This window comes from Alosa pseudoharengus, unplaced genomic scaffold, assembly GCF_046254945.1.
Source record: "Alosa pseudoharengus isolate Yale_2024_CS ecotype anadromous, Long Island Sound unplaced genomic scaffold, YU_APseudo_1.1 YU_APseudo_1.1_scf_4, whole genome shotgun sequence".
Classification (NCBI taxonomy): Eukaryota; Metazoa; Chordata; class Actinopteri; order Clupeiformes; family Clupeidae; genus Alosa; species Alosa pseudoharengus.
The window spans coordinates 30,585,673-30,657,761 of NW_027468774.1; the positions used below are offsets into that span (position 1 = coordinate 30,585,673).

The 72,089-nt window shown below is 42.2% G+C and overlaps 1 protein-coding gene and 1 non-coding gene across 2 annotated transcripts; both read right to left on the bottom strand.

Annotated features, from left to right (window-relative positions):
- Positions 1-3,127: 3,127 nt before the first annotated feature.
- Positions 3,128-26,096, bottom strand: nags (N-acetylglutamate synthase). Its single transcript, XM_076266980.1, has 8 exons — positions 25,731-26,096; positions 23,559-23,821; positions 22,283-22,493; positions 20,588-20,768; positions 19,392-19,431; positions 19,013-19,144; positions 17,842-18,024; positions 3,128-3,302 (listed from the first exon to the last, which is right to left on the bottom strand). The coding sequence occupies exons 1-8, from the start codon at positions 26,094-26,096 to the stop codon at positions 3,128-3,130; spliced, it is 1,551 nt and encodes a 516-aa protein (XP_076123095.1).
- trnar-ucg (transfer RNA arginine (anticodon UCG)) lies at positions 3,621-3,693 on the bottom strand. The gene has a single exon. It is a non-coding gene; the product is annotated as a tRNA-Arg (tRNA).
- Positions 26,097-72,089: the final 45,993 nt, after the last annotated feature.

The following is a 72,089-nucleotide window of genomic DNA, read 5'->3' on the forward strand; positions in this document are numbered from 1 at the left end:
CAGTACAGCGGAGGGGCTACAGATCAAAGCAAAAAACGATGGTTCCATGCTATCCATGTGGGGTTACATGCCCACCAAGTTTCGTGTACCCCGGTCTTTCAGTGTCTCGGAAATCCTTGTTGGTGTACGGTCACTAAATGTACACATAAATTATTTTATTGTAAGGCCCCCCATGAACGAAAGTTCACAACACTTGGCATGCATTCGGAGGGTGTCATAATGATCCTACACTTTCAATTTCGTGCAGTTTTGACCATGTTAGCCAGAGATATTGTGATGAAAACACCTAATTTTTTGATTTTTAATTTTTAACTAGGTGGCGCTATACATGAAATAAGTGGTAATGGGATGGGTTGACATGCCCCCTTAAGACCAACATACAAAAAAAAAGTGGACCTCCTAGGCCCTACGGTTCTCGAGATATTCACAGAAAACTGTTTCCGGCCACCTACAGGGAAGTTGGTGTATAGTAACATAAATTAATTTATTGTGTGGCCCCCCATGAACGGAATTCCACGAAACTTGGCGTGCATTCAGAGGGTGTCATAATGATCCTACACTTCCAATTTTGACTATGTTAGGTCACAGATACCTGCGATTACAACACCTTATTTTTACTTTTTTGTGTTTAACTAGGTGGCGCTATACATGAAATGAGTGGTTATGGAATGGGTTGACATGGCCCCTTGAGATCAACATACAAAAAAAAATGGTCCTCCTAAACCTTACGGTTCTCGAGATATTCACAGAAAACTGTGTCTGCCCTACCCTCCTTTCGGGGGGTGCAGTCCAGCGGGGGGGCTACAGATCAAAACGAAAAACGATGGTTCCATGCTATCCATATGGGGTTACATGCCCACCAAGTTTCGTCTACCCCGGTCTTTCAGTGTCCCGGGAATCCTTGAGGGAAATTTGGACATGCGAAAAAAAAAAAAAAAAATATATGACTAAACCTATATGACCGCCGCTTCGCTGCGCGAACTGGGTTGGATTTACAGGCATAGTTATCAGCTGGCTAAAATCATATTTACAAGAAAGGAGCTTCTTTGTTGCCATTGGAAACTGTACCTCAACACCAACGTCCTTGACCTGTGGTGTTCCCCAGGGGTCTATCTTAGGGCCACTATTATTCAACCTCTATATGCTCCCACTTGGACAAATCATCCAAAATAACTTGATTTCATATCATAGCTATGCAGATGACACACAAATTTACTTAGCTCTGTCACCAAACGACTATGGTCCTCTTGAATCTATGTGTCAGTGTATAAAACAAATCAACACCTGGATGTCTCAACATTTTCTTCAACTGAACAAAGAAAAAACTGAAGTAATTATATTTGGTAAAAAGGAGGAAAGACTTAGGGTTGCCAGTCTCCTTGACACAAAAGGGTTGAAGGCAAAGGATACAGTTAAAAATCTTGGTGTATTAATTGACAGTGATCTAAATTTCAACAGCCACATGAAAGCGACAACTAAATCAGCTTTTTACCACCTCAAAAATATTGCCAGACTCAGAGGGTTGATGTCAAAATATGACTTAGAAAAACTCATTCATGCATTTATCTCCAGCAGGGTTAATTACTGCAATGGACTGTTCACAGGCCTTCCTAAAAAGACTATTAAACAGCTTCAGATGATACAAAATGCAGCAGCTAGGATTCTAACAAAAACTAAAAGAACTGACCACATTACTCCAATTCTTAAGTCCTTGCACTGGCTTCCAGTAAGTCACAGAATTGACTTTAAAGCTCTATTGCTTGTTTATAAATCAGTAAATGGAGCAGGACCTAAATACCTGTCAGACATGCTTCAGCAGTATACACCTTCGCGTCCTCTCAGGTCCCAGGTGAAAAACCTGCTAGTAAAACCTACTGTTAGAACTAAACATGGTGAAGCGCTATGCGGCTCAGCTGTGGAATCAACTTTCGGATGACATCAAAAAGGCCCCAACTGTAGCCAGTTTTAAATCTAGACTTAAGACCAAACTGTTCTCAGATGCTTTCTGATAACTGTGCCGCGTTACAAATTCTGAATCTGCCTTGATAAATATTCTACTTTATATTTTATTACTTCTTTTTACTACTTTTGCCTTTGTTTTTTTGCTTACTAATTATCCTTTATTTTTAAATTATTTTACCTTGTGTTTTATGTTTTCTTTTTATTATGATCTTTACCTTTTAACTATTCTTTGACTATATTGCCTTTCTATGCTTTTTATTTGTTATTATTGTTTGGTTTTGTTTATGTAAAGCACATTGAATGACCTCTGTGTAAGAAATGCGCTATATAAATAAACTTGACTTGACTTGACTTGACCACTGATCTAGGGATTTGCCACATTTTTCCATGATTAAATCAAGGTTAAGTTAGGCAACATTAAAGTTACTTGTGAGAGAACATAATGATGTTAATGGATTTTTTTTTTTAAATCACTTTGGGAACAAATTCTCCTTTAATGATAATGTTAGTACCTAGGTAACAGTACAAATAAAAGTAACCTGCAATACAAAAGATTAGGAATTCAGCATGAGCTCTACCTGTCAAATCATGGCTATTTTAGAATATCAAATTCAACTTTACAGAGTATGCTCATATAAGAACAATGATTCCTGCATAGGAATTCCCTTTATATTTTACTGATGCATATTTGTTTTATTTTGCCCTTTAATTTGGCAAGATCCATGGTGAATGAAATCATATCTGGATCATCCAGTTTTTTTTTATCCAGTTTAGTCCCTTTTTGAAAGGTCTTTTCTGAGAAAAACATTTTAGCTTGGGCAAAACTGCAGTCTGCAGAGAAATACAAAACACCCCACACATCTCACACAGGTCTTGATACATGCATGGATGTTATTGCATCTGGCATTAGCACTTAAGTGTAGTGTTTTGGATGAAACACTGCAACAATATCTCATCTCCATCCTCTTAAGGGCCCAAATCTGGCCTGACAGGCACCAAATTACTCTCTAAGACCAGTAACTAAATGGGAATGGTTCAAATAACGGCAGGCTTTATTTAAGTGTAGGTGTCTGAAAATTATTTATGTCAACATAGTCGTTAAATGATTTGTTATTACACAGCTTGAGCTGGAAGTTTTGCGGAGAGGTGAAGAAGGTTGCCCTCTTCAGGACCCTGGCGGGGGCTCCAAAGCCATGCCTGGCTGCTCTGGGATGTAGAAGGAGTCTGGCAGTCGCTTGGCGTACTCGACCAACTCGTACGAATCTCTGATGTCCGACAGGCCGAACCAGAACACAATCCAGCTTCCATTGACAAAGCTGCCGTCGCAGTGCTTGAAGTACCTGAGGGGGTTGGGGAAAGACATGTGCAAGATAAGAAGAAGAATGGAGGGAGATGGAGATGTATAAGTATATATACTCTTTTTGATCCCGTGAGGGAAATTTGGTCTCTGCATTTATCCCAATCCGTGAATTAGTGAAACACACACAGCACACAGTGTACACAGTGAGGTGAAGCACACACTAATCCCGGCGCAGTGAGCTGCCTGCATCAACAGCGGCGCTCGGGGAGCAGTGAGGGGTTAGGTGCCTTGCTCAAGGGCACTTCAGCCGTGCCTACTGGTCAGGGTTCGAACCGGCACGGCTGCCCCTATAAACAATCGACCGCCGCAGGACTCGAACCTGCAATCTTCTGATCCGAAGTCAGACGCCTTATCCATTAGGCCACGCGGCCCAAAAGAAAAGAGAAAGAAGAAAGAAAGTGCCTCTGCACAGTTACACAAAGCAAAGATCTGCCCCTTGTAGTAAACAAGGGTGAAACAAAATCGCTTAACTTTAACAGAGTAATTGTTGTAGCTGTGCAGCCAGATGATACAATCAAGGGTGACGTCCAGGCTTCCGTGAAAAATAGGATTTTATTAGGTTGAGGCAACAAGAGAGTAGTAGGATGACAATTTTCTTAAAGGCTACTCTGAATAGCGGAACAATTAGTTTACTGTCTATGGAGCAAAACCGAGCGGCTCTGAAAGCCATTGCACACGGAAAGAGATTTATTATCCCATTATTGCATCATTACCTAAAGATGCAAAAAGCATCCATATGCAAAAAGATTAGACCTAAACTGCTCTAAACAATGTTACATGGTTTCTAAGCTAAAACATTTTTTGTCACATATTGCAAACATCCGCTAGCTGCCTGTGCCCTGAATACACTGTAAAAACGTCATGTGAAGGGTTTTCCCAGATCGCATCAGATATTCAAACCAAAACAACTACCCCCTAGAAGCATTTTTTAACTAGACACGTCACGTCCGTTTGTGTTCCTTTCCTCACCCCATGCTACCTTTTATGCCTGCCCAGCTTGCATCATCATGCCCCCCCCCCCCTCTCCACTCTAAATGCAAATATTAGCAAATACTCACAAAAAATACATTTCTGGTCTGCTTTCTGACTATGCCTTTGTGTGGCTATATTACCATGGCTCCATGTGATATTGTAAACAATATTCAAACCAAAACAACTGCATCCATATTCTACTGTTCTTCATACTATTCATCCTGCACACACATATTCTTACTACTCTTATGTTACTGTTTTTGCACTACAATGGTACTGTTACCACACTGCACATAGCTGTACATACTGTATGGTTCATACGGAATATCCATATTTATTCTGTTTTCTTGTAATGTATTCTGTTCTACACTGCATATATCTATATTATTCATGTCCTATTATAATGTTACTGCTACTACATTGCACATATCTGTACATGTTCATACATTGTTCATATTACATAGCCATATTTATTCTGCTCTTATAAGGTAACTGCTAATACACTGCACATATTTATATTTATATTTATATTACTCTAAACCACCTTCTGTAACCAACTGTATACTACTCTCTACACTGCACAATATTTCTTGTCCTGTCTATACTTTGTATGTCACATTGCACTTTTCTGCTTTTTTGCACTTCTGGTTAGACGTAAACTGCATTTTGTTGTCTTTGTATTTGTACTCTCTGCACAATGACAATAAAGTTGAATCTAATCTAATATAATCCTATAGAACAGTGGTCCCCAAACTTTTTCTTCAGAGGCCCAACTCACTATGCTTGGTTCTAAGAGAGGGCCAGAGACTCGGAGTATGTCAGTATCCATAAATAGCTTAGTGCTGTGAACAACAGCAGTCTACCTTAGTTGAATATTAATCCATTACATTTAATCATAGGCTATTGCAATCTCATACCATTGTTAGCTGTGTTTATTTTATATTTCCATCATGTCATATCAATAAAAAATGCAATAGCTCAAATGAAATAATACTAATAAAAAGACTTTATCATTCACAAAAGTACATTGGTAACACTTTACGGTAAGGGTACATGAGTTATTATGAATCATGATACATTACTTCATTCCTTTATATCTTATGAATCATCAGGAATTGACATGAGTTCAAAGTCTCTCATTTATGACCTCATGAACAACTAAATCAATTAAAGCATTAGGAACGGTGGATACATCATTATGATTTATGATTTCTTAAGCATAATCATCATGATTACATGAATTTAAGGTTAATTACTCATGACTTCATCATGTTTGTGGCCCCTCAACTAAACTGTGAACACGGGGCAGCCGTGGCCTACTGGTTAGGGCAGTGTTTCCCAACCTTTTTTCCTTGAAGGCCCCCCTTGCCTGTGTCTAAGACAAGCCAGGAACCCCCTACCCCGAACTCCTACCCGCATACACACACAAAAAGAATAAAATGATTAATTACAAACTTATAATTCAGAGGTCAGAGGTAATAAATAGCTACATGAATTTAAATGTGGAACAAAAATATGTTTTAAGTTGGATACAGAATTTTTATTATCCAATTGGGTGTGTTATTGGGATTTTATACATTTAATGTGCGCAGATATAATTTTGGTAACCTTACAATAGGGCTGTCAATCTTCTTCCATAACCCAATTTGAATTTCATTCAGTATTATTTTTAATAATCAAATTATATTTGAATATTTAATGCTGAAATTTTGCCAGTTATATCACTATGCAATGTGAGTAACGCAATCAAAAGAGTATTGACTCATTGCTTGCTTTTTAACTGTTCACATAGTGGATGTGCTGCATGTGCATAACACACAGTGACAACAGTACAGTGGTTGTTCATGGGAACTTCCCTTCTTTGCAAATTGCCAGTTTGTCAGAGAATTAATGGATGAACTTGACATGACAAAAGTCATAACCTTATAAACTACAGTTAAGCCAAGGGGACCATCAGTTTCGTAAACAAACATCATCCCCAGGCCCTCACTAGGTGTGAATCTACCGATGCTACTAGGGGGCACTCTGTTGAAGGTCAAAGAACCTTTTTAGAGAAAGTTACTGAGCCAGTGCTGACTGTATAGGTTGGACAGAATGGTGCTAATATGTCACAGGTTATAAAACAAAAGCACAACTGGTACGCATGAATTGACCATAATTGTGAATGGCCACCAAGGTATACTACAGGTCATTTAATAATCCTTTGCTTTATGTATGTACACAATACAGTATGTTTATGCAATAGTTGTTCTACCATTGCTATAACATTGCTATTGTTATGTTTTGCCGAGGAGAGATCCGTCCCACAAGTTGTTCAAACATATATCATATCAAACATATCTTGAATTTCCCCTTGGGGATCAATAAACTATCTATCTATCTATCTATCTAATTCTCAGTGGACAATAAATGACAAAAGTTAACTTTTAAACCACACACCCACGCCCATACCACTACTACTTTATTGAATGCCTCTATGTTTGATGACACCAAATTAGCAAGTATTTCCCGATTGGGGAAAAGTTTGCTTTCTTTTTTTCTATCGGCCTGCGATTCCATGAACCATTATGCCTATCAGAGAAGTGACAAAAGCACCAGACATAGCCAAGAGGAGGGAGGCAAAAACCTAATTCTTGCCTGCTTTAGCTGTGCGGTTCTTCGTCCTCGGACTGTTTACCTACCCAGCTTGTCAGGGTGTATCTTTATCAGATGTGCACTCAGGCTGCTCGCTGCTTCATACTTTGCAGATTACGACATTGTAACGACATAATCTAGATTGCCTAATTGTTTCCGTTTTCTGATGGAAATCCAAAAACGTTCCACACATCACTGAAATGATCAGGAGTGGTGATCTCTGTGGGTGCATCGCTTCTGCCATATTTAGATTGTGCATTAGACGTGACAAAAGCATTTAGTTTTTTTACATATTCGCCAACACATAAAAAAACTCCCCAAAACACCACATTCGAATAGTAATTTCCAAATTCGAATAATACGATTTATATTCGACTTTAGAAATTCATTCCAACAGCCCTATTTTACATTGTGCGGACCCCCTGCAATCTCTGGCGACCCCTAGTGGGGTCCGCGGACCCCAGGTTGGGAACCACTGGGTTAGGGGTTTGGGCATGTAACCGTGTGCCGGTTCGAACCCCGACCCAGTAGAAAAAATGTGGGCGGGGGCAGGGTTTGAGCACTGCTCTCCTATGCCCACATCCACGGCTGAAGTGCCCTTGAGCAAGGCACCTAACCCCTCACTGCTCCCTGAGCGCCGCTGTAGCAAGGCAGCTCACTGCTCCGGGTTAGTGTGTGCTTCACCTCACTGTGTGCTCTGTGTGTTCACTAATTCACGGATGGGATAAATACAGAGACCAAATTCCTTGTATACGCAAGTATACTTGGCCTAGAAACCTGATTTTACACAAAATGGCATGTGTTTAGAGAACTGCACAAGTCAGAATCTGAGCAGTGATGACCACGTTTGGCAGAAAAAGACATCATGATCATTACGATTTATTAAGAATGATGTGCCCTCCATACTTAATGCTTTAGTTGATGTGTTGTTCATGTATGAGGTCACGGATGACAGACTATGAACTCATATAAAGTCCTGATGATTCATAAGAAAAGGATGTAAAGTACATTCATGATAATTCATGTCATGTACCCTTACCGTAAAGTGTAACCAGTATATTTTATTCAAGATTTGTGAAATCTGTGTGCATACACAGCTCAAGTTGTGAACAAGCAATATACTACAATTAATTAATCAAACTTTTAGCGGATGTTTCAGTTTTATAAAGTGCTGGAAAAACATCTGAAATGACCACCATTCTAACTTTTATTCTCCTGGTGAGAACTGTGTGAACTCTGCTGTATTTGTATGAACATTTGAACGAGTGAGTAAAAAATAGAAATGAGCTACAATAACCTCCCTGAATAACTATCGCCCAATTGCCTTGACACCCATAGTCATGAAGTGCTTTGAGCGAGCTGTCCAAAACACATAAAAAGCTAAATCCCCTCTTTTTTGGACCAACACCAGTTTGCCTATCGAGCAAACAGATCAACCGAGGATAATGTTTCACTGGCCCTCCACACTGCAATGTCACATCTTGAGCAGCAGAACAGCTATGTGCGCATGCTGTTTGTGGACTACAGCTCCGCCTTCAACACCATCCTCCCCAATAGACCTCTGAAGTTCGCCTACAAAAAAGAACCAAAACGGCCATCTTTGCCCATATAAGGAGATCCGGTTGTTAATTGAAGCTAACTACCTATGGCAAGTTGCATTGCAGGTTAGCTCTGGGGTAGCAAGTGTCCCGCCTTCACGTACCGGAGATCACAGTATCCACTCGAAGGCAGAGGACAAAAGTGTGTTCAGGAAAACGTCTGCATTTCAGACTTTTTCTTCCCCGCTAGAGTTTAACAGGTGCGATAATTCAAAATCCCCATGTTATTTTCCCATAGGAAAAATCGCCAGATACCGGATGTCAAAGATGGCTGCTTTTTTGTAGGCGAACTTCAGAGGTCTATAGCTTGGCTGTCAAGCTCAATAATCTTGGAATCAATTATCATCTGTGCAACTGGGTCCTAGACTTCCGGACCAACAGACCACAAACAGTGTGCATGGGTAAGCACCTCTCCTCCTCCATAACACTAATAGTCCATGGGCCAGACCAGATACCGGTACCATCTGGGTGGGCAAATTCTAGTTGTGATTTTTTTTATACCTACACATCCCTAGTTTATGTTTTTATATGATAGACCTCTGAGATTGGTAGCTTTTTAGTGGTTATCACCTAATGAAGTAAACCACCCGCTAATATATATAGCATTTTAGACGCCTGGTGCATATCCTGGTTGAAGCCATGGTTAAGACACTTGTCAGTGTTGTATAATATTGTGTTTGGTATCACCCTGAAGAGTACATCCTAAGCTTTCATTTAAGCACATTGGTGAAGCCCTCTGACAAACACAGAGGTCACTGGAGCTCTTTGAACCGTCAAGAACACAACATTTTCCACAATTTCCGCCTAAACTATACACTTTCTTTATGCCCTGTGGCATCAGAGAATATTACAGATACAGAAGACAGAAACTGAAATACTCTCTGGACTCCAAGGATTCTGGAAATCTATGCTTTACCCATACTACTTCATTGTTGGATGTGATTTCAGGACTAAGAAGGATGACTTTGGCCAAAATTCCGCTCATGGAACTTCATTGGTTTGTTAGGTAGATGTGTAATTGTGTTTCTATTGTCATGCCAAGTGTAAATACATGAGTGTAAATGTAACATTTTGGCTACACACAAATAGAACTATTGTTATTAAAATGTTCATTTAGGTCTATATTTTATTGTTTTTAAATTATCTGATTTAATTTGATGGATAATTACTCTTCACATCATAAATATGGTGTGCAACCATACAGAAACAACATTTTTCACATGGCAATATTATACATATTTTTAGGGCCCTATTTTCCAACCTGGCGCATGGCGGGAAACAGGTTATTATCCCTGCGCAAAGTTTATTTGTATTTTGCGCGTCTCTTTTTTTGAGCAACATGCCCAGGGGTGTGGCAATTAACGACCTAAGGAAGGGTTCTGGTGCGTATAAAAATCGCTATCGTACACTACCTAAAACGCATTACGCCCCTGACCAAGAAAAAACCTGGTCAGAAGTCCATGGTGAGTTGTTTATATGTTATTTTAAGGGCACATTATCAACAGTGATATGGGCGGGTGCACAGCGCACCATGCTTCTCTCATCCACAAACACGCATCGGCGCACATCCATGCAAAACATTACAAATTACTAGATAACCATGGGAAACATAATTAGAATAAAGATATTACGAAATACATCTCACAATGAGTAGTTATTTACCATCATTTGCAAATTGGTAATGACGGAGAGGCAAATATGAGCTGAACAGATAAAGACGTCATGAAATGTAGGAAACTCCTCTGCAGGATAAACGTCATTCGAACATTATTGGGGTAAGTGTTGCTTTTTTTGTCAGTCAATCGTGAAAATAATTAACTGTGTATAACTGTTTTGTTGTTGACTGACACCACGGTGACGTTAGTTTTACTTTTTGCCAATCAGTTCAAATAATAGGCGAGCACAAATGCGTGTACTATACCAGAGACTTTCTAATGTGGAGACACAGCACTCAAAAAATACTCCATAGAAATGCATGGGGCTAGTTTGTCACGCCAATATGGCCGTTGTCTACACATATCCCACCCCTTCCTCGGCAAAACGTCGACATGTGAATACGTTGAGCCAATCATGTGGTGTGATGTGAATACATTGAGCCAATCATATGGTGTGTTGTGAAGACATCGTGCCAATTATGTGTTGTGATCTCGCTGCTGGAGCAAGATTGGTGTCGTGAATCCTTGCGCACGCGCAGTTCGACCCAAAGACTGTGCCCGATGAGTGCCCATAAAACGTTGGTATATGGCCGCCGAGTGGAGGGACTTGCCTAAAAGGACTTTGGCTATACTCTGCTAGGTTTTAGTAAAGCATGGTTTAGTGGAATAACTGTTCCATACGGTCTGGCATGCAAGCAGATTCCTTCAAATGCGCCACTGACTATAAAAATACTGATGTGCTGTTTAAAGTTGCACCGCTATCTGTTAAAGGGAATGACAGATGTGTGCCAAAACACACCCATGACTGATTAAGAAACCTAGGAACGTCTTGTTGCGCCATCCGCCCGACGTTTAATAACGAAAACACTCCCAATGTGGACTGGACATCCCACTAAATTTAAATAAGCTTTTCGCAAGTGACCATGTGTTTTAGACTGTCATGATAGGGCCATTAAAAGGGGATAAATGGACTCAAGGTTCCAACAAATTGTTATCATTTGACAAATTCCAGATTGACAAGGGAATGGTAGAGCAATGTGTATGCTCAGCTTGCCTTTAAAGGGACACCAGGCCATGTTTTCGTGTTAATTAATCATCTTCGTAAGTCGGTATATGTTTAAATGACTCATTACAGGGCAAATGAAGACTCTCTCGCCCGTCCCTACTGCCTGTAGGAAGAATATCCCACTTGCAAGTTCACCCGCCGACCTGCAGTCTCACAAAGTCTCAGACATCGCGAGAAGCAGGATCAGTTTACATCCTGCATCCACAGCACAGAGGCAGGCTAACGAAACGCTAGCGATTGTTGGAAACGTGTGTATAATGGCAGAGCCGGCGAATAAGCAGCAAAAACCCTTGACGGAACATGCAAAGAAAAGGAAAAGAGCTTCAGACCGAGCGAGGGCTCATGCACGTATCGACACGTACAGATGCTAGGGGGAGTTTTGTAGAGAAAAAACATCAGGCTTGCCTGGTATCCCTTTAAGAGCACAGCTCCTTACGTACATGCATATGCGTGCCTGTGTGTGTGTGTTTATGTGTGTGCATTCGTGTGGGTGGGTGTTTGTGCATATGTGTGTGCTTGCCTGTGTGTGTGTGTGTGTCTGTGTTTTATGTAGTTTGTGGAGGACTGGTTCAGACATGTCACATCCATAACATGAAACCGTCAAATCCATAACACTTTTTCCTACATAATGCCTTACGAAAATGACGCATAGTTTCGGGCTCATCATCATCATCAGGGACTGGCTAATCTACTGCTCAGAGGCCAGAATTTTTACTGCATAGCCACACAGATCAAGCTTGGGTTTTGTTATCAATATTTGCATAATATTCACAAAGTCTATGAATCGCAATGTTTGTTTGATACAAAAAGGCTAATATTATAATTTAATAAGTTGCTTGCGAATAGGTTGACAACGCTAACGTCCAATATTACCCAATAATTACATTGCTAATCATTGCTATCTCTCTTACCAGTTGCCAGTGTATGTCTTAAAGCAACACCAAAGCACTTTTCCTCTGTCGCATGCAAACTATTTGTTTTTCAAGCACCGGCTTTGGAAATAACGATGTCCACAGACAAGGTAGAATATGTTGCATGATGAAAGTATATGTACTGTGCATCGGATGCAAGTCAAATTTGTGGTTTCTTATGTCTCATTCCATCGAACTACAGGTCCGCTACCCGATCTGGCAAACTTGCATAGTGCGGTTATAGCCGATAGAAGGTCGCAAAGCAACTGCAGAAGTGCCGTTCACCCTGTTAGTTGATGAACCATTGAAACGATTTTGGAAACATTATTTTAGGGTACAAAAAACTCTTTGGTGTTGCTTTAAAAAAATCTGTAAGCTTGGCACATTTGGCAACATCCTCCTCCAATGCCTTCCTTTCTTTTTTTTACCTGGCCTTTTCAGTCCCTCCTGGCCTCTTTATACCATCCATCTTCCCTGACGCTTATTGCTACAGTAAGGCCGGCCCGGCTATCGGTAGGCCAGGCCTATCTGAGAAAACCTTTTGGAAAAGACGGGCTATATGGACCCAACCAACTCTTTTTGGGAGGGGAGAACTCCCTCACATGGTAGGCTACAACCCATGCAGAGGCTGCGGTGTCAGGCATAGATTGCAGAACGTGAGTAGCCTACTTTAAGAGAAGATAGACTAACGTGACAAATGTCAATATGTTTTTCCTTGACCGGCCCAAAAGTGAAGCGGCCCACCAGGAATTTTCCTGATTACCCACCCCGGGCCTGCTTGGAATACTAGGCTTGCAATCCCCATCAATGAATCAGTGTGCCCTGTTCCCTGATGTCCCAGTGCCTAACACTGAATGTGCCAAAGTCGGGGCTGTGACATCATGTCTGTAAAACCTGACAAACGTTGTTGGGGTTTGTCCAACACACTGCCAAGCATACTTTCTCTATGGGGAAAGTTTAATCGGAATAAACGCTGGGTTGGGTTTAATACAACACTTGGGTCACCCGGGAAAAATTGCATACAGACTGGATTCACGGATAAGGCGTGAATATCGCTTATGCGTTTAGCCGTAGATAAGGTCACCAACAATACTGTCTTAATTGAGAGCACTTTATGACCCAACTGCTGTAATGACTCGAAGGTAGGGTGAGACAGAACATCCAAAACCATAGGTAGATCCCATGAAGGGGCCAGTGGTTTAGAAACCCCTATGACATTGCAGGGCAGACCTGCAGCTGTTAGATTCAGCCTTTCACGAGCCAAATCCAGGGGGCCAGGCGGTCTGGATATGGGTGAAATATCTCCCCGTTCGCTTGGGACAGCAGCTCCCTGCGGAGAGACAGTGGCCACGTTGGGGAGTGGAGTAACAGGGTTTCCCTGGCCAGCGCAGGGCTATGTGGATGAGTAAGAGGCCCCGTTACCGTACCCTGATAGGTGTTGGAGTGATCAGTTCCAATGGTGGGAAGGCATAGAGCAGAACGCGTGCCCACTGGTGTGCCAACGCATTTATACCTAACGGGAGAAAAACATTGGATATTGCACATTCTCCCCAGAGGCGAATAAGTCCACTTTCGCCCGACCGGTTCGCAGCCAGATTTGAGCCACCACATCGCTGTGGAGTTTCCAGTCTCTAAAGCATGGATTGCCCCTGGATAATAAATCCGCACCCAAATTCAATAGACCAGGGACGTGTGTGGCTTTCAGCGACAGGAGCCGCGTGCTGCTCCATAAAATCAGTTTGTGTGCCAACGTGTGCATATGAAGAGACCTCGGTCCCCCTTGCTTGTTGAAATAAGCCACCATCGTGGTGTTGTCTGTTCTGACCAGGACATGATGGTGTTGTCTGTTCTGACCAGGACATGATGCCCTCTCACAGGCAGAAAACGTCTGAGTGTGAGCCACACTGCCATAAGTTCTAAACAGTATATGTGCAAAGATTGCATGTGTGCATCCCACAGCCCATTTATCGACCTGTCCTTGGGAGTAGTTCCCCAGCCGCTTAACAAGGCATCCGTTGTCACCACTATCCTGTGTAGGACAGCGTCCATCGGGGTTCCCTCTGTGAGGAAGAGTGGGCGTTTCTAGGTCCACAGCGCAGCAGGCTGCTGAGATTGCAACGCGGCCATGACGCGAGGGGTGCAATCCCAGAGATGCTCACATGTATAAGTGGCATGACTACCAAGGCTGACGCCATGAGACCCTGGAGTCTGAGGCAGACCCTGAATTTCACAGTGGCTCCCCAGGCGCACTCTGAATGAGACAGAGTTTAGAGACAGCCCTATAAAGGTGGTGATTTGACATGGGAGCAGAACGCTTTTCTCCCAATTTATTCTGAAACCCAGTAACATTAGGTGCTTCGTTAGGAGAGCCGTATGTTGCTGTGCTTCCTGACACGAGTCCGCGGCCACCAGCCAGTCGTCGATAAAAGTAGTCAGACGTAAACCCTTTTCCAGGAGTGGGGCGATAGCCTCTTCGGTGACAAAGACGTGAGGGCTGAGCGCAAGGCCAAATGGGAGGGCTCGTAGCCCACACCTCGAAAGGCAAACCTGAGGAACTGTGGTTGTCATTGATCCAAAGGTCCAAATCACATATGCTGCTTTCATTAAAGTACATGGAACACCTCACTTGATCATCGCATGTCCATGCTTCAAGTGTTCATTGAAACGTTTAGGTAAATTATATATGAACATTGACAAAGGATAGATAAAAATGTTGACATATTTTAGAAATTAGGGGGTAGGGTTACATTTTGTAGAATATAATAGAGTGTTTATCAAGCAAATCATAAGCTTTTGATATCAAATTAACCAGCAATAGCACAGAAAAGTTGTGATATTATCACTATGTTGTCAGAATTGTAATAAAAACAAACTTTAGTGATCTGCAGATAGCGAAAACGCATATCAAACTTGGTTAAAAAAAATCACTTGTTGGCTATTCGCTCAAGAAGTAGTTGATATATTGCCAAATAAACATGCTAGTGATGCAGGAGGTCTTATACCAGTCAGTTTGATACCAAACATAACCCTGTTGGAGCATAATTTAGTGTATAGGCCTACAGAATGACAACATAGATTTTAAAGTGTCGCGAAAATGTCAGTTCGAACGAAAGCACTAAATATGTCCAAAATATTTGACCGCACCATTTCCCAGAGTGCCACCATGCTTTTTATGAACAATCAGGGTCCCCTTGAGGCATCTAGCATAGTGGCTTGCTTTCATACCAAAATTCTCACAGGACTTTATTTTGTGCAAGATGCTGCTGGAGTATACTCCCTAACATGGTTATAAACGTATGACCTTACTTACCATTTAAACTTATACACTTAGCTAGATTACATATGGGTGCCTGATGTAGCTGTAGCCAAAATGTTACATTTACACTCATGTATTTACACTTGGCATGACAATAGAAACACAATTACACATCTACCTAACAAACCAATGAAGTTCCATGAGCGGAATTTTGGCCAAAGTCATCCTTCTTAGTTTAGTCCTGAAATCACATCCAACAATGAAGTAGTATGGGTAAAGCATACATTTCCAGAATCCTTGGAGTCCAGAGAGTATTTCAGTTTCTGTCTTTTGTATCTGTAATATTCTCTGATGCCACAGGGCATAAAGAAAGTGTATAGTTTAGGCGGAAATTGTGGAAAATGTTGTGTTCTTGACGGTTCAAAGAGCTCCAGTGACCTCTGTGTTTGTCAGAGGGCTTCACCAATGTGCTTAAATGAAAGCTTAGGATGTACTCTTCAAGGTGATACCAAACACAATATTATACAACACTGACAAGTGTCTTAACCATGGCTTCAACCAGGATATGCACCAGGCGTCTAAAATGCTATTTATATTAGAGGGTGGTTTACTTCATTAGGTGATAACCACTAAAAAGCTACCAATCTCAGAGGGGGGGGGGGGGTGATATTAAGATCGTCTTGGTAGTGTATAGGTCTAATTGAGTGCCTGTCACTTTAAGATGTTTGAGGGAGCCCTTGCAATTGTAACACAGTTAAAATAAAGGTTCACATACTTCTCCTTGGGACAAGCACTTTTGAATTTTGGAAAACACTTTTCCATTTACATCGGGATTTTGGAAACATTCAATGTCAGAGTCAATAAAAATGAGCCCTTCAACGAAATTGACAAGCAGCTGTAAGTAGGCTAAGCATGCTTAATTCGACATCCAAACAGTATTCTAACGTTAGCTTTGAGATACTGCTTGATTTCATAACTTAACTTAGTTTAGTCTCTTCAATGTAGCCTACTATGTTGTGATAAGACCATAGCAGAGTTCACTTCAATGCAGCAGTTTTGAACAAATTTGCGCATCATGGTCACGATGCTAAGCAGATTTAATAGCAATTTAGCCAGACGTCTTCTATGCAATGCTTCTATGTGGCAACAACAATCCTTCAACAATCGTGAATATTTTGTTAAATGCACATGCAGAGGAGTGGCAGCGGGCTACGAGAGAGAGCGGGGCGGGGCAAGGAAAGGCTGCGTGCGTAAAAAGCGCAGCTCAATGGCAATGCAAGGATTTGACCTTATATTTAATTTAAATTAAATTAAATTAAATTAAACACAGAATATTAATCAGTGGCGGCCGATTTTTATTTCGTGGCGCCCCGCCACAGATTAGTTAATGTATGGGAAACACTGCACTGGGGCCCCCCAGGGTTGTGTTCTGAGCCCACTCCTGTTCTCCCTCTTCACACACGACTGTAAACCCATGGATGACTCATCATCATAATCAAGTTTGCAGATGACACCGTGATTGGCGGTATAAGCAACAATGATGAGAAGGCCTACAGGAGGGAGGTGGAAAACCTAGTGGAATGGAGTCAAAATAGTCTGGTTCTCAACTCTAGGAAAACGAAAGAACTTATCCTGGACTTCAGGAGGCTTAGGGGCCGTGCACACGACGCCGGTTTTTGTGAAACCGGTGAGGTTTTGTTAACGGTTACGCCTTGCATGTACACGACGCCGGCAGTTTAGGAGACTGAAACCGATAGCTTTTGAAACCGGCTTCCGAAGTGGGAACTTTTGAAACCGCCGGCTAACTTTCGCCGTGTAGACGCCTGTAGGTGCGAAGCCGGCAACTTTATGACGACATAGCCCCACCTCTCAACTCAGCCACGGCACTCAACCTGACATGTTGCTTGTCAAAACAAACCAAACCATTTATTTATCATATTAAAATGTGTTTCTCCGTTTTTTCAGCTCATCTGTGGGCATCTCAGGTTTGTTCCAAACAATGTCTCGTTGTATCTGTGTGCAATGACAATAAAGTCTATAGAATCTATCTATAGAATCTATCTAGAGAATCGTTTTAGGCCATTCTGAATGCATCACTGTGAAAACATTAGGATATCATTAGAAAGTATTTTGCTTGATGTTTAGGAATGGACAACTAACCATTTCTGATCTGAATGGCAAATCAAGAATTGATTGACTAATCTCTTGGGTCCTGCACACAGTGCAGTGTGACATCCACATCCAGTATATTAGCATCATAGAGTTATAGCATAGTTGATTAATAGCAGTCGCAGATCGACCCACTTTCACCTAAACATTGTTTTTTCCTGTCTTCATGGATTGTTTTTTTTTTTTTGCAGCCGCTTAGTTCACTTATGCCTCGAGCCAGCTCTGTGCCCCAGCCTACAGTATACACTGCCCACTCACCAGGGGTTAATGTGGTTGGTGGCCCGGGACCTCCAAAAAAGCTTGCCCAGGTCCTGGCGAATGCACTCCCACAGGATTTGGCTGGTGCCCTGGCCCTGCTTGCTGCTGCTCACCACAAACTTGTCCAGGTAGGGTGTGCCACTGCTCACACTCTCCGTGGTGATGATCGCTGCTGCGCTGTACCTGGCAGGGCAGCAATGTGTGGGTTAAATGGCCACTCAAAGAGGTGAGAAGGTTGTGAAGGCACTTCCCGTACAGGTGAGCTGGTACTTTACTGACTTTGTGTAATCATCAAGAAGAAAACTGGGTGCTGGGTTCCGTCCACTTTACTTGAGTTAAAAGAAATGACTTTAATGCAGTTCAATTTCTCGCAGTATAGTAAAGGGTGGCCAGATGAGATGTGATGAGAGACATTCGCCTTATTCACCCGGCGGCCATTATGAGGCTAAAGGGTACACTTGCCATTACACCTCAGTCCAGCAGATGGTGGTGGTAATGCACTCCGTTTGCAAACTGCTAAAAACTCACTGAAGAAGAAGAACAGGTTGCCAGTGAACCTTTCTTCTTTTTCGGTGAGCTTTTTTTTGGCAGTTTGCAAACAGAGTGCATTACCACCACCATCTTCTGGACTGAGGTGTAATGGCAAGTGTACCCTTTAGCGTCGTAATGGCCACTAGGTGAATAAGGCGAATTGACCCCTTCACGGTCCACGTCACAGGCAAATGCACGTGCATATCGGGGTCAGAAAGCTTTCCATCTCTTTCCATCATCTTTTCACGTGTATATACACACTGGGCTTGTCAACCAGATAGCTGTATATGGAGGGCCAATGAATCTCTGGCCACCTGCTAACGTCATCTACCCATTATGTTATAAGCTCAGGATCAGGCAGACAATTGCCATAAGCTAAGACTCATTTATTAAGGAGTTGTTTGTGGTCCTGGGGTGACAATGACAGTGGATACCTTGAAAGCTCAATGTGCTGGTCTATTAGCTGCGGTATTTTTCTGACTCCATGCTGTGCACGCACCCAACCTAGCCTCTGGATGTTTACAAACATTGAAGGGGTCTATAGGATGCAGCAATGTCAATGTATTTATAGAGCTGTGTCAACTGTGTCACACAGCGAAAGGCGACGTTATACTCAGAGCTTGCAAAGGCTCAGGCTTACCCCTCCGACAGGTAGATGGAATGCAAGCGTCCCTTCAGCGATAGTATGTAATCCTCTTTTAGTGTCTTTCCAAATGACTTGTTGATGAGGACGAGGAGGCGGTTCATGTCAATGTCATCCAGGCTGCTGTACCTGAGCCACAGAGATACCAAACATTTGTATCATATCTGACATATAAGTATAAGTACAGTATTTCTTATAATAAATAAATAAATACATACTTTTTTGGTGCAGCATGATCATCATCAAACTGCATGTACTGTGCAGTTTAATTTGAGGACAGGATATACAGTACATGCACACACAGCCATCAAAAACACAGACAGACACATACACCAGTTTGGAGTAGCCCAAGACCTTGTCAGACTGTCTTACTCACTTGTGAATAGGATCTCCATTTTTAAACAGTGTTCCAGACCCTGAAATGAATCAAAGGCACATTAGAGACAGGAGAAGTGACAAAATGATATCAACCAACTGATTTGGTCAGATCCAAATTTCTGGAATTCAACCACATCTCTGAAAAAAACATTTCATAGAGAATATCACAGCCATACACTGTAGACTACAGTTATCAGTCACAACATAAACTCACTGAGAGCTCATTGAGAGTCTGAATATGCCATTGATAACCCCTTTGGGAAAAAAGAGAATCAGTTAGTTTAATGGTAGGCTACAATGTTTCAACCACTCAGACCACAAAGACCTGAGTGGGGAAAATGTTGTAGCTTACCATTAAACCGGGAGCAGAAAAGACAGCGTGCGGATATCTTTTCTTTTTTTCTACGTATTTGCTAGTATCCAGCATCTGTGGAATTTTTACAGATGTGCATACATTGTGCAGATGCCTTTAAGGGTTTGTATTTCGGTTGCAATATGCTCAACCAATGGGAACTTCATTTAACTACACTGATGCACACCAGTAGGTCTCCCATGTTTTCTAGTCCTCATTCAAGCCTTGTATACAGTACGTATACATGCAGTATGTAATCTGATAGCATCAGGTCCCTGGGAGTCAACCAGTTCAACTTTTGGAACCCCATGCTATTTTTCGAGCCTGCTACATAGAGCGGATTTTTGTACTGTGAAATGCACACCAACTGAGATTCCCAGAGTGGGTTATGTGCCCATGCAACAGTGTACTCTCACATAGCATCTGCCATTTCCCTCACCTCTAATGGGAAGTGTGCCAGTAAAACATGTGGCCTGTGTTTAAGTCACGTTGGTGGTGCCTGGTGTGTTGGTTGATATGGTGTGTTAGTGTGTGTGTGTGTGTGTGTGTGTTGTATCTAAACTTGGTTTACCAAACAAAGCTTTTCTGATAGTCAAACAATATGGTGTTCATATGAAATACTTTTCTGTCTATAAGAACCTTAATTAAAGGGTTTAATGCAGCCACATAGCAGTGGAAAATGTATAAAATCAATGTATGAATCACAGTTAAAAGTCAGGAATTTAAAGTATGCGACTGAGGAGTGTTTGTCTCATTTTTTGGCTGAAGAGTTTGATCAGTTAGTACTGGCTGAGGTGTCGTGTGTGTGTGTGTGTGTGTGTGTGTGTGTGTGTGTGTCTCACCCTTGTGACTGAAAAGCTCAGTCAGGAGTGTCTTTGCGGAAGTGACCACAGCTGAAGACTCGCCGGGCAGCTGGTTCAGGAGCTGTGCGATAACACACACCTGTCGACGCTCCACTGCAGTCAACCAGGCTGCCCCCGACAACGCCGGCAAGTCACCCGGTAACGATACTGAATCCAGAACCTATAGGTGGCAGAGGGGGGGGGAGTGATTGCTTACATGAGTTATCATTTAAAGGAATTATCCGGAGTAAAATGCACTTTAGATCAATTTACGGATGATTGGGAGTACATACGTTGAGTTGACATCAAAATCATGTCATTCGGATGTGTTTTGAGAAAGATTTTACCGTTTTTAGTCAAAACTCGTTAGCGTGGAAGTGAGAAGGGCTTATTATTTCCGTAGGAGTCGATTGCCGAAATTCACAATTTCGTCGCCGTTTAAAAAAACAACAAAAAAAAAAAAAAAGTCCAGTCCATACAACTTCATTTCAATTTCAAAAGAAATACTGAACTTTTTTTTTTTTTTTTCAAACGGCGACGAAATTGTGAATTTCCAGAGCGTGTTACTCCCATACTTGGCAATCGACTCCTACGGACTTTCCCCTAAAGATGGCAGCAAAGATGGCAACATTTCCGGAAAGGTACTGACTTGATGAAATTCATTCTGGACTCTCTATCCGACCACATAAAGACCTCGGGATACTTCGGTTTGGCTTTAGGGACCCTCTACTCACTACCACGTAAGTGTAATGTTGTTTGGAACTGTAGAAGAGGTATAAAAATAGCGTTTTGTAGCGGCAAAATAATATGCCCTTCTCACTTCCACGCTAACGAATTTTGACTTAAAAACGGTAAAATCGAACTTTCTCAAAACACATCCGAATGACATGATTTTGATGTCAACTCAACGTGTGTACTCCCAATCATCCGTAAATTGATCTAAAGTGCATTTTACTCCGGATAATTCCTTTAAGCCATGCACATGTATAAATACTCATACAAACACACAACACCATACAAACATACAGAGCAAAAGAGAAATAAACAAAGAGTAGAGAAAAAGACCTGAGTCAGAGTTATTATATTATAACGTCATCACTTGAAGTTGAAAGTCTAAATAAATGGCTAGATAAGGTGAGAGAGGAGAAAGTGAGTAAAACAAGAGACAGAGTGTGAGATAGAGGGAAGGAGATGGAGGTGGCAGAAGGAAAGAGAGCATTACGTGTAGACTGGTGGCCTGAATGTGACTGGTATTAATTCCGTCTAGCCGCTTATAACTGGTACCCCTGTAATATCGCACAGCTCAGGCTTGGCAGAGAAGAGCTACTCCAGATGTGTACGATAAATTTAGATCATAGCAGGGAGTAGGTCAGTATCTAATGTGAGGTGAAATGTGCAGGCAGTGCCACTGATATATACCCCCTCTCTTTCTCATTCTCTCATTTCCTCACACACTGCACATATTTGTAGACACATTTTCAGATTGTGCATGTGTGAATATTGTGAATGTGCATGCAATATTATATATATTATATATATATACACACACATATATACACATACATCTGTGTTCCCACTCACCCTCCAAAACAGACACACACAAACATATACTCCTGGCGTAACATACACACATGGTAGCTGTGACCTATATTCCATATACTCAGACTTCATAGGCTTCTCAGGCTCCTGGTTTACCTTGTGGTTTTGGCAGAAGAGGCCTCCTCTGCTGTTGAGGAACATGACCTTAAGGGGTTGCAGGGCTCGCGCCACAGCCGCGGTCACATCCACCGAGTTCAGAGCCACTGAGCGGCCCGACGGCTCCCGGCCCACCGGACACACCAACGGGATGGTGCCACAGTCCAGGCTCCACTGGAGCAGGCCAATATCCACAGTGATGGAGGAGGCACTGACACTGAGCGACAACAAACAGTTATATTTTAAAGACAGCCTGAAGCAATATGACACAAATTTCGTATTACCGTCAGTGTGTCCCACAGAATTGGATTCAATTTGTGGCGGTAGCTGACTTGAACAAGGGGGGGGGGGGCATCGTCTTGGTAGTGTATAGGTCTAATTGAGTGCCTGTCACTTTAAACGTTCGTGAGGGAACCCTTGCAAATTGCAATTGTAACACAGTTTAAAGGCTGCTGATGTGTGGATGCAATTAATAACGTTTCTACATAGTTAAAATAAAGGTTCGTACTTCTCCTTGGGACAAGCACTTTTAAATTTTGGAAAACACTTTTCCACTTACATCGGGATTTTGCAAACATTCTGTGTCAGAGTCAATAAAATGAGCCCTTCAACGAAATTGACAAGCAGCTGTAAGTAGGCTAAGCATGCTAAATTCGACATCCAAACAGTATTCTAACGTTAGCTTTGAGATACTGCTTGATTGCATAACTTAACTTAGTTTAGTCTCTTCAATGTAGCCTACTATGTTGTGATAAGATCTTAGCAGAGTTATCTTCAATGCAGCAGTTTTGAACAAATTTGCGCAGCATGGTCACGATGCTAAGCGGATTTAATAGCAATTTAGCCAGACGTCTTCTATGCAATGCTTCTATGTGGCAACAACAATCCTTCAACAATCGTGAATTTTGTTAAATGCACATACAGAGGAGGGGCAGCGGGCTACGAGAGAGAGCGGACGGGGCAAGGAAATGCTGCGTGCATAAAAAGAGCAGCTCAATGGGAATGCAAGGACTTGATCTTATATTTAATTTAAATTAAATTAAACATAGAATATTTATGTGTGGCGGCCGATTTTTATTTTGTGGCGCCCCGCCACAGATTAGTCAATGTATGGGAAACACTGACCGTTCTACTCATTTTTGCTTAAATTTTTCCTGTGTGTCCACACAATTGTGGATCTGACTATGAATGACATGACCATGAAAGGATTGTTGGCATAAATGGTGTGTGTGTGTTGTATGATGAATTACACAGGTGCGTGACATCCATGCTGTACCTGCTGTTCTGAGGCAGCTCCTGCACCTGTAGCAGGGCCTCGGCACTGAAGAAGGGCATAACGCTAGCAGAGTTTTGCTGCAGCACCTCGGTCAGAGCTTGACAACGGTGCACCAGCTCCACCCGGGGCTCGTCTCCATCCACCGGGCCACCGGACAGGAACCCCATCACCACCACCGGCTTCATGTCCATCCGCTGCAGGAAGGAGAGCCCAAAGGCGAGGCTCTGCAGCATCTCACGGTTCTCGAAAACAGACTCATCCACCTGCCCAAAGCATAGGGGGGTGGTCAAGGCATGTGCTCTTGTTATCTTTGGCTGCAAATAAAGTGATTGGCCTAAAACATTACCAATAACTTGTGTTAGTGCCTTATCATGTAGCTTAAAGTTTAAACTCTCATATTTTTGGTGTGTGAAACTAGCCTGACGAGCCAGACCCACATTAAAATGTAGGGTCTGGGCACCGTTCGCAGTGCTCAGTCCGAGGGGCGGGATAATCAGTTGTCTTTCAATTTCCCTCTGCCACAATAGGACAGCGGCAGCGCTATGAGTCCCATGCGTTTCCCACCAGCGGAGCTAGTTGGCTAGTTCAAACGTTTGCCAACTTAAAGGAACCATATGTAAGAAATGTATTTCAATTAATCATAAAATGGCCCTGATATGTCACTAGACATTAAGAAATCATGTTCATTTCAAATACTTATATCACTGATAGCAGTAGTCCTGCCAGAATATTGTCATTTAAAAAGTGAAGTTGCAGCCCTCAACTGATGTTGATGTTGTGTTTTTTTCATGTCATGTTGTGTTTTGGCCTGATGCGCCAACCTCCACCTATCTACTAATCACAAAGTCAGTAGTGTTTCAGCATTCCGGGTTGGCAACCTCGAGTCGAGGGGGAGGGTATACAACGCTCTACAGTAATTTTAAAGTGATTGCAGTACCAGTTTTGGCCACAATCTTACATATGGTTCCTTTAATAAAAGCTTAACTCATGTCACACTGTTCGCCAACAGCAACATCCATCTTATTTGTTTTCAAGTAGCAGGGAATTCTGGCCAAACTGTTGCAACTCTGCCATCAATCATTATGTTAAGCCCACCTAACGACTCTATACACGATTTCATTGGCCTGATTGAGTTTCGATTTCTGGATTTCTGGCTGCCGCTAGGGGCGCGTCTAGATTTCTAGGCTAGTGTGAAACACTTCACTGTGTTACAATCAGGACACATCTGGGACATACACTATCTAGTTGACATTTGGATGAATACAATATTTTACCTCACATTGCAGTCAATCATTTAAGAAATTAACCACGCAGGTGTGGAATGGTGGCATAATTTTCGTGAGATTTTACTTGCATCAAGACTTGGCCACACTCAGAAAGAAACTCGAAGTTTTATCACCATGCGAAGATACCGCTTCACGTTTAGTTTTGACCTTTTGCAAATGCCACACCGATCACCTCCATCCCAGACGCTTAAACTCAAATCTAAAACGCTGGAATAGCATTTTACAAACATGAAACGACCGGTAGCCTATGTGTTCCTTATGAACAAGATCAACTAGCCTACACCAAAATAAAGCGGCATCCCTCGTGTTCCTTGGCAGCTGTCATTTTCCTTCTCCCAACACTGCTCATACGTTGTTAAAAATGACTAGCCAGCACTTTTCACTGTGTTGTAGCATGATCACTGAGCTAATCTACATATTCGAGCACCCGAGCAATACTACAACTTTAATCTACATATTCGAGCACCCGAACAATACTACAACTTTTCTGACTGCCACTAACAGGTGGTCATGAATGGTTTCCCATCCCATTCATTCTTAAGGCCCATTCACACCAAGAACGATAACGATAATGATAGCTATAAATAAATATCGTTCTCGTTAATATGAATGACGACGTTCACACATAAACTATAACGATAACGACATGAAGAACGATATCGTTGGGGATCACTTTCAGAGCGATTTTCAGAACGATAAAAAGCTAATAGCCAATCAGAACCCATTGAATTTTAACCGTCACATTCATTAACACAAGGAGTGACTTTCAACTTTCGTTGTTCAGTGTGAACGCTTTTATCGTTATGGTTATAGTTATCGTTATCATTATCGTTCTTGGTGTGAATATGCCTTTACTTTACTTGGAGACAGGCCAAAACTTACTCACCTCCAAAACAGCAAATGCAGGCGCTTGTGAAAGATTTGCTCTTTGAAACTGTCTCAGCCAGTACCGAGCTTCTCTGGGATCTCCACCTATTTCATTAAGAAATGCTTTGACGTCCCGGTAGATTAATGTACGATTTGACACACCGTGACGGTCAGACAGTGAGAGAAAACTGGGCATTTCTTGTTGAACCCAAGCCGGGGTTTTGTTGCCTCGTCCGGCAGCGTTGGCAGCCATCATTCTCCGCTGAATTTTCAGGAATCTCTGCTGGCGATTATTTTGCTGGCTCAGTGGCGAGGGTTTAGACAAAAGCTGGCCGGCCATGACCATGGCTCTGCAGCTGGACGTCCCACCATTGACTTTTGCCATGTTTAATATCAATAGTAACTTTAACTTCCAGGGGGCACCAGTAACCAACAGCTATTTTGACAGGAAAAAGCCAAAGGAGTGTATGAACCCAGTCACCTAGCACTAACCCTAAAGCCGTGTGGTGGTCATCATTCTATGCACGACCCCAGTCTCCCGCGTTGCTGGGCGTGACTTCGTAACGAGAGAGAGACAGAGAGAGAGCAAGAGAGAGGGTGGGTTTCTTTGCAGGTAGCTTTAAAAAAAATATATATATATATTAAGAGCAGATGGTAACGGGTTATATTTGTGTGATTAGTCTACATTTTCATAAAGTAAAAATGATTTTGAGGCTAGGCTGCCTCCTTCCACGTGACAACAAACCAACAAAACTGCATGTCTGCCACATTTATTTAGTCGATAATTGCTTTGCTACTTATTCCTGTTTTTTAACTATTTTGGTAACTTAGGCTCGCTTTTCATGTGAAACATTGCCCTGTAAGACGAAAGAGTAGCCTATAGGCTGCCACTAGAGGGAGCCAGCATATTTTGAAAGTGTAGGGGGCAGAAGGTCAGATGTCTGAAAGTCGACTCCAGTTGAACCATTTCTGGGCTGTCAGTGAACACTTTCACTCAAATGTGGTGTTTCACTTTATAAAGAATGGTTATAATAATTCCTCAATGTCTGGGCCCTAATATGCTTTTCTGTTTTCTTTTTCCTGATATGTAGCTTTATGTGTAGCCTAAATGTCTGCAAAGTCACAAAGGGATCAGCTAAAGCTCTTAATTCCCTACAAAAATAACTGCTATTTTTCAAGTGTCAGAAACTGCGGTCTGGGAAAGATTCTTGAAAGATTGTGGTCTTTTGAGTAAAGCTTGAATGGAGGTCGATGTGGATGTGACCGCTAGTTAAAAGACTCCAGTCTTTCAAGAACCTTTCCCAAATCTTGTCAAAGTTGTTTGGTGTTGTTTTGTCCTTTAATGCCACCCCACACTCTAGCACAGGATACTCACCATATTTTCTTGCTCACGGTAGAGAGCCTCGACTGCCTGCTGATGTGTACTTCTCCTTGCCAGGGGTAGGCTATCAGAAAGCCCACAAAATTACGGTTCGGAACTGGTGACCAGGCTTGATACCGTTTTCCAGGCTGTCCGTTCTTATCGTGAAGAACAGAGACTTAAACATGAGTATTACTACAATCAGCAGGTGAGGTTCACACCGTATCAGGATGGAGATTTAGTGTGACGATCCTACCATTCAGAGACAGAAACTGTCTCCAAACTGGACTGGGCCTTACAGAGTGGTCTCCTCCAATGATACATGACTCATTTATAAGCTGTTGGATTTAAGACGTCCTCAGGCTAAGCCAAAGTTCATTCATTATGATCGTCTGAAACCATATAGAAGCACTTGGGAGACACCATCAACAGGGACAAACAGCAACCCTCTCCCCAGCTTTGTCTGGTTCACTCCCTTTGCACGTGGGGTCATCTGACCCCTGTCAGGTCTTGCCTGCTGCTTGCCCTTCTGTTCCCGAGTTGGTACGAAGGCCGTCGGGACGGATCACGCAAGGTCAGCCACAGCAGCCTCAAGAGGCTGCAACGGAGTCAGCAGGGGCAGAGGACACATTTTCCAATGTTCCACTCGCTACTCGTTCGGGGCGGGTTGTTCGCACACCACAGCGGCTATTGCTGTGAACAGCCCCTATATTTACCCGCCCATGGCTCACAAACATGTTGGACAAGGTTGATGCCTTTATGTGTGTATGTATGTACAGTAGTAAGTTGTTGTGTTAAAAAAAAAAAGAATACATGTTGTTGATGCCCTTTGTGTTTGTATGTATGTATTAAGCCATGTTGTGACTGTATTGCCAGATGTGTTTTTGGTGTTTTGTGAAAAGCGTTATATTTTAAAGGTTTCAATTTTTTTTGTATTCAGGCTATTTTGATGTTGATCTATAATATTGAGAGGAGATTTATTGTTTGTGAAATGAGGACATTGAAAGAGAGGGATGAATGTAAGAGGAGATTTATTGTTTAATTCATATCGGTGGTTATTGTTTGTTCCATGTTAAAAAGTTAGGTGGAATTATATGACCTGTCACTAGGGGGCAGAAGGTTATAGATAGGTGATGTGGTTATTGGAGTAGAGGAGAGTGTGTTTTGGTTTGGGCGGAGGTTGTGACAGAGGTGATGATTAAAACTTGTTCAACGTGTTCAAGAAGCGGTCCGGTTTCTCATGCTTATTTCTACTCACGACCCCATCTAAATATATATAGATATATTCTGGATCAACTTGTAATAGCCAGTAGGCTTATTGCATTAGTCTACATAAAGACGTAGCTCAATCCAAGGAGAAAATAAAGAGAGGAAACATTAATACATTGTACAGATCAATGTTGTAGTATTCTGGAGTCTGATTGCTGAAGGGAAGAAGCCATTTTGGAAATATGTGGTTTCAGTTCATGAACATACAGTAGCGCCTTCCAGAGGGAAGAAACTGGAAGGGCCTGAAGAGAGGTCCCAGCCAATTAGGCTATGTCAGTGGCTTTGGTGACAACCCTTTCTAATTTCCTTATGGTGCAACTGTTTGAACTTCCATACCAGACAGTGATGGATGAGGTGATGATGCTCTCTATGACGACTTTATAGAAATGCACCAACATATGTTTGCTCAACGCTCGCATGAAACAATCTCCTGTTGCCCATCAAGCCTGTCAAGGTTATGGGCTGATCATATAACCAGGGCATTGGGCCTCCTCCTCAAATCCACAGCTATTTCTTTAGTTTTTAAGCAAGGCATTAAAGGTGCAGTCAGCAATCGTACACGATTTCAAGCCCCTAACATTTTTTCTCACATTCTCCTCACGACCACTAGCAGCCCATTCTGTGAGTACACTGTAAAATAAACCTGCTCTCTCCCAGGCTGCGAAAACTGGAAACAAAGTGGGGGCAGCCTGTTCCCCAAACAAAAACAAAACCATGCATGGAGTTTTAAAATATAATGTATGTTGTTTTGGACAAAGGCATCTGCTAATACATTTAAAATAATATAAACATAAACACAAACAAACACGGCTTCCCACAATTGCTGACTGCACCTTTAAGATGGAGCTTGTTGTTGCTGCACCAATCTACAGCCCAGGGGGGTATTCCAAGTACGTGGTTTAGTGACAAACTTGGGTTAGTTAACTCAGAGTAGGTGGTAAACCTCCTAATAGAAGAACTGTATGGCTTCACTCTCCTATCAAAACAATACCATAGGGCTCTTGTTGTAGGAGGTTTACCACTTACTCTGAGTTAACTTACCCAGGTTTGTCACTAAACCACGTACTTGGAATAGCCCCCAGTTCACCTCTTTGCAGAGCTTACAAAGAGGGTAAGCTACAGAAGTATTACAAAAATATTGTAGAGAAGAATGTAAATCTCTTGTAGACTGCCCAAATAAAATCATGAAGAGTGAAAACGGGCATATTAGGTCCTCTTTAACTTCTAAATAAGTTCCTTCCAATGTCATAACAAAATGATATGACTGAGAATACAACATCAATAACACAACAACAACAATACTACACCCCCACCCCCAGGCCTGCCCCTGCTGCTGGTGGTGAAAGGCTGACATGAACATTGCTGGTCTAATGCCTAGTTTTTTATTGTTTACGTTTTATATACAAATACATCCAAGAGACAAAGATGAGAAATGTCTAGGTGCACAAATAAGATACTAAAATATAAGGATTGGATAACGCCTTGGCTTTGAGTGCCGTACTGAGAGAGAGAGAGAGAGAGAGAGAGAGAGAGAAACAGAACTAGATATGAAAAAAGATGTCTAAATCCTTAAAGCTCCCCATCATTTCTCTGATCTTACATAAAAGCTGCGGGTCTGCCTCGTGGGGGCATTAGGTAACAGAGATTTCAGCAAAGCCAGTAGTGATTTCAGCAAAGCCAGTAGTGATGGATCTCAATATTTATGTGTAAGGCCATTACCAGTTCTCGCAATAAAATGCTTGGAGACATTTTCCTAGGCAGAACAGTGTTGTTTTGAGTGGTTAGACTATTGTTTCTCACTACCACATATAGCTACTCCCACTGGCTGACTCCAGTCAGATGATTGTGCAACAGATTACAGCCTCTGTTTTAAAGGATAATTTCACATCATATGGAAATAATAAAGACTGACCTCCAAATAGCTGTGATGTGTACACTAAAGGATACACAAAAAGAGTATGAACAAGGGGCCAAAAATATTTTAAAGGACAGTTCAGATCCTGACCATGGACTGTTCAAACTGCTGAGGTCAGGCAGACACCTCTGCTCTCACAGGGCTAAAACAAAAAGACTGAGGAGGAGTTTCTTTCCTCAAGCCACCCGCACCCTGAATACATAACACTCTAAATACATTACATGGACTTGCCACACTGCACTTACACACACTGCACTTTTTACCCCCTTCTCTCTCATTCTATTTATTCAATTCTTCTAAATCTTTCTTCTTTATACTTATAGCTAGTGATACCTCTGCATAAGAAAGTTGTCATCAGATGCCATCACTGTTTTACAAAGTATCTCTGAGACATATAAAATCCTTGTATCCTTGTATCTTATGAGAATGTGGGGCATTCAACTTTGCACTATTTTCATTACTAGAATCAGTCTATTGAACTTGATGTTCATAAGCAATTTAATTAACAAGTTAAGTAGTTTCTTTTCAGATGCATCCTAGCAAACAGAGCCAATGACATTTCACATTGACCATGACTGACACACAAAAGAAGTAGAGTGTCAGTGGTCAACTGCGACCAGGACAAATGACAGGCATTATCTCTCTCTCTCTTTCTCTCTCTCTCTGTTCTGTTCTACTCTGTTGCTCTTGCTGTTTGACAGAGGATTTGGCCACCAACTCTCTCTCTCTCACATAGTCTCACATAATCATCACTATAATCTGGGGATGTTGCCGCACAATCCGGATCCATATGGTGTTTAAGCCACACTGACCTTCATCTGTGCTCTCTCTCACTCATGTAAAGAGAGCAATATACCGCTGCTGCAGGGCCATAAAAACACAACTGATCTGTAGCTATGAGAATACTGTATACATGCACTGTGTGCTTTAATGCAAATGTGTCAACATGGGTTTAGAGTCCATAAATAACACTTTTAATAGAAGCACTGATTACATTACTGATCAGAGAGCTTTTTGCTTTTGTAAGGCACTTAAGGTTGCAGTCAGCGAATGCGCAGGAAGTCACATTTGTTTATGATCATTTTTGGGGGCCAAGCAGCGAAGCTGCGAAGGCACCCATTGTGTTTCTATGATTTCTTATTATTGGGGGCCAAGCAGCGAAGCTGCGAGGCAACCATTGTGTTTCTATGATTTCTTATTGGGGGCCAAGCAGCGAAGCTGCGAGGCAACCATTGTGTTTCTATGATTTCTTATTGGGGGCCAAGCAGCGAAGCTGCGAAGGCACCCATTGTGTTTCTTAGTTTTCTTATTATTATAAATCCTCTGCCATTGAAGTCTATGGCAGCCCATAGAACCGTCTGGTGAAAAGTTGTGAAATTTGGCACACTAATTAGGCAGTACTCCATGATTAATTTCACCAAGTTTCAAGTCCGCACTCCGAGCGCTCTAGCGCCACCAACAGGCCAAAGTTGGACATGCTTTCACGCACGTAACTTCTGACCCGTTGCCTCGATTTTGAAAAATGACCTATCCTTGGAATCCTTGGACCAAGCCGGGTTCAACTCACCCTATGACGTCATTTTCCGCCATGATGGATTTTCCGCCATATTGGATTTTAGTGAAAGTGAAACTAATCTTTCACAGGTCACAAATTTTGTCCGATCGTCACCAAACTTGACACACATGATCTTCAGGCCATGCCCCATTAATGCATTGCTTTTTGTCTTCGGAACTAAAACCGTTCGCGCGTAACAGCCAATCGAAAATTGCGGCGAAGCCGCCAAACAGGAAGTGAGCTCATATCTCAGCAACCCATAAATCTATCATAACCAAACTTAGTACAAGGACTCAGGACCCAATCAGGGGGACGCTCAAGAAATCTGGTGACCTTTGACCTCTAGGGGGCGCTGTAATTAAAAAACATGCCTTTTGGCCTGTAGCTGCAGTTGTGCTTAGAATTAAAACGCACTAGTGGTATCTGGTAATGCTGTTGGAGGCCCTTAGGCCGACCCAAGCCAACTTGTGATGTCATCGTAATTGATTCGGCCGCCATATTGGATTTAATCAAAAACACGTACAAGTTTTCGCAGGTCACAAATTTCAACGGATCCTCACCAAAACTGGCAGAGACCATCTTGAGACCATGCCTTATCAGTGCATTGCTTTCTGGAGCAATTGACAGAAGCATTCGGCTGTAACAGCCAATCGAAATTTGCGGCGAAGCCGCCAAACAGGAAGTGAGCTCATATCTCAGCAACGCTTTCATGTATCAAAACCAAATTTAGGACATGTACCTCAGACCCCATCGGGAGGACGCTCAAGAAATTTGGTGACATTTGACCTCTAGGGGGCACCGTAATTGACAATAATGCATTTTGGCCAGTAGTTGATGATGCGCATTATTTTGCAATGGAAGTCAATGGCAGCCCATAGAACCGTCTGGTAAAAAGTTATACAATTTTGCACACTAATTGGGGACAGTCCAATGATTCATGTCACCAAGTTTCATGTCGGCACCTCCCGCGCTCTAGCGCCACCATCAGGCCAAAGTTGGAGTTGCGTTCATGCACGTAACTTCTGACCCGTTGACCCAATTGTCAAAAATGAGGTATCGTTGGAATCCTTGGACCAAGCCGAGTTCAACGCACCCTATGACGTCATTTTCCGCCATGATGGATTTTCCGCCATATTGGATTTTAGTGAAAGTGAAACTAAAACTTCACAGGTCACAAATTTTGTCCGATCGTCACCAAACTTGACATACATGATCTTCAGACCAAGCCTAACAAAAGTTGTGGTGTTTTGTCTTCGGAACTATAACCGTTCACCCGTAATATCCAATCGAAATTTGCGGCGAAGCCGCCAAACAGGAAGTGAGCTCATATCTCAGCAACCCATTCATCCATCATAACCAAACTTAGTCCATGGACTCAGGACCCCATCAGGGGGAAGCTCAAGAATTTTGGTGACCTTTGACCTCTAGGGGGCGCTTTAATTAAGAAACATGCCTTTTGGCCTGTAGATGCTGTTGTGCTTAGAATTAAAACGCACTAGTGGTGTCTGATAATACTGTTGGAGTTCCTTAGGCCGACACAAGCCAACTTGTGATGTCATCGTAATTTATTCGGCCGCCATATTGGATTTAATCAAAAACATCAAAAAGTTTTCGCAGGTCACACATTTCAGCGGATCCTCACCAAAATTGGCGGAGACCATCTTCAGACCATGCCTTACCAGTGCCTTGCTTTTTGTAACAATTGACAAAAGCATTCACCCGTAACAGCCAATCGAAATTGGTGGCGAAGCCGCCAAACAGGAAGTGAGCTCATATCTCAGCAACCCTTTCATGTATCATAACCAAACTTACTACATATATTCATGACCCCAATAGGAGGACGCTCAAAAAAATTGGTGACCTTTGACCTGTAGGGGGTGCTGCAATTAGCAATATTGCATTTTGATGTGTAGTTGTGCTTTATCAATCTTTTATTTTTTGATGTGAAACTGATGACAACATGTTCCATCCAGTTAATTCTAATGCGTGCGTGCAAGAGCAGGGCAGGGCAGGACGGGGTGGGACGGGCTGGGGTGATTAGGTGGGGGGGGCTGGCTGGCGGAGGCAGTGGCAAAACTCTGGGCAAAAGCCCTGTTTCAGCCCTACAAAGTCAGTTATGTTTTGATGTGAAAGTTGTTGAAAGTGTTAATCGCGGATGCCTGCTGAGTTCTATCTTGTCGCCGTAGCTACTCCGGCCTATTCTGCTTGGCCCCCTCATTGCTGCTTGCAGCTATATTTGGGGGCCAAGCAGCGAAGCTGCGAAGGCACCCATTGTGTTTCTATTTGTTCTTATTATTATTATTATTATTATTATTATTCCGCCATTGAAGTCAATGGCAGCCCATAGAACCGTCTGGTGAAAAGTTGTGAAATTTGGCACACTGATTAGGGACAGTCCCATGATTAATGTCACCAAGTTTCATGATGGCACCTAGAGCACTCTAGCGCCACCAACAGGCCAAAGTTGGACGTGCGTTCACGCACGTAACTTTTGACCCGTATTGCAGATTGTCAAAAATGAGGTATCGTTGGAATCCTTGGACCAAGCCGAGTTCAACGCACCCTATGACGTCAATTTCCGCCATGATGGATTTTCCGCCATATTGGATTTCATCAAAAACACTTGAAAGTCCTCTCAGGTCACATATTTTGTCCGATCGACACCAAACTTCACAGATATCATTTACAGACCATGCCTCATTAATGCATTGCTTTTTGTCTTCGGAACTAAAACCGTTCGCGCGTAACAGCCAATCGAAGTTTGCGGCGAAGCCGCCAAACAGGAAGTGAGCTCATATCTCAGCAACCCATTCACCTATCATAACCAAACTTAGTACATGGACTCAGGACCCAATCAGGGGGAAGCCCAAGAAATCTGGTGACCTTTGACCTGTAGGGGGCGCTGTAATTAAGAAACATGCCTTTTGGCCTGTAGCTGCAGTTGTGCTTAGAATTAAAACGCACTAGTGGTGTCTGGTAATACTGTTGGAGCTCCTTAGGCCGACCCAAGTCAACTTGTGATGTCATCGTAATTAATTCGGCCGCTATATTGGATTTAATCAAAAACACGTACAAATTTTTGCATGTCACAAATTTCAGCGGATCCTCACCAAAATTGGCAGAGACCATCTTCAGACCATGCCTTATTAGTGCCTTGCTTTTTGGAACAATTGACAGTAGCATTCGGCTATAAAAGCCAATCGAAACTTGCGGCAAAGCCGCCAAACAGGAAGTGAGCTCATATCTCAGCAACCCTTGCATGTATCAAAGCCAAACTTGGTGGATGGACTCGGGACCCAATCAGGGGGACGCTCAAGAAATCTGGTGACCTTTGACCTCTAGGGGGCGCTGTAATTAAGAAACCTGCCTTTTGCCCTGTAGCTGCTGTTGTGTTTGGAATTCAAATGTACTAGTGGTGTCTGGTAATACTGTTGGAGGTCCTTAGGCCGACCCAGGCCAACTTGTGATGTCATCGTAATTGATTCGGCCGCCATGTTAGATTTAATCAAAAACATCCAAAAGTTTTCACAGGTCGCAAATTTCATCTGATCTTCACCAACATTGGCACAGACCATCTTCAGACCATAACCTATTAATACATTGCTCTCTGGAACAATTGACAAAAGCATTCGCCCGTAACAGCCAATCGAAATTGGTGGCGAAGCCGCCAAACAGGAAGTGAGCTCATATCTCAGCAACCCTGCCATGTATCATAACCAAACTTACTACATATATTCATGACCCCATTAGGAGGACGCTGAAAAAATTTGGTGACCTTTGACCTGTAGGGGGTGCTGCAATTAGCAATATTGCATTTTGATGTGTAGTTGCTGATGTGTTTTATCAATCTTTTATTTTTTGATGTGAAACTGATGACAACATGTTCCATCCAGTCAATTCTAATGCGTGCGTGCAAGAGCAGGGCAGGGCAGGATGGGGTGGGACGGGCTGGGGTGATTAGGTGGGGGGGGCTGGCTGGCGGAGGCGGTGGCAATACTCAGCCCTGTTTCAGCCCTGTTGATCCCGGGTGTCTGCCTAGTTCTATCTTGTCACCGTGGCTACTCCAGGCTATCCTGCTTGGCCCCCTCATTGCTGCTTGCAGCTATATTTGGGGGCCAAGCAGCGAAGCTGCGAAGCCCCATTGTGTTTCTATGATTTCTTATTGGGGGCCAAGCAGCGAAGCTGCGAAGCCCCATTGTGTTTCTATGATTTCTTACTATTATTATTATTATTTAACATCTTTCTTCCGCCATTGGAGTCTATGGCAGCCCATAGAACCGTCTCGTAAAAAGTTGTGAAATTTGGCACACCGATTGGGGACAGTCCAAAAATTAATTTCACCAAGTTTTATGCCGGCACCTCGAGCACTCTAGCGCCACCAACAGGCCAAAGTTGGACGTGCATTCACGTACGTAACTTTTGACCCGTAAGGCCAATTGTCAAAAATGAGGTATCGTTGGAATCCTTGGACCAAGCCGAGTTCAACGCACCCTATGACGTCATTTTCCGCCATGATGGATTTTCCGCCATAATGGATTTTAGTGAAAGTGAAACTAAAACTTCACAGGTCACAAATTTTGTCTGATCGACACCAAACTTGACATACATGATCGATCTTCAGACCAAGCCTCACAAAAGTTGTGGTGTTTTGTCTCCGGAACTAAAACCGTTCATCCATAATATCCAATCGAAATTTGCGGCGAAGCCGCCAAACAGGAAGTGAGCTCATATCTCAGCAACCCATTCATCTATCATAACCAAACTAAATACCTGGACTTAGGACCCAATCAAAGGGACGCTCAAGAAATCTGGTGACCTTTGACCTGTAGGGGGCGCTGTAATTAAGAAACATGCCTTTTGGCCTGTAGCTGCTGTTGTGCTTAGAATTAAAACACACTAGTGGTGTCTGGTAATACTGTTGGAAGTCCTTAGGCCGACTGAAGCCAACTTGTGATGTCATCGTAATTGATTCGGCCGCCATATCGGATTTAATCACAAACATGAATAAGTATTCGCATTTCACAAATTTCAGCTGATCCTCACAAAAATTGGCAGAGACCATCTTCAGACCATGCCTTATCACTGTATTTTTTTGTGGAACAATTGACAGAAGCGTTCGCCTGTAACAGCCAATCGAATTTTGCGGCGAAGCCGCCAAACAGGAAGTGAGCTCATATCTCAGCAATGCTTTCATGTATCAAAACCAAACTTAGTACATGGTCCCCAGGACCCACCAGGAGGACGCTCAAGAAATTTGGTGACCTTTGACCTCTAGGGGGCTCTGGAATTTGCAAAAATGTATTTTGGCCTGTAGTTGCTGCATTATTCTGCAATGGAGGTCAATGGTAGCCCATAGAACCGTCTGGTTCATCCTGATGATGCACAAATAATTTGGTGACCTTTGACCTCTATGGGGGCATTGAAATCACAGCAATCAATCAATCTTTTATTTTTGATGTCAAACTGATGACAGCGAGTTCCATCCAGTTAATTCTAAAGTGTGCGTGCAAGAGTGGGGCAGGGTGGGACGGGCAGGGGTGGTTGCGGCGGTGGGCTGGCTGGGGGAGGGGGTGGCGACACTCAGCCCTGGTTCAGCTCCACAAAATCAGTTATGTTTTGATGTGAAACTTGACCTTGTAACTCAGCCAATCTTGGGTTGTATGGCATGGAACTTGCTGTGACTGCTTAAGGCTATATGCCTGATGCAACGGCATTGACTTACATGGCAAATCTGGCCTGCTGAACTGCCTGCTTGGCCCCCACATTGCTGCTTGCAGCTATATTTATTATTATTATTATTTAACATCTTTCCTCTGCCATTGGAGTCTATGGCAGCCTATAGAACCGTCTGGTAAAAAGTTGTGAAATTTGGCACACTGATTGGGGACAGTGCCATGATTAATTTCACCAAGTTTCATGTTGGCACCTTGACCGCTCTAGCGCCACCAACAGGCCAAAGTTGGACGTGCGTTCACGCACGTAACTTTTGACCCGTATGTCCGATTGTCACAAATGAGGTATCGTTGGAATCCTTGGACCAAGCCGAGTTCAACGCACCCTATGACGTCATTTTCCGCCATGATGGATTTTCCGCTATATTGGATTTCAGTGAAAGTGAAACTAAAACTTCACAGGTCACAAATTTTGACCGATCGTCACCAAACTTGACTCACATGATCTTCAGACCAAGCCTCACAAAAGTTGTGGTGTTTTGTCTTCGGAACTATAACCGTTCACCCGTAATATCCAATCGAAATTTGCGGCGAAGCCGCCAAACAGGAAGTGAGCTCATATCTCAGCAACCCATTCATCTATCATAACCAAACTAAGTACATAGATTCAGGACCCAATCAGGGGGACGCTCAAGAAATCTGGTGACCTTTGACCTCTAGGGGGCGCTGTAATTAAGAAACATGCCTTTTGGCCTGTAGCTGCAGTTGTGGTTAGAATTAAAACACACTAGTGGTGTCTGGTAATACTGTTGAAGGTCCTTAGGCCGACCCAAGCCAACTTGTGATGTCATCGTAATTGATTCGGCCGCCATATTGGATTTAATCAAAAACATGAATAATTATTCGCAAGTCACAAATTTCAGCTGATCCACACCAAAATTGGCAGAGACCATCTTCAGACCATGCCTTATCAGTGTATTTTTTTCTGGAACAATTGACAGAAGCGTTCGCCTGTAACAGCCAATCGAAATTTGCGGCGAAGCCGCCAAACAGGAAGTGAGCTCATATCTCAGCAACGCTTTCATGTATCAAAACCAAACTTAGTACATGGTCCTCTGGACCCACCAGGAGGACGCTCAAGAAATTTGGTGACCTTTGACCTCTAGGGGGCTCTGTAATTGGCAAAAATGTATTTTGGCCTGTAGTTGCTGCATTATTCTTAGTCAATGGCAGCCCATAGAACCATCTGGTTCATCCTGATGATGCACAAATAATTTGGTGACCTTTGACCTCTATCGGGGCATTGAAATCACAGCAAGCATGATCATATCTCAATCGAACTTTTATTTTTGATGTGAAACTGTTGACATCGAGTTCCATCCAGTTAATTCTAATGCGTGCGTGCAAGGGTGGGGCGGGGTGGGACGGGCAGGGGCGGGCAGGGGCGATTGCAGCGGTGGGTTGGCTGGTTGAGGGGGCGGCGACACTCAGGCCTGGTTCAGCCACACAAAATCAGTTATGTTTTGATGTGAAACTTGACCTTATAACTCAGCCAATCTTGGGTTGTTTGACATGGAACTTGTTGTGACTGCTTAATGCTATATGCCTGATGCCACGGCATTGAGTTGCATGGCAAATCTGGACTTCTGGACTGCTGAACTGCCTGCTTGGCCCCCTCATTGCTGCTTGCAGCTATATTTATTATTACAGTGCATGAAAATGCACTGTACTGTTCTTCCTAGGCTTCTTCTTATTCTTCTTCTTCTTCTAACGCATTTAATGCAGCTTCAACCGTTTAACGTAGAAACTTCATTCAAACTTTGTTACGTAGGTCTTACTTGGGATAAGAGTGCTATGTATTTTTCATCTTTGTAACTTTTATACTTTTTAAACTATTAATTAAAAACTATCAAAATTTCCCCATTGACTTAACATTGCCCTTTATGACATCACAGCAATTAGAATCCTGTGGCAGGTGTTCGGGCCACCTGGATCAACTGCCACTTTCAGGCTTTAAGCATACAAACTGGCCCTATTAAGACTACACATCCTGTTCAACTGCTTCCTCTGCCAAAAACTGTTTCAAAATAAAAGTCCTCACTACAATATTTCACTGTTAAACAATTTAAGCCTTTAAACTACTGAACTTTTTAACTGTTCAGCCATTGTAACTGTTACTTGTCATCAACTATGACTCTTACCCACTGTAGCTAGTTAGCATGGTTAGCATAGTTAGCATGCTAGCTTGTTAGCATGCTAGTTAGCATTTTTAGCAAAACTGCTAAAATTGATTAGCTAAGTTAGCTAAGTAACATGGTTAGCATAATTAGCATGCTAGCATGTTAGCATGCTAGTTAACATTTTTAGCAAAACTGTTAAAAATGATTAGCTAAGTTAGCTAAGTAACATGATTAGCATAGTTAGCATGCTAGCATGTTAGCATGCTAGTTAGCATTTTTAGCAAAACTGTTAAAAATGATTAGCTAAGTTAGCTAAGTAACATGGTTAGCATAGTTAGCATGCTAACATGCTAGTTAGCATAGTTAGCATAACTACTAAATATTATTAGCTAGGTTAGCTAAGTCACATGGTTAACATAATTAGCATTTTAATATTGTTAGCATGCTAGTTAGCATAGTAACTTGGTTAACATTATTATCTTTGATAACATAGTTAGCATAACTGCTAGCAAACATTAGAGCCATTCCAACTGTCAGTTATCGTCAACTATCTACCTAAATAATTTAACCATTTAAACTATCCACCTATTTAACTGTTCAGTCATTCCAACTATATTAAACCTCATCTTCTTAGCAACCAGTATAGTTTGTTTTTACTCTGTATGATATTTTACATTATATTTTTTGCATTTTCATGCACTGTATTTCCTTCAGGAAATGCTTTTCTAGTTATTATTTAACATCTTTCTTCCGCCATTGGAGTCTATGGCAGCCCATAGAACCGTCTGGTGAAAAGTTGTGAAATTTGGCACACTGATTGAGGACAGTCTCATGGTCAATTTCACCAAGTTTCATGTTGGCACCTTGACCGCTCTAGCGCCACCAACAGGCCAAAGTTGGACGTGCGTTCACGCACGTAACTTCTGACCCGTATGACCGATTGTCAAAAATGAGGTATCGTTGGATTCCTTGGGCCAAGACGAGTTCAACGCACCCTATGACGTCATTTTCCGCCATGATGGATTTTCCGCCATTTTGGATTTTATCAAAAACACTAAAACGGCTTCTCTGGTCACAAATTTTGTCCAATCGACACCAAACTTCACACACATCATCTACAGAACACGCTACTTTAGCGCATTACTTTTTGTCTTCGGAAATAAAACCGTTCGCCCGTAACAGCCAATCAAATTTTGTGGCGAAGCCGCCAAACAGGAAGTGAACTCATATCTCAGCAACCCTTTCATGTATCATAACCAAACGTAGTATATAGACTACTGACCCCATCAAGAGGACGCTCAAAAATTTTGGTAACCTTTGACCTCTAGGGGGCGCTGCAATTAAGACACATGCCTTTTGGCCTTTAGCTGCTGTTGTGCTTAGAATTAAAATGCACTAGTGGTATCTGACAATACTGTGGAAGGTCCTTAGGTCAACAGAGGACAACTTGTGACATCAACATAATTGATTTGGCCGCCATATTGGATTTAATCAAAAACATGAATAAGTATTCGCAAGTCACAAATTTCAGCTGATCCTCGCCAAAATTGGCAGAGATCATCTTCAGACCATGCCTTATCAGTGTATTTTTTTCTGGAACAATTGACTGAAGCGTTCGCCTGTAACAGCCAATCGAAATTTGCGGCGAAGCCGCCAAACAGGAAGTGAGCTCATATCTCAGCAACGCTTTCATGTATCAAAAACAAAACTTAGTACATGGTCCTCAGGACCCACCAGGAGGACGCTCAAGAAATTTGGTGACCTTTGACCTCTAGGGGGCTCTGTAATTTTATTTTTGATGTGAAACTGATGACACCGAGTTCCATCAAGTTCATTCTAATGCGTGCGTGCAAGGGTGGGGCGGGGTGGGACGGGCAGTGGCGGTGGGTTGGCTGGGTGAGGGGGCGGCGACTCTCAGCCCTGGTTCAGCCCCACAAAATCAGTTATGTTTTGATGTGAAACTTGACCTTGTAACTCAGCCATTCTTGGGTTGTTTGACATGGAACTTGCTTTGACTGCTTAATGCTATATGCCTGATGCCACGGCATTGAGTTGCATGGCAAATCTGGCCTGCTGAACAGTCTGCTTGGCCCCCACATTGCTGCTTGCAGCTATATTTGGGGGCCAAGCAGCGAAGCTGCGAAGGCACCCATTGTGTTTCTATCTTTTCCTACTATTATTATTATTATTACACATCTTTCCTCTGCCATTGAAGTCTATGGCAGCCCATAGAACCGTCTGGTGAAAAGTTGTGAAATTTGGCACTGTAATTAGGCAGAGTCCCATGATTAATTTCACCAAGTTTCAAGTCCGCACCACGAGCGCTCTAGCGCCACCAACAGGCCAAAGTTGGACATGCGTTCACGCATGTATCTTCTGACCCGTTGGCCCGATTTTAAAAATTGAGGTACCATTGGAATCCTTGGACCAGGCCGAGTTCAACGCACCCTATGGCGTCGTTTTCCGCCATGATGGATTTTCCGCCATATTGGATTTTAGTGAAAGTGAAACTAATTTTTCACAGGTCACAAATTTTGTCCGATCGACACCAAACTTGACATACATGATCTTCAGACCAAGCCTCACAAAAGTTGTGGTATTTTGTCTCCGGAACTATAACCGTTCATCCATAATATACAATTGAAATTTGCGGCGAAGCCGCCAAACAGGAAGTGAGCTCATATCTCAGCAACCCTTGCATGTATCAATGCCAAACTTGGTGGATAGACTCAGGACCCAATCAGAGGGAAGCTCAAAAAATTTGGTGACCTTTGACCTCTAGGGGGCGCTGTAATTAAGAAACATGCCTTTTGGCCTGTAGTTGCTGTTGTGTTTAGAATTAAATTGCACTAATGATGTCTGGTAATACTGTTGGAGTTCCTTAGTTCGACCCAAGCCAACTTGTGATGTCATCGTAATTGATTCGGCCGCCATATTGGATTTAATCAAAAACACGTACAAGTTTTCGCAGGTCACAAATTTCAGCGGATCCTGACCAAAATTGGCAGAGACCATCTTCAGACCATGCCTGATGAGTGCATTGATTTCTGGAACAATTGAAAGAAGTATTGGCCTGTACCAGCCAATTGAAATTTGCGGCGAAGCCGCCAAACAGGAAGTGATTTCATATCTCAGCAACGCTTTCATGTATCAAAACCAAACTTAGTACATGTACCTCCGACCCCATCGGGAGGACGCTCAAGAAATTTGGTGACATTTGACCTCTAGGGGGCTCCGTAATTGACAAAAATGCATTTTGGCCAGTAGTTGCTGATGCGCATTATTTTGCAATGGAAGTCAATGGCCGCCCATAGAACCGTCTGGTAAAAAGTTATACAATTTTGCACACTAATTGGGGACAGTCCAATAATTCATTTCACCAAGTTTCATGACGGCACCTCAAGCGCTCTAGCGCCACCAACAGGCCAAAGTTGGATTTGTGTTCACGGACGTAACTTTTGACCTGTTGACCCGAATGGCAAAATGAGGTATCATTGGAATACTTGGGCCAAGCCGAGTTCAACACACCCTATGACGTCAATTTTTGACCTCTCTGTTTAAATCACAGCAAGTGTGATCATATGTCAGTCAATCTTTTATTTTTGATGTGAAACTGATGACAGCAAGTTCCATCCAGTTCATTCTAATGTGTGCGTGCAAGGGTGGGACGGGGTGGGATGGGCAGGGGCGGTTGCGGCGGTGGACTGGCTGGGGGAGGGGGCGCCGACACTCAGCCCTGGTTCAGCCCCACAAAATCAGCTATGTTTTGATGTGAAACTTGACCTTGTATCTCAGCCAATCTTGGGTTGTATGGCATGGAACTTGCTGTGACTGCTTAAGCCTACATGTCTGATGCAACGGCATTGACTTACATGGCAAATCTGGCCTGCTGAACTGCCTGCTTGGCCCCCTCATTGCTGCTTGCAGCTATATTTGGGGGCCAAGCAGCGAAGCTGCGAGGCAACCATTGTGTTTCTATGATTTCTTATTATTATTATTATTTAACATCTTTCTTCCGCCATTGGAGTCTATGGCAGCCCATAGAACCGTCTGGTGAAAAGTTGTGAAATTTGGCACACTGATTGAGGACAGTCTCATGGTCAATTTCACCAAGTTTCATGTTGGCACCTTGACCGCTCTAGCGCCACCAACAGGCCAAAGTTGGACGTGCGTTCACGCACGTAACTTCTGACCCGTATGACCGATTGTCAAAAATGAGGTATCGTTGGATTCCTTGGGCCAAGACGAGTTCAACGCACCCTATGACGTCATTTTCCGCCATGATGGATTTTCCGCCATTTTGGATTTTATCAAAAACACTAAAACGGCTTCTCTGGTCACAAATTTTGTCCAATCGACACCAAACTTCACACACATCATCTACAGAACACGCTACTTTAGCGCATTACTTTTTGTCTTCGGAAATAAAACCGTTCGCCCGTAACAGCCAATCAAATTTTGTGGCGAAGCCGCCAAACAGGAAGTGAACTCATATCTCAGCAACCCTTTCATGTATCATAACCAAACGTAGTATATAGACTACTGACCCCATCAAGAGGACGCTCAAAAATTTTGGTAACCTTTGACCTCTAGGGGGCGCTGCAATTAAGACACATGCCTTTTGGCCTGTAGCTGCTGTTGTGTTTAGAATTAAAACGCACTAGTGGTGTCTCACAATACTGTGGAAGGTCCTTTGGTCAACAGAGGACAACTTGTGACATCAACATAATTGATTTGGCCGCCATATTGGATTTAATCAAAAACACGAATAAGTATTCGCAAGTCACAAATTTCAGCTGATCCTCACCAAAATTGGCAGAGACCATCTTCAGACCATGCCTTATCAGTGTATTTTTTTCTGGAACAATTGATAGAAGCGTTCGCCTGTAACAGCCAATCGAAATTTGTGGCAAAGCCGCCAAACAGGAAGTGAGCTCATATCTCAGCAACGCTTTCATATATCAAAACCAAACTTAGTACATGGTCCTCAGGACCCACCAGGAGGACGCTCAAGAAATTTGATGACCTTTGACCTCTAGGGGGCTCTGTAATTCGCAAAAATGTATTTTGGCCAAAATCAGTTATGTTTTGATGTGAAACTTGACCTTTTAACTCAGCCAATCTTGGGTTGTTTGACATGGAACTTGCTGTGACTGCTTAATGCTATATGCCTGATGCCACTGCATTGAGTTGCATGGCAAATCTGGCCTGCTGAACTGCCTGCTTGGCCCCCACATTGCTGCTTGCAGCTATATTTGGGGGCCAAGCAGCGAAGCTGCGAAGGCACCCATTGTGTTTCTAGCTTTTCCTATTATTATTATTATTACACATCTTTCCTCTGCCATTGAAGTCTATGGCAGCCCATAGAACCGTCTGGTAAAAAGTTGTGAAATTTGGCACACTAATTAGGCTGAGTCCCAGGATTAATTTCACCAAGTTTCGAGTCCGCACCCCGAGCGCTCTAGCGCCACCAACAGGCCAAAGTTGGACATGCGTTCATGCACGTAACTTCTGACCCGTTGGCCTGATTTTGAAAAATGAGGTACCATTGGAATCCTTGGACCAGTCCGAGTTCAACGCACCCTATGACGTCATTTTCCGCCATGATGGATTTTCCGCCATTTTGGATTTTAGTGAAAGTGAAACTAATTTTTCACAGGTCACAAATTTTGTCCGATCGTCACCAAACTTGACATACATGATCTTCAGACCAAGCCTCACAAAAGTTGTGGTGTTTTGTCTTCGGAACTTAAACCGTTCACCCGTAATATCCAATCAAAATTTGCGGCGAAGCCGCCAAACAGGAAGTGAGCTCATATCTCAGCAACCCATTGATCTATCATAACCAAACTTAGTATATGGACTCATGACCCCATCAGGGGGAAGCTCAAGAAATTTGGTGACCTTTGACCTCTAGGGGGCGCTGTAATTAAGAAACATGCCTTTTGGCCTGTAGCTGCTGTTGTGCATAGAATTAGAACGCACTAGTGGTGTCTGATAATACTGTTGGAGGTCCTTAGGTCGACCCAAACCAACTTGTGATGTCATCGTAATTGATTCGGCCGCCATATTGGATTTAATCAAAAACACGTACAAGTTTTCGCAGGTCACAAATTTCAGCGGATCCTCACCAAAATTGGCAGATACCATCTTCAGACAATGCTTTATCAGTGCATTGCTTTTTGGAACAATTGACAGTAGCATTCGGCTGTAACAGCCAATTGAAATTTGTGGCGAAGCCGCCAAACAGGAAGTGACCTCATATCTCAGCAACCCTTGCATGTATCAAAGCCAACCTTGGTGCATGGACTCAGGACCCAATCAGGAGGACGCTTAAGAAATCTGGTGACCTTTGACCTCTAGGGGGCGCTGTAATTAAGAAACATGCCTTTTGGACTGTCTCTGTTGTTGTGCTTAGAATTAAAATGCACTAGTGGTGTCTAGTAATACTGTTGGAGGTCCTTAGGCTGACCCAAGCCAGCTTGTGATGTCATCATAATTGATTCGGCCGCCATATTGGATTTAATCAAAAACACATACAAGTTTTCGAAGGTCACAAATTTCAGCGGATCCACACCCAAATTGGCAGAGACCATCTTCAGACCATAACCTATCAATATATTGCTTTCTGGAACAATTGACAAAAGCATTCGCCCGTAACAGCCAATCGAAATTGGTGGCGAAGCCGCCAAACAGGAAGTGAGCTCATATCTCAGCAACCCTGCCATGTATCATAACCAAACTTACTACATGGATTCATGACCCCATTAGGAGGCCACTCAAAAACTTTGGTGACCTTTGACCAGTAGGGGGTGCTGCAATTAGCAATATTGCATTTTGATCTGTAGTTGCTGATGTGTTTTATCGATCTTTTATTTTTTGATGTGAAACTGATGACAACATGTTCCATCCAGTTCATTCTAATGCGTGCGTGCGTGCAAGAGCGGGGCGGGGCAGGACGGGGTGGGACGGGCAGGGCTGATTAGGTGGGGGGCTGGCTGGTGGAGGCAGCAGCAATACTCAGCCCTGTTTCAGCCCTACAAAGTCAGTTATGTTTTGATGTTACACTAGTTGAAAGTGTCGATCGCGGATGTTTGCTGAGTTCTATCTTGCCGCCCTGGCTACTCCGGCCTATTCTGCTTGGCCCCCTCATTGCTGCTTGCAGCTATATTTATTATTATTATTTAACATCTTTCTTCCGCCATTGGAGTCTATGGCAGCCCATAGAACCGTCTGGTGAAAAGTTGTGAAATTTGGCACACTGATTGAGGACAGTCTCATGGTCAATTTCACCAAGTTTCATGTTGGCACCTTGACCGCTCTAGCGCCACCAACAGGCCAAAGTTGGACGTGCGTTCACGCACGTAACTTCTGACCCGTATGACCGATTGTCAAAAATGAGGTATCGTTGGATTCCTTGGGCCAAGACGAGTTCAACGCACCCTATGACGTCATTTTCCGCCATGATGGATTTTCCGCCATTTTGGATTTTATCAAAAACACTAAAACGGCTTCTCTGGTCACAAATTTTGTCCAATCGACACCAAACTTCACACACATCATCTACAGAACACGCTACTTTAGCGCATTACTTTTTGTCTTCGGAAATAAAACCGTTCGCCCGTAACAGCCAATCAAATTTTGTGGCGAAGCCGCCAAACAGGAAGTGAACTCATATCTCAGCAACCCTTTCATGTATCATAACCAAACGTAGTATATAGACTACTGACCCCATCAAGAGGACGCTCAAAAATTTTGGTAACCTTTGACCTCTAGGGGGCGCTGCAATTAAGACACATGCCTTTTGGCCTTTAGCTGCTGTTGTGCTTAGAATTAAAATGCACTAGTGGTATCTGACAATACTGTGGAAGGTCCTTAGGTCAACAGAGGACAACTTGTGACATCAACATAATTGATTTGGCCGCCATATTGGATTTAATCAAAAACATGAATAAGTATTCGCAAGTCACAAATTTCAGCTGATCCTCGCCAAAATTGGCAGAGATCATCTTCAGACCATGCCTTATCAGTGTATTTTTTTCTGGAACAATTGACTGAAGCGTTCGCCTGTAACAGCCAATCGAAATTTGCGGCGAAGCCGCCAAACAGGAAGTGAGCTCATATCTCAGCAACGCTTTCATGTATCAAAAACAAAACTTAGTACATGGTCCTCAGGACCCACCAGGAGGACGCTCAAGAAATTTGGTGACCTTTGACCTCTAGGGGGCTCTGTAATTTTATTTTTGATGTGAAACTGATGACACCGAGTTCCATCAAGTTCATTCTAATGCGTGCGTGCAAGGGTGGGGCGGGGTGGGACGGGCAGTGGCGGTGGGTTGGCTGGGTGAGGGGGCGGCGACTCTCAGCCCTGGTTCAGCCCCACAAAATCAGTTATGTTTTGATGTGAAACTTGACCTTGTAACTCAGCCATTCTTGGGTTGTTTGACATGGAACTTGCTTTGACTGCTTAATGCTATATGCCTGATGCCACGGCATTGAGTTGCATGGCAAATCTGGCCTGCTGAACAGTCTGCTTGGCCCCCACATTGCTGCTTGCAGCTATATTTGGGGGCCAAGCAGCGAAGCTGCGAGGCAACCATTGTGTTTCTATGATTTCTTATTGGGGGCCAAGCAGCGAAGCTGCGAGGCAACCATTGTGTTTCTATGATTTCTTATTATTATTATTATTTAACATCTTTCTTCCGCCATTGGAGTCTATGGCAGCCCATAGAACCGTCTGGTGAAAAGTTGTGAAATTTGGCACACTGATTGAGGACAGTCTCTTGGTCAATTTCACCAAGTTTCATGTTGGCACCTTGACCGCTCTAGCGCCACCAACAGGCCAAAGTTGGACGTGCGTTCACGCACGTAACTTCTGACCCGTATGACCGATTGTCAAAAATGAGGTATCGTTGGATTCCTTGGGCCAAGACGAGTTCAACGCACCCTATGACGTCATTTTCCGCCATGATGGATTTTCCGCCATTTTGGATTTTATCAAAAACACTAAAACGGCTTCTCTGGTCACAAATTTTGTCCAATCGACACCAAACTTCACACACATCATCTACAGAACACGCTACTTTAGCGCATTACTTTTTGTCTTCGGAAATAAAACCGTTCGCCCGTAACAGCCAATCAAATTTTGTGGCGAAGCCGCCAAACAGGAAGTGAACTCATATCTCAGCAACCCTTTCATGTATCATAACCAAACGTAGTATATAGACTACTGACCCCATCAAGAGGACGCTCAAAAATTTTGGTAACCTTTGACCTCTAGGGGGCGCTGCAATTAAGACACATGCCTTTTGGCCTTTAGCTGCTGTTGTGCTTAGAATTAAAATGCACTAGTGGTATCTGACAATACTGTGGAAGGTCCTTAGGTCAACAGAGGACAACTTGTGACATCAACATAATTGATTTGGCCGCCATATTGGATTTAATCAAAAACATGAATAAGTATTCGCAAGTCACAAATTTCAGCTGATCCTCGCCAAAATTGGCAGAGACCAACTTCAGACCATGCCTTATCAGTGTATTTTTTTCTGGAACAATTGACTGAAGCGTTCGCCTGTAACAGCCAATCGAAATTTGCGGCGAAGCCGCCAAACAGGAAGTGAGCTCATATCTCAGCAACGCTTTCATGTATCAAAAACAAAACTTAGTACATGGTCCTCAGGACCCACCAGGAGGACGCTCAAGAAATTTGGTGACCTTTGACCTCTAGGGGGCTCTGTAATTTTATTTTTGATGTGAAACTGATGACACCGAGTTCCATCAAGTTCATTCTAATGCGTGCGTGCAAGGGTGGGGCGGGGTGGGACGGGCAGTGGCGGTGGGTTGGCTGGGTGAGGGGGCGGCGACTCTCAGCCCTGGTTCAGCCCCACAAAATCAGTTATGTTTTGATGTGAAACTTGACCTTGTAACTCAGCCATTCTTGGGTTGTTTGACATGGAACTTGCTGTGACTGCTTAATGCTATATGCCTGATGCCACGGCATTGAGTTGCATGGGAAATCTGGCCTGCTGAACTGCCTGCTTGGCCCCCACATTGCTGCTTGCAGCTATATTTATTATTACAGTGCATGAAAATGCACTGTACTGTTCTTCCTAGGCTTCTTCTTATTCTTCTTCTTCTTCTAACGCATTTAATGCAGCTTCAACCGTTTAACGTAGAAACTTCATTCAAACTTTGTTACGTAGGTCTTACTTGGGATAAGAGTGCTATGTATTTTTCATCTTTGTAACTTTTATACTTTTTAAACTATTAATTAAAAACTATCAAAATTTCCCCATTGACTTAACATTGCCCTTTATGACATCACAGCAATTAGAATCCTGTGGCAGGTGTTCGGGCCACCTGGATCAACTGCCACTTTCAGGCTTTAAGCATACAAACTGGCCCTATTAAGACTACACATCCTGTTCAACTGCTTCCTCTGCCAAAAACTGTTTCAAAATAAAAGTCCTCACTACAATATTTCACTGTTAAACAATTTAAGCCTTTAAACTACTGAACTTTTTAACTGTTCAGCCATTGTAACTGTTACTTGTCATCAACTATGACTCTTACCCACTGTAGCTAGTTAGCATGGTTAGCATAGTTAGCATGCTAGCTTGTTAGCATGCTAGTTAGCATTTTTAGCAAAACTGCTAAAATTGATTAGCTAAGTTAGCTAAGTAACATGGTTAGCATAATTAGCATGCTAGCATGTTAGCATGCTAGTTAACATTTTTAGCAAAACTGTTAAAAATGATTAGCTAAGTTAGCTAAGTAACATGATTAGCATAGTTAGCATGCTAGCATGTTAGCATGCTAGTTAGCATTTTTAGCAAAACTGTTAAAAATGATTAGCTAAGTTAGCTAAGTAACATGGTTAGCATAGTTAGCATGCTAACATGCTAGTTAGCATAGTTAGCATAACTACTAAATATTATTAGCTAGGTTAGCTAAGTCACATGGTTAACATAATTAGCATTTTAATATTGTTAGCATGCTAGTTAGCATAGTAACTTGGTTAACATTATTATCTTTGATAACATAGTTAGCATAACTGCTAGCAAACATTAGAGCCATTCCAACTGTCAGTTATCGTCAACTATCTACCTAAATAATTTAACCATTTAAACTATCCACCTATTTAACTGTTCAGTCATTCCAACTATATTAAACCTCATCTTCTTAGCAACCAGTATAGTTTGTTTTTACTCTGTATGATATTTTACATTATATTTTTTGCATTTTCATGCACTGTATTTCCTTCAGGAAATGCTTTTCTAGTTATTATTTAACATCTTTCTTCCGCCATTGGAGTCTATGGCAGCCCATAGAACCGTCTGGTGAAAAGTTGTGAAATTTGGCACACTGATTGAGGACAGTCTCATGGTCAATTTCACCAAGTTTCATGTTGGCACCTTGACCGCTCTAGCGCCACCAACAGGCCAAAGTTGGACGTGCGTTCACGCACGTAACTTCTGACCCGTATGACCGATTGTCAAAAATGAGGTATCGTTGGATTCCTTGGGCCAAGACGAGTTCAACGCACCCTATGACGTCATTTTCCGCCATGATGGATTTTCCGCCATTTTGGATTTTATCAAAAACACTAAAACGGCTTCTCTGGTCACAAATTTTGTCCAATCGACACCAAACTTCACACACATCATCTACAGAACACGCTACTTTAGCGCATTACTTTTTGTCTTCGGAAATAAAACCGTTCGCCCGTAACAGCCAATCAAATTTTGTGGCGAAGCCGCCAAACAGGAAGTGAACTCATATCTCAGCAACCCTTTCATGTATCATAACCAAACGTAGTATATAGACTACTGACCCCATCAAGAGGACGCTCAAAAATTTTGGTAACCTTTGACCTCTAGGGGGCGCTGCAATTAAGACACATGCCTTTTGGCCTTTAGCTGCTGTTGTGCTTAGAATTAAAATGCACTAGTGGTATCTGACAATACTGTGGAAGGTCCTTAGGTCAACAGAGGACAACTTGTGACATCAACATAATTGATTTGGCCGCCATATTGGATTTAATCAAAAACATGAATAAGTATTCGCAAGTCACAAATTTCAGCTGATCCTCGCCAAAATTGGCAGAGATCATCTTCAGACCATGCCTTATCAGTGTATTTTTTTCTGGAACAATTGACTGAAGCGTTCGCCTGTAACAGCCAATCGAAATTTGCGGCGAAGCCGCCAAACAGGAAGTGAGCTCATATCTCAGCAACGCTTTCATGTATCAAAAACAAAACTTAGTACATGGTCCTCAGGACCCACCAGGAGGACGCTCAAGAAATTTGGTGACCTTTGACCTCTAGGGGGCTCTGTAATTTTATTTTTGATGTGAAACTGATGACACCGAGTTCCATCAAGTTCATTCTAATGCGTGCGTGCAAGGGTGGGGCGGGGTGGGACGGGCAGTGGCGGTGGGTTGGCTGGGTGAGGGGGCGGCGACTCTCAGCCCTGGTTCAGCCCCACAAAATCAGTTATGTTTTGATGTGAAACTTGACCTTGTAACTCAGCCATTCTTGGGTTGTTTGACATGGAACTTGCTTTGACTGCTTAATGCTATATGCCTGATGCCACGGCATTGAGTTGCATGGCAAATCTGGCCTGCTGAACAGTCTGCTTGGCCCCCACATTGCTGCTTGCAGCTATATTTGGGGGCCAAGCAGCGAAGCTGCGAAGGCACCCATTGTGTTTCTATCTTTTCCTACTATTATTGGGGGCCAAGCAGCGAAGCTGCGCGGCAACCCATAGTGATTCTACCTTTTCTTATTATTGGGGGCCAAGCAGCGAAGCTGCGCGGCAACCCTTAGTGATTCTACCTTTTCTTATTATTATTATTATTATTACACATCTTTCCGCTGTCATTGAAGTCTATGGCAGCCCATAGAACCGTACAGTAAAAAGTTGTGAAATTTGGCACATTGATTCGGGACAGTATAAAAATTAATTTGAGCAAGTTTTATGCCTGAACCACAGAGAGTCTAGCGCCACCAATGGGTCAAAGTTGACATTGCATCCATGCAATTAACTTTTGAACCGTATGCCCGATTTTGAATATCGCAATATCTTTGGAAGTCTTGGATGAGGCCGAACTCAACGCACCCCATGACGTCAATTTCCGCCATGTTGGATCTTCCGCCATATTGTATTTCATCAAAAACACTTAAAAGGCATCAAAGTTCGCAAAGTTTGTCCGATTTTCACGAAACTTGACGCAGATGATCGTCAGACCATGACTCATAAACGCATTGCTTTTTGGAGACATATTCAAAACCGGTTGCCTGTGACGACCAATCAAGTTTGGCGGCGAAGCCGCCAAACAGGAAGTGAAGTGATATCTCAGCAAGGCTTTCGCGTATCAACACCAAACTCAGTACAGGGTCTCAGTACCCAATTAGGAGGAGGCTCAATAAATTTGATGACTTTTGACCTATAGGTGGCGCTATAATTAGCAAAATTATGTTTTAGCCTGTAACGGGTCATGTGTTTAGAATTAAAGCATATTAGTGATATCTGTTAATACCTTGAGAGGTCCTTAGGCCGAAACATGCCAACATGTGACGTCAACATAATTTATTCGACCGCCATATTGGATGTCATCAAAAACACTTAAAAGGCATCAAAGGTCAGAAAGTTTCTCCGATTTTCACGAAACTTGACGCAGATGATCGTCAGACCATGACTCATAAACGCATTGCTTTTTGGAGACATATTCAAAACCGGTTGCCTGAGACGACCAATCAAGTTTGGCGGCGAAGCCGCCAAACAGGAAGCGAAGTAATATCTCAGTAAAGCTTTAACGTATCAAAACCAAACTCAGTACATGGGGTCAGGACCCAATAAGGAGAAGGCTCAATAAATTTGATGACTTTTGACCTATAGGTGGCGCTATAATAAGCAAAATTACATTTTGGCCTGTAACGGGTGATGTGTTTGGAATTAAAACTTACTATTGGTGTCTGTTAATGTTAATGTTAATATACTAGTGATGTCTCTGGGAGGTCCTAAGGCTGACAGATGTGATTTTGTGATGTCAACATAATTGATCTGGCCGCCATATTGGATTTAATCAAAATCACTTAAAAGGCATCAAAGGTCACAAAGTTCATCCGATTTTCATGAAACTTGGTTCAGATGATCTTCAGACCATGACTCACAAACGCATTGCTTTTTGGACCCATATTCAAAACCCATCGCCCGTCTTGACCAATCAAGTTTGGCGGCGAAGCCGCCAAACAGGAAGTGAAGTGATCTCAGCAAGGCTTTTGCGTATCAACACCAAACTCAGTACAGGGTCTCAGGACCCAATTAGGAGGAGGCTCAATAAATTTGATGACTTTTGACCTATAGGTGGCGCTATAATCACAAGAAGTGGGCTCATATTTCAGCAATGCTTTCACATATTGAAACCAAACTTAGTATATGGACTTGGGACCTCATCCTGAGGACAGACAATAATTTTAGCAACGTTTGACCACTAGGGGTGCTATAATTTGCAACACTTTCTCGTATCGACACCAAACTTGGTACCTGGACTCGGGACCACATCCTGAATAAGGACAATACATTTAGTGACCTTTGACCACTAGGGGCGCTATAATTAGAAAAACTTTATCGTATCGACACCAAACTTGGTACATGGACTCGGGAACACATCCTGAAGACGCACAATATATTTAGTGAGCTTTGACCACTAGGGGTGCTACAATTATCAACACTTTCTTGTATCGACACCAAACTTGGTATGTGGACTTGTGACTACAACCTGACTACGCACAATAAATTTGGTGATGTTTGAGGTATGCATATGTGTGGGGGGTTATTGGGGTGTGTGGGGGAAGAAGTTTATCTGTGTATATGTGTGTGTGTGGGACAGGGGGGGTTAATTGGGTGTGTGTATAATGTAGCAACATTGGGTTGCCATGACAACTCCTGCTCAACTGCTTGGCCCCCTCATTGCTGCTTGCAGCTATATTTATTATTATTATTACACATCTTTCCGCTGTCATTGAAGTCTATGGCAGCCCATAGAACCGTACAGTAAAAAGTTGTGAAATTTGGCACATTGATTCGGGACAGTATAAAAATTAATTTGAGCAAGTTTTATGCCTGAACCACAGAGAGTCTAGCGCCACCAATGGGTCAAAGTTGACATTGCATCCATGCAATTAACTTTTGAACCGTATGCCCGATTTTGAATATCGCAATATCTTTGGAAGTCTTGGATGAGGCCGAACTCAACGCACCCCATGACGTCAATTTCCGCCATGTTGGATCTTCCGCCATATTGTATTTCATCAAAAACACTTAAAAGGCATCAAAGTTCGCAAAGTTTGTCCGATTTTCACGAAACTTGACGCAGATGATCGTCAGACCATGACTCATAAACGCATTGCTTTTTGGAGACATATTCAAAACCGGTTGCCTGTGACGACCAATCAAGTTAACAGGAAGTGAAGTGATATCTCAGCAAGGCTTTCGCGTATCAACACCAAACTCAGTACAGGGTCTCAGTACCCAATTAGGAGGAGGCTCAATAAATTTGATGACTTTTGACCTATAGGTGGCGCTATAATTAGCAAAATTATGTTTTAGCCTGTAACGGGTCATGTGTTTAGAATTAAAGCATATTAGTGATATCTGTTAATACCTTGAGAGGTCCTTAGGCCGAAACATGCCAACATGTGACGTCAACATAATTTATTCGACCGCCATATTGGATGTCATCAAAAACACTTAAAAGGCATCAAAGGTCAGAAAGTTTCTCCGATTTTCACGAAACTTGACGCAGATGATCGTCAGACCATGACTCATAAACGCATTGCTTTTTGGAGACATATTCAAAACCGGTTGCCTGTGACGACCAATCAAGTTAACAGGAAGTGAAGTGATATCTCAGCAAGGCTTTCGCGTATCAACACCAAACTCAGTACAGGGTCTCAGTACCCAATTAGGAGGAGGCTCAATAAATTTGATGACTTTTGACCTATAGGTGGCGCTATAATTAGCAAAATTATGTTTTAGCCTGTAACGGGTCATGTGTTTAGAATTAAAGCATATTAGTGATATCTGTTAATACCTTGAGAGGTCCTTAGGCCGAAACATGCCAACATGTGACGTCAACATAATTTATTCGACCGCCATATTGGATGTCATCAAAAACACTTAAAAGGCATCAAAGGTCAGAAAGTTTCTCCGATTTTCACGAAACTTGACGCAGATGATCGTCAGACCATGACTCATAAACGCATTGCTTTTTGGAGACATATTCAAAACCGGTTGCCTGTGACGACCAATCAAGTTAACAGGAAGTGAAGTGATATCTCAGCAAGGCTTTCGCGTATCAACACCAAACTCAGTACAGGGTCTCAGTACCCAATTAGGAGGAGGCTCAATAAATTTGATGACTTTTGACCTATAGGTGGCGCTATAATTAGCAAAATTATGTTTTAGCCTGTAACGGGTCATGTGTTTAGAATTAAAGCATATTAGTGATATCTGTTAATACCTTGAGAGGTCCTTAGGCCGAAACATGCCAACATGTGACGTCAACATAATTTATTCGACCGCCATATTGGATGTCATCAAAAACACTTAAAAGGCATCAAAGGTCAGAAAGTTTCTCCGATTTTCACGAAACTTGACGCAGATGATCGTCAGACCATGACTCATAAACGCATTGCTTTTTGGAGACATATTCAAAACCGGTTGCCTGAGACGACCAATCAAGTTTGGCGGCGAAGCCGCCAAACAGGAAGCGAAGTAATATCTCAGTAAAGCTTTAACGTATCAAAACCAAACTCAGTACATGGGGTCAGGACCCAATAAGGAGAAGGCTCAATAAATTTGATGACTTTTGACCTATAGGTGGCGCTATAATAAGCAAAATTACTTTTTGGCCTGTAACGGGTGATGTGTTTGGAATTAAAACTTACTATTGGTGTCTGTTAATGTTAATGTTAATATACTAGTGATGTCTCTGGGAGGTCCTAAGGCTGACAGATGTGATTTTGTGATGTCAACATAATTGATCTGGCCGCCATATTGGATTTAATCAAAATCACTTAAAAGGCATCAAAGGTCACAAAGTTCATCCGATTTTCATGAAACTTGGTTCAGATGATCTTCAGACCATGACTCACAAACGCATTGCTTTTTGGACCCATATTCAAAACCCATCGCCCGTCTTGACCAATCAAGTTTGGCGGCGAAGCCGCCAAACAGGAAGTGAAGTGATCTCAGCAAGGCTTTTGCGTATCAACACCAAACTCAGTACAGGGTCTCAGGACCCAATTAGGAGGAGGCTCAATAAATTTGATGACTTTTGACCTATAGGTGGCGCTATAATCACAAGAAGTGGGCTCATATTTCAGCAATGCTTTCACATATTGAAACCAAACTTAGTATATGGACTTGGGACCTCATCCTGAGGACAGACAATAATTTTAGCAACGTTTGACCACTAGGGGTGCTATAATTTGCAACACTTTCTCGTATCGACACCAAACTTGGTACCTGGACTCGGGACCACATCCTGAATAAGGACAATACATTTAGTGACCTTTGACCACTAGGGGCGCTATAATTAGAAAAACTTTATCGTATCGACACCAAACTTGGTACATGGACTCGGGAACACATCCTGAAGACGCACAATATATTTAGTGAGCTTTGACCACTAGGGGTGCTACAATTATCAACACTTTCTTGTATCGACACCAAACTTGGTATGTGGACTTGTGACTACAACCTGACTACGCACAATAAATTTGGTGATGTTTGAGGTATGCATATGTGTGGGGGGTTATTGGGGTGTGTGGGGGAAGAAGTTTATCTGTGTATATGTGTGTGTGTGGGACAGGGGGGGTTAATTGGGTGTGTGTATAATGTAGCAACATTGGGTTGCCATGACAACTCCTGCTCAACTGCTTGGCCCCCTCATTGCTGCTTGCAGCTATATTTATTATTATTATTATAACGAAACGCTAATTTGCCATTAAACCATACAGTAAAAAGTTGGGATATTCGGCACATTGATTCGGTTCAGTCATATCTTTAATTTATCAAAGTTTCAAGTCTGCACTTTGAGTGCTCTAGCGCCACCAACATTTCAAATTTTTTATTACATCTATGCACATAACGTTTGAATGGTACACCACATTTTGAACATTAAGGTATATTTGGAATCCTTGGATGAGACCGAACTCAACGCAGATGTCAATTTATGGGGTAAACGTAATTGATCAGGCTGCCATATTGGATTTAATCAAAAACACCTAAAAGGCATCAAAGTTCGCAAAGTTTGTCCGATTTTCACGAAACTTGACGCAGATGATCTTCAGACTATGACTCACAAATGTTATTGCTTTTCGGAGCCATATTCAAAACCCATCGCCCGTCGTGACCAATCAAGTTTGGCGGCGAAGCCGCCAAACAGGAATTGAAGTGATCTCAGCAAGGCTTTCGCGTATCAACACCAAACTCAGTACAGGGTCTCAGGACCCAATTAGGAGGAGGCTCAATAAATTTGGTGACTTTTGACCTATAGGTGGCGCTATAATTACCAAAATTACGTTTTAGCCTGTAACGGGTCATGTGTTTGGAATTAAAGCATATTAGTGATATCTGTTAATACCTTGAGAGGTCCTTAGGCCGCCACATGCCAACATGTGACGTCAACATAAATGATCCAACCGCCATATTGGATGTCATCAAAAACACTTAAAAGGCATCAAAGGTCACAAAGTTTCTCCGATTTTCACGAAACTTGACGCAGATGATCGTCAGACCATGTCTCATAAATGCATTGCTTTCTGGAACCATATTCAAAACCTGTTGCCCGTGACAACCAATCAAGTTTGGCGGCGAAGCCGCCAAACAGGAAGTGAAGTGATATCTCAGCAATGCTTTCACATATCAAAACCAAACTAGGTATATAGGTTCAGGACTCAATCAGGAGGACACTCAAGAAATGTGGTAAATTTTGACCACTATGTGGCGCTATAATCACAGGAAGTGGGCTCATATTTCTGCAATGCTTTCACGTATCGAAACCAAACTTGGCTCATTGACTCGGGACCACATCCTGAGGACATACAATAATTTTAGCGACCTTTGACCACTAGGGGTGCTATAATTTGCAACACTTTCTCGTATCAACACCAAACTTGGTATATGGACTCGTGACTACAACCTGAGGACGCACAATAAATGTGGTGACTTTTGACCACTAGGGGTGCTATAATTATCAACACTTTCTCGTATCGACACCAAACTTGGTATGTGGACTTGTGACTACAACCTGACTATGCACAATACATTTGGTGATGTTTGAGGTATGCATATGTATGGGGGGTTATTGGGGTGTGTGGGAGAGGAAGTTTATCTTTGTATATGTGTGTGTGTGGGACGGGTGGTTAATTGGGTGTGTGTATAATGTAGCAACATTGGGTTGCCATGACAACTCCTGCTCAACTGCTTGGCCCCCACATTGCTGCTTGCAGCTATATTTATTATTATTACACATCTTTCCTCTGCCATTGAAGTCTATGGCAGCCCATAGAACCGTCTGGTGAAAAGTTGTGAAATTTGGCACTGTAATTAGGCAGAGTCCCATGATTAATTTCACCAAGTTTCAAGTCCGCACCACGAGCGCTCTAGCGCCACCAACAGGCCAAAGTTGGACATGCGTTCACGCATGTATCTTCTGACCCGTTGGCCCGATTTTAAAAATTGAGGTACCATTGGAATCCTTGGACCAGGCCGAGTTCAACGCACCCTATGGCGTCGTTTTCCGCCATGATGGATTTTCCGCCATATTGGATTTTAGTGAAAGTGAAACTAATTTTTCACAGGTCACAAATTTTGTCCGATCGACACCAAACTTGACATACATGATCTTCAGACCAAGCCTCACAAAAGTTGTGGTATTTTGTCTCCGGAACTATAACCGTTCATCCATAATATACAATTGAAATTTGCGGCGAAGCCGCCAAACAGGAAGTGAGCTCATATCTCAGCAACCCTTGCATGTATCAATGCCAAACTTGGTGGATAGACTCAGGACCCAATCAGAGGGAAGCTCAAAAAATTTGGTGACCTTTGACCTCTAGGGGGCGCTGTAATTAAGAAACATGCCTTTTGGCCTGTAGTTGCTGTTGTGTTTAGAATTAAATTGCACTAATGATGTCTGGTAATACTGTTGGAGTTCCTTAGTTCGACCCAAGCCAACTTGTGATGTCATCGTAATTGATTCGGCCGCCATATTGGATTTAATCAAAAACACGTACAAGTTTTCGCAGGTCACAAATTTCAGCGGATCCTGACCAAAATTGGCAGAGACCATCTTCAGACCATGCCTGATGAGTGCATTGATTTCTGGAACAATTGAAAGAAGTATTGGCCTGTACCAGCCAATTGAAATTTGCGGCGAAGCCGCCAAACAGGAAGTGATTTCATATCTCAGCAACGCTTTCATGTATCAAAACCAAACTTAGTACATGTACCTCCGACCCCATCGGGAGGACGCTCAAGAAATTTGGTGACATTTGACCTCTAGGGGGCTCCGTAATTGACAAAAATGCATTTTGGCCAGTAGTTGCTGATGCGCATTATTTTGCAATGGAAGTCAATGGCCGCCCATAGAACCGTCTGGTAAAAAGTTATACAATTTTGCACACTAATTGGGGACAGTCCAATAATTCATTTCACCAAGTTTCATGACGGCACCTCAAGCGCTCTAGCGCCACCAACAGGCCAAAGTTGGATTTGTGTTCACGGACGTAACTTTTGACCTGTTGACCCGAATGGCAAAATGAGGTATCATTGGAATACTTGGGCCAAGCCGAGTTCAACACACCCTATGACGTCAATTTTTGACCTCTCTGTTTAAATCACAGCAAGTGTGATCATATGTCAGTCAATCTTTTATTTTTGATGTGAAACTGATGACAGCAAGTTCCATCCAGTTCATTCTAATGTGTGCGTGCAAGGGTGGGACGGGGTGGGATGGGCAGGGGCGGTTGCGGCGGTGGACTGGCTGGGGGAGGGGGCGCCGACACTCAGCCCTGGTTCAGCCCCACAAAATCAGCTATGTTTTGATGTGAAACTTGACCTTGTATCTCAGCCAATCTTGGGTTGTATGGCATGGAACTTGCTGTGACTGCTTAAGCCTACATGTCTGATGCAACGGCATTGACTTACATGGCAAATCTGGCCTGCTGAACTGCCTGCTTGGCCCCCTCATTGCTGCTTGCAGCTATATTTGGGGGCCAAGCAGCGAAGCTGCGAGGCAACCATTGTGTTTCTATGATTTCTTATTATTATTATTATTTAACATCTTTCTTCCGCCATTGGAGTCTATGGCAGCCCATAGAACCGTCTGGTGAAAAGTTGTGAAATTTGGCACACTGATTGAGGACAGTCTCATGGTCAATTTCACCAAGTTTCATGTTGGCACCTTGACCGCTCTAGCGCCACCAACAGGCCAAAGTTGGACGTGCGTTCACGCACGTAACTTCTGACCCGTATGACCGATTGTCAAAAATGAGGTATCGTTGGATTCCTTGGGCCAAGACGAGTTCAACGCACCCTATGACGTCATTTTCCGCCATGATGGATTTTCCGCCATTTTGGATTTTATCAAAAACACTAAAACGGCTTCTCTGGTCACAAATTTTGTCCAATCGACACCAAACTTCACACACATCATCTACAGAACACGCTACTTTAGCGCATTACTTTTTGTCTTCGGAAATAAAACCGTTCGCCCGTAACAGCCAATCAAATTTTGTGGCGAAGCCGCCAAACAGGAAGTGAACTCATATCTCAGCAACCCTTTCATGTATCATAACCAAACGTAGTATATAGACTACTGACCCCATCAAGAGGACGCTCAAAAATTTTGGTAACCTTTGACCTCTAGGGGGCGCTGCAATTAAGACACATGCCTTTTGGCCTGTAGCTGCTGTTGTGTTTAGAATTAAAACGCACTAGTGGTGTCTCACAATACTGTGGAAGGTCCTTTGGTCAACAGAGGACAACTTGTGACATCAACATAATTGATTTGGCCGCCATATTGGATTTAATCAAAAACACGAATAAGTATTCGCAAGTCACAAATTTCAGCTGATCCTCACCAAAATTGGCAGAGACCATCTTCAGACCATGCCTTATCAGTGTATTTTTTTCTGGAACAATTGATAGAAGCGTTCGCCTGTAACAGCCAATCGAAATTTGTGGCAAAGCCGCCAAACAGGAAGTGAGCTCATATCTCAGCAACGCTTTCATATATCAAAACCAAACTTAGTACATGGTCCTCAGGACCCACCAGGAGGACGCTCAAGAAATTTGATGACCTTTGACCTCTAGGGGGCTCTGTAATTCGCAAAAATGTATTTTGGCCAAAATCAGTTATGTTTTGATGTGAAACTTGACCTTTTAACTCAGCCAATCTTGGGTTGTTTGACATGGAACTTGCTGTGACTGCTTAATGCTATATGCCTGATGCCACTGCATTGAGTTGCATGGCAAATCTGGCCTGCTGAACTGCCTGCTTGGCCCCCACATTGCTGCTTGCAGCTATATTTATTATTATTATTTAACATCTTTCTTCCGCCATTGGAGTCTATGGCAGCCCATAGAACCGTCTGGTGAAAAGTTGTGAAATTTGGCACACTGATTGAGGACAGTCTCATGGTCAATTTCACCAAGTTTCATGTTGGCACCTTGACCGCTCTAGCGCCACCAACAGGCCAAAGTTGGACGTGCGTTCACGCACGTAACTTCTGACCCGTATGACCGATTGTCAAAAATGAGGTATCGTTGGATTCCTTGGGCCAAGACGAGTTCAACGCACCCTATGACGTCATTTTCCGCCATGATGGATTTTCCGCCATTTTGGATTTTATCAAAAACACTAAAACGGCTTCTCTGGTCACAAATTTTGTCCAATCGACACCAAACTTCACACACATCATCTACAGAACACGCTACTTTAGCGCATTACTTTTTGTCTTCGGAAATAAAACCGTTCGCCCGTAACAGCCAATCAAATTTTGTGGCGAAGCCGCCAAACAGGAAGTGAACTCATATCTCAGCAACCCTTTCATGTATCATAACCAAACGTAGTATATAGACTACTGACCCCATCAAGAGGACGCTCAAAAATTTTGGTAACCTTTGACCTCTAGGGGGCGCTGCAATTAAGACACATGCCTTTTGGCCTTTAGCTGCTGTTGTGCTTAGAATTAAAATGCACTAGTGGTATCTGACAATACTGTGGAAGGTCCTTAGGTCAACAGAGGACAACTTGTGACATCAACATAATTGATTTGGCCGCCATATTGGATTTAATCAAAAACATGAATAAGTATTCGCAAGTCACAAATTTCAGCTGATCCTCGCCAAAATTGGCAGAGATCATCTTCAGACCATGCCTTATCAGTGTATTTTTTTCTGGAACAATTGACTGAAGCGTTCGCCTGTAACAGCCAATCGAAATTTGCGGCGAAGCCGCCAAACAGGAAGTGAGCTCATATCTCAGCAACGCTTTCATGTATCAAAAACAAAACTTAGTACATGGTCCTCAGGACCCACCAGGAGGACGCTCAAGAAATTTGGTGACCTTTGACCTCTAGGGGGCTCTGTAATTTTATTTTTGATGTGAAACTGATGACACCGAGTTCCATCAAGTTCATTCTAATGCGTGCGTGCAAGGGTGGGGCGGGGTGGGACGGGCAGTGGCGGTGGGTTGGCTGGGTGAGGGGGCGGCGACTCTCAGCCCTGGTTCAGCCCCACAAAATCAGTTATGTTTTGATGTGAAACTTGACCTTGTAACTCAGCCATTCTTGGGTTGTTTGACATGGAACTTGCTTTGACTGCTTAATGCTATATGCCTGATGCCACGGCATTGAGTTGCATGGCAAATCTGGCCTGCTGAACAGTCTGCTTGGCCCCCACATTGCTGCTTGCAGCTATATTTGGGGGCCAAGCAGCGAAGCTGCGAGGCAACCATTGTGTTTCTATGATTTCTTATTGGGGGCCAAGCAGCGAAGCTGCGAGGCAACCATTGTGTTTCTATGATTTCTTATTATTATTACAGTGCATGAAAATGCACTGTACTGTTCTTCCTAGGCTTCTTATTCTTATTATTCCTCTTCTTCTAACGCAGTTAATGCAGCTTCAACCGTTTAACGTAGAAACTTCATTCAAACATTGACGCGTAGGTCTTAATTAGGACATGTGGGCTTTGTATTTTTCAACTTTGTAACTTTTATACTTTTTAAACTATTAATTAAAAACTATCAAAATTTCCCCATTGACTTAACATTGCCCTTTATGACATCACAGCAAATAGAATCCTGTGGCAGGTGTTCGGCCATCTGTTTCAACTGCCATTCTCAGGCTTTAAGCATACAAACTGGCCCTATTAAGACTACACATCCTGTTCAACTGCTTCCTCTGCCAAAAACTGTTTCAAAATAAAAGTCCTCACTACAATATTTCACTGTTAAACAATTTAACCCTTTAAACTACTGAACTTTTTAACTGTTCAGCCATTGTAACTGTTACTTGTCATCAACTATGACTCCTACCCACTGTAGCTAGTTAGCATGGTTAGCATAGTTAGCATGTTAGCATGCTAGCATGTTAGCATGCTAGTTAGCATTTTTTTCAAAACTGCTAAAAATGATTAGCTAAGTTAGCTAAGTCACATGGTTAGCATAGTTAGCATGCTAGCATGTTAGCATGCTAGTTAGCATTTTTTGCAAAATTGCTAAAAATGATTAGCTAGGTTAGCTAAGTCACATGGTTAGCATAGTTAGCATGCTAACATGTTAGCATGCTAGTTAGCATTTTTTATAAAACTGCTAAAAATGATTAGCTAAGTTAGCTAAGTCACATGGTTAGCATAGTTAGCATGCTAGCATGTTAGCATGCTAGTTAGCATTTTTTGCAAAACTACTAAAAATGATTAGCTAAGTTAGCTAAGTCACATGGTTAGCATAGTTAGCATGCTAGCATGTTAGCATGCTAGTTAGCATGCTAGTTAGCATTTTTTGCAAAACTACTAAAAATGATTAGCTAAGTTAGCTAAGTCACATGGTTAGCATAGTTAGCATGCTAACATGTTAGCATGCTAGTTAGCATTTTTAGCAAAACTACTAAAAATTATTAGCTAAGTTAGCTAAGTAACATGGTTAACATAGTTAGCATGTTAGCATTGCTAACATGCTAGTTAGCATAACTACTAAAAATGAAAACATTAGCTAAGTTAACTAAGTTAAGTATTATCCACCTATTTAACCGTTCTATCATTCCAACTATATTAAACCTTATGTACCAAGCAAATCATTTAACCATATAAACTATCCACCTATTTAACTGTTCAGTCACTCCAACTATATTAAACCTCATCTACCTAGCAACCAATATAGTTTGTTTTTACTCTGTATGATATTTTACATCATATTTTTTGCATTTTCATGCACTGTATTTCCTTCAGGAAATGCTTTTCTAGTTATTATTCTTCTTCTAACGCACTTAATGCAGCTTCAACCGTTTAACGTAGAAACTTCATTCAAACTATGTTACGTAGGTCTTAATTAGGACATGTGAGCTTTGTATTTTTCAACTTTGTAACTTTTATACTTTTTAAACTATTAATTAAAAACTAATCAAAATTTCCCCATTGACTTAACATTATGATTATGACATCACAATACGGCCGTTAAGCAATTAGAATCCTATGGCAGGTGTTCGGGCCACCTGTTTCAACTGCCAGTCTCAGGCTTTAAGCATACAAACTGGCCCTATTAAGACTACACATCCTGTTCAACTGCTTCCTCTGCCAAAAACTGTTTCAAAATAAAAGTCCTCACTACAATATTTCACTGTTAAACAATTTAACCCTTTAAACTACTGAACTTTTTAACTGTTCAGCCATTGTAACTGTTACTTGTCATCAACTATGACTCCTACCCACTGTAGCTAGTTAGCATGGTTAGCATAGTTAGCATGCTAGCATGTTAGCATGCTAGCATGTTAACATGCTAGTTAGCATTTTTTTACAAAACTGCTAAAAATGATTAGCTAAGTTAGCTAAGTCACATGGTTAGCATAGTTAGCATGCTAACATGTTAGCATGCTAGTTAGCATTTTTTACAAAACTGCTAAAAATGATTAGCTAAGTTAGCTAAGTCACATGGTTAGCATAGTTAGCATGCTAACATGTTAGCATGCTAGTTAGCATTTTTTACAAAACTGCTAAAAATGATTAGCTAAGTTAGCTAAGTCATATGGTTAGCATAGTTAGCATGCTAGCATGTTAGCATGCTAGTTAGCATTTTTTACAAAACTGCTAAAAATGATTAGCTAAGTTAGCTAAGTCACATGGTTAGCATAGTTAGCATGCTAACATGTTAGCATGCTAGTTAGCATTTTTTACAAAACTGCTAAAAATGATTAGCTAAGTTAGCTAAGTCACATGGTTAGCATAGTTAGCATGCTAACATAGTTAGCATGCTAACATGTTAGCATGCTAGTTAGCATAGTTAGCAAAACTGCTAAAAATGATTAGCTAGATTAGCTAAGTCACATGGTTAACATAGTTAGCATGTTAGCATTGCTAACTACTAAAAATGCATTAGCTAAGTTAACTAAGTTAAGTATTGTCCACCTATTTAACCGTTCAATCATTCCAACTTTATTAAACCTTATCTTCCAAGCAAATCATTTAACCATATAAACTATCCACCTATTTAACTGTTCAGTCACTCCAACTATATTAAACCTCATCTACCTAGCAACCAATATAGTTTGTTTTTACTCTGTATGATATTTTACATCATATTTTTTGCATTTTCATGCACTGTATTTCCTTCAGGAAATGCTTTTCTAGTTATTATTTAACATCTTTCTTCCGCCATTGGAGTCTATGGCAGCCCATAGAACCGTCTGGTGAAAAGTTGTGAAATTTGGCACACTGATTGAGGACAGTCTCTTGGTCAATTTCACCAAGTTTCATGTTGGCACCTTGACCGCTCTAGCGCCACCAACAGGCCAAAGTTGGACGTGCGTTCACGCACGTAACTTCTGACCCGTATGACCGATTGTCAAAAATGAGGTATCGTTGGATTCCTTGGGCCAAGACGAGTTCAACGCACCCTATGACGTCATTTTCCGCCATGATGGATTTTCCGCCATTTTGGATTTTATCAAAAACACTAAAACGGCTTCTCTGGTCACAAATTTTGTCCAATCGACACCAAACTTCACACACATCATCTACAGAACACGCTACTTTAGCGCATTACTTTTTGTCTTCGGAAATAAAACCGTTCGCCCGTAACAGCCAATCAAATTTTGTGGCGAAGCCGCCAAACAGGAAGTGAACTCATATCTCAGCAACCCTTTCATGTATCATAACCAAACGTAGTATATAGACTACTGACCCCATCAAGAGGACGCTCAAAAATTTTGGTAACCTTTGACCTCTAGGGGGCGCTGCAATTAAGACACATGCCTTTTGGCCTTTAGCTGCTGTTGTGCTTAGAATTAAAATGCACTAGTGGTATCTGACAATACTGTGGAAGGTCCTTAGGTCAACAGAGGACAACTTGTGACATCAACATAATTGATTTGGCCGCCATATTGGATTTAATCAAAAACATGAATAAGTATTCGCAAGTCACAAATTTCAGCTGATCCTCGCCAAAATTGGCAGAGACCAACTTCAGACCATGCCTTATCAGTGTATTTTTTTCTGGAACAATTGACTGAAGCGTTCGCCTGTAACAGCCAATCGAAATTTGCGGCGAAGCCGCCAAACAGGAAGTGAGCTCATATCTCAGCAACGCTTTCATGTATCAAAAACAAAACTTAGTACATGGTCCTCAGGACCCACCAGGAGGACGCTCAAGAAATTTGGTGACCTTTGACCTCTAGGGGGCTCTGTAATTTTATTTTTGATGTGAAACTGATGACACCGAGTTCCATCAAGTTCATTCTAATGCGTGCGTGCAAGGGTGGGGCGGGGTGGGACGGGCAGTGGCGGTGGGTTGGCTGGGTGAGGGGGCGGCGACTCTCAGCCCTGGTTCAGCCCCACAAAATCAGTTATGTTTTGATGTGAAACTTGACCTTGTAACTCAGCCATTCTTGGGTTGTTTGACATGGAACTTGCTGTGACTGCTTAATGCTATATGCCTGATGCCACGGCATTGAGTTGCATGGGAAATCTGGCCTGCTGAACTGCCTGCTTGGCCCCCACATTGCTGCTTGCAGCTATATTTATTATTACAGTGCATGAAAATGCACTGTACTGTTCTTCCTAGGCTTCTTCTTATTCTTCTTCTTCTTCTAACGCATTTAATGCAGCTTCAACCGTTTAACGTAGAAACTTCATTCAAACTTTGTTACGTAGGTCTTACTTGGGATAAGAGTGCTATGTATTTTTCATCTTTGTAACTTTTATACTTTTTAAACTATTAATTAAAAACTATCAAAATTTCCCCATTGACTTAACATTGCCCTTTATGACATCACAGCAATTAGAATCCTGTGGCAGGTGTTCGGGCCACCTGGATCAACTGCCACTTTCAGGCTTTAAGCATACAAACTGGCCCTATTAAGACTACACATCCTGTTCAACTGCTTCCTCTGCCAAAAACTGTTTCAAAATAAAAGTCCTCACTACAATATTTCACTGTTAAACAATTTAAGCCTTTAAACTACTGAACTTTTTAACTGTTCAGCCATTGTAACTGTTACTTGTCATCAACTATGACTCTTACCCACTGTAGCTAGTTAGCATGGTTAGCATAGTTAGCATGTTAGCATGCTAGCTTGTTAGCATGCTAGTTAGCATTTTTAGCAAAACTGCTAAAATTGATTAGCTAAGTTAGCTAAGTAACATGGTTAACATAGTTAGCATGCTAGCATGTTAGCATGCTAGTTAGCATTTTTAGCAAAACTGTTAAAAATGATTAGCTAAGTTAGCTAAGTAACATGATTAGCATAGTTAGCATGCTAGCATGTTAGCATGCTAGTTAGCATTTTTAGCAAAACTGTTAAAAATGATTAGCTAAGTTAGCTAAGTAACATGGTTAGCATAGTTAGCATGCTAACATGCTAGTTAGCATAGTTAGCATAACTACTAAATATTATTAGCTAGGTTAGCTAAGTCACATGGTTAACATAATTAGCATTTTAATATTGTTAGCATGCTAGTTAGCATAGTAACTTGGTTAACATTATTATCTTTGATAACATAGTTAGCATAACTGCTAGCAAACATTAGAGCCATTCCAACTGTCAGTTATCGTCAACTATCTACCTAAATAATTTAACCATTTAAACTATCCACCTATTTAACTGTTCAGTCATTCCAACTATATTAAACCTCATCTTCTTAGCAACCAGTATAGTTTGTTTTTACTCTGTATGATATTTTACATCATATTTTTTGCATTTTCATGCACTGTATTTCCTTCAGGAAATGCTTTTCTAGTTATTATTACAGTGCATGAAAATGCACTGTACTGTTCTTCCTAGGCTTCTTATTCTTCTTCTTCTAACGCAATTAATGCAGCTTCAACCGCTTAACGTAGAAACTTCATTCAAACTATGTTACGTAGGTCTTACTTAGGACATGGGTGCTTTGTATTTTTCAGCTTTGTAACTTTTATACTTTTTAAACTATTAATTAAAAACTGTTCAAAATGTCCCCATAGACTTAACATGGGCTGATGACATCACAATAGAGCCGTTAAGCAATTAGAATCCTATGGCAGGTGTTCGGGCCAGCTGCATCAACTGCCAGTCTCAGGCTTTAAGCATACAAACTGGCCCTATTAAGACTACACATCCTGTTCAACTGCTTCCTCTGCCAAAAACTGTTTCAAAATAAAAGTCCTCACTACAATATTTCACTGTTAAACAATTTAACCCTTTAAACTACTGAACTTTTATCTGTTCAGCCATTGTAACTGTTACTTGTCATCAACTATGACTCCTACCCACTGTAGCTAGTTAGCTAAGATAGCTAAGTAACTTGGTTAGCATAGTTAGCATGCTAGCATGTTAGCATGCTAGTTAGCATGCTAGTTAGCATTTTTAGCAAAACTGTTAAAAACGATTAGCTAAGTTAGCTAAGTCACATGGTTAGCATAGTTAGCATGCTAACATGTTAGCATGCTAGTTAGCATTTTTTGCAAAACTGCTAAAAATGATTAGCTAAGTTAGCTAAGTCACATGGTTAGCATAGTTAGCATGCTAACATGTTAGCATGCTAGTTAGCATTTTTTGCAAAACTGCTAAAAATGATTAGCTAAGTTAGCTAAGTCATATGGTTAGCATAGTTAGCATGCTAGCATGTTAGCATGCTAGTTAGCATTTTTTAGCAAAACTGCTAAAAATGATTAGCTAAGTTAGCTAAGTCACATGGTTAGCATGTTAGCATGCTAGTTAGCATTACTGTTAAAAATGATAAGCGAAGTTAGCTAAGTCACATGGTTAACATAATTAGCATGTTAGCATGTTAATTAGCATAGTTATCATAACTAATAAAAATTATTAGCTAGGTTAGCTAAGTCATATGGTTAGCATAGTTAACATTTTAATATTGTTAGCATGCTAGTTAGCATAGTTACTTGGTTACCATTATTATCTTTAACATAGTTAGCATAACTACTAGCAAACATTGGAGCCATTCCAACTGTTAGTTATCGTCAACTATCTGCCTAAATAATTTAACCATTTCAATTATCAACCTATTTAACTGTTCAGTCATTCCAACTATAGTAAACCTTATCTACCAAGCAAATAATTTAACCATATGAACTCATCATATTTTTGCATTTTCATGCACTGTATTTCCTTCAGGAAATGCTTTTCTAGTTATTATTTAACATCTTTCTTCCGCCATTGGAGTCTATGGCAGCCCATAGAACCGTCTGGTGAAAAGTTGTGAAATTTGGCACACTGATTGAGGACAGTCTCATGGTCAATTTCACCAAGTTTCATGTTGGCACCTTGACCGCTCTAGCGCCACCAACAGGCCAAAGTTGGACGTGCGTTCATGCACGTAACTTCTGACCCGTATGACCGATTGTCAAAAATGAGGTATCGTTGGATTCCTTGGGCCAAGACGAGTTCAACGCACCCTATGACGTCATTTTCCGCCATGATGGATTTTCCGCCATTTTGGATTTTATAAAAAATACTAAAACGGCTTCTCTGGTCACAAATTTTGTCCAATCGACACCAAACTTCACACACATCATCTACAGAACACGCTACTTTAGTGCATTACTTTTTGTCTTCGGAAATAAAATCGTTCGCCCGTAACAGCCAATCAAATTTTGTGGCGAAGCCGCCAAACAGGAAGTGAACTCATATCTCAGCAACCCTTTCATGTATCATAACCAAACGTAGTATATAGACTACTGACCCCATCAAGAGGACGCTCAAAAATTTTGGTAACCTTTGACCTCTAGGGGGCGCTGCAATTAAGACACATGCCTTTTGGCCTTTAGCTGCTGTTGTGCTTAGAATTAAAATGCACTAGTGGTATCTGACAATACTGTGGAAGGTCCTTAGGTCAACAGAGGACAACTTGTGACATCAACATAATTGATTTGGCCGCCATATTGGATTTAATCAAAAACATGAATAAGTATTCGCAAGTCACAAATTTCAGCTGATCCTCGCCAAAATTGGCAGAGACCATCTTCAGACCATGCCTTATCAGTGTATTTTTTTCTGGAACAATTGACTGAAGCGTTCGCCTGTAACAGCCAATCGAAATTTGCGGCGAAGCCGCCAAACAGGAAGTGAGCTCATATCTCAGCAACGCTTTCATGTATCAAAAACAAAACTTAGTACATGGTCCTCAGGACCCACCAGGAGGACGCTCAAGAAATTTGGTGACCTTTGACCTCTAGGGGGCACTGTAATTTTATTTTTGATGTGAAACTGATGACACCGAGTTCCATCAAGTTCATTCTAATGCGTGCGTGCAAGGGTGGGGCGGGGTGGGACGGGCAGTGGCGGTGGGTTGGCTGGGTGAGGGGGCGGCGACTCTCAGCCCTGGTTCAGCCCCACAAAATCAGTTATGTTTTGATGTGAAACTTGACCTTGTAACTCAGCCATTCTTGGGTTGTTTGACATGGAACTTGCTGTGACTGCTTAATGCTATATGCCTGATGCCACGGCATTGAGTTGCATGGCAAATCTGGCCTGCTGAACAGTCTGCTTGGCCCCCACATTGCTGCTTGCAGCTATATTTGGGGGCCAAGCAGCGAAGCTGCGAAGGCACCCATTGTTTTTCTATTTGTTCTTATTATTATTATTATTATTATTATTATTCCGCCATTGAAGTCAATGGCAGCCCATAGAACCGTCTGGTGAAAA

Coding starts and splice junctions, on each gene's coding strand:
- nags (XM_076266980.1), bottom strand. CDS start 26,096: ATGGCAAAAGTCAATGGTGGGACGTCCAGCTGCAGAGCCATGGTCATG. Junction 20,769..22,282: donor TCTTCTGCCAAAACCACAAG/GTAAACCAGGAG, acceptor TGCCACCTATAG/GTTCTGGATTCAGTATCGTT. Junction 19,432..20,587: donor TGAGCTTTTCAGTCACAAGG/GTGAGACACACA, acceptor GATTCATTTCAG/GGTCTGGAACACTGTTTAAA.